Source organism: Nycticebus coucang, chromosome 19 (genome assembly GCF_027406575.1).
Source record: "Nycticebus coucang isolate mNycCou1 chromosome 19, mNycCou1.pri, whole genome shotgun sequence".
NCBI classification, from domain to species: domain Eukaryota; kingdom Metazoa; phylum Chordata; class Mammalia; order Primates; family Lorisidae; genus Nycticebus; species Nycticebus coucang.
In genome coordinates, this window is record NC_069798.1 from 63,254,781 (window position 1) to 63,322,279 (window position 67,499).

Genomic DNA, 67,499 nt, shown 5'->3' on the forward strand with positions numbered 1-67,499 from the left:
AATACACCCTGAGCTCCTAAACAGATTCTATGTGCCCACCTGGCAACTTTGCACCCTTCTTTAGCATTCCTACAGCACTTTAGCTTTGCTAAGTGCTTTATAATAATTTTTAGGAGGGAGAGGGGTGGGGCCTTGGTGTGAGCCACACCCTCTGGGGGCGAGACATGATTGCAAGAGGGACTTTACCTAACAAATGCAATCAGTGTAACCTGGCTTATTGTACCCTCAATGAATCCCCAACAATAAAATAATAATAATAATAATAATTTTTGTTCTCTTGGCTATCATGCATTTGATGTGTGACCATATTTCAAATGTTCTTTATTCCCTCTTACACACTTCTGTACATCACTACAGAGGAGAAATTGGGATCGAGTGGGATAGCCTTCCACAGTATTAGTTTCAGAGTTTTATTCAGTTTTATTCATTTATTTAATACACCAGTCAAGGGGAAAACTTTGAAATAAGCAGCATCTTGTGAATTAAATCACCATTACTTTCCTATAAATCAGATTTATTTATTACTCTTGTGCAACTGGTGATCCTTCTCCAGGGTATATACTCAGTTTTCTAAAGCTAACTGTCTACGGAGGCATATTTGTCAGTAAAAGACTGAAGATTTTTGAGCATCTATGCCATTTTCTCTCTCTTTTTTTTTTTATACCACATCATAGACTCTGTGTCTCTTGAAATAACTATGTTTAATCTTCAACTTAAAAAAAAGAAGTATAAAAACCTAGGTGTATAAACTTCACACATAAATTTTGCTGGGCTCTCTGTAGGTACACTGTTTCAGAAATGTATTGGTTGTGAATCAAATGCCTTTAGTAATTTTTAGCATCATTTGCTTATGTATACCCAGATTCCACGTCCAAGCATCTCAAGAATTTGGAAGCAACAGGTGACACAATATTACAAACTGAAACTGCAAATCAATAACTAGTATTGATCATCGTTTGTACAAAATAACAGTACTTAGCATTATTCTCACTCATGTTTCCTCGGTGCTAACTCCCTTATTACCAACACACTGATTCATCTACTTCTCAGTTCTATTCTTTATTTCAGATTTCTTTCTCTATTACCATGCTCCTTTAAATCCCCCAAATCGTTTAATATCCGATATAGGAATGTCTCACTTCATGAACCTGCCCCAACTATTTTAATCCCACAGATAATTTTTTCAGAAGTATACAATGAAATAATAGTGAAAGGACTTGAATTTGAGTCCTGGCTTAAGGGCAACCCTGGGCACACAATTTATTTCACTTAACTTCAGTTTACTCATTAGTAGAAGCATTTAAAAACTATACCTATTTTTGAAATTATTCTAAAATTAAATAATCGAAGGAAAAGTAATCATCAGAAATTATAGCACTCAAATTACTTTAAAATTTCCACATGTTACTTCCACATTTGGAGTCTAGCCTATCACCCAGCACTTGCATGACATATTGTGTTTAGTTGGTTTTAACTTCCAGAATAGATTGCAATCTTTGCAAGGTCTAAAAACAGCTGCAGTAATTTTATTGTATGCACAGGGGTATAGCATCATGCTGGCCACACAGCTGGGTCAATAAAATTTGATTTTAGATGGAATGCTAGAATACTCTTGATGAGAAACCATATGTCAAATGCACTCTATTACCTTCTGACTGCTTTGTTACATTGCTAAGGAGGAGAAATAGAAATCAAGTGAGGCATCCTTATTCATCTCGTATTCATTTAGCCGGATGACTAAGTAGGTAGATTAACAAATGAATGTCACTTGATGCACCTCATGTGTCATGTCATTGTCTCTTCAGAAATGATGAAGGCATCTGTGTTATTTGTTAAAGAGTTTCTTTCTGGGACAAAACATGGGAGGTAAATAAACACAACCATAAATCGTATGATTTTTTTATGATGGGAATTAAATAGTGCTTCAGATTAAAAGTCATTGGAAAGGAAATCAGTGAGAAAAACTGGAGCTGAATAGGGGTTAGACAATCAAGGGAAGTGGAGAATTGGAAAGTGGTCTACCCAAGACAACTCCAAGTTCCTGCTCCATGGAGAGGGATTGGGAAGCTGTGGAGAGATTATGGGCTTCAGTGACCTTCTCATTCTACTTAGAGGTGAAACTCTCAAATTGTAAAAAGTTTCCTCATCCACAGAATGAGACCTAAGAAACTCCAGATCATAAAAGTAGAAAATAATTGTTAATAGTTATTAATTTTATCAAAAATCAACCTCTGATCGATTCTCTAAATCTGTGGAATCTCCTCTAAACCACTAACTAAGTAGTTTCGGAAGACGGAATTAGACTAGTCAATTTAGACTAGGTAATCAGCTCACATAGTCAAGCAGGTACTCAGGACCTCGGCTTTTTCTGAATGATTAACTAAAAACTAAACCTTTTATCTCCTATGTATATGGCATGTCTTCTTAAAAGCAGTCTTTAGCACTAAATAAACTATGGGGTCATCTGTAAAAATTTCATGTAATCATTTCTTTTAAATTTCCATAGAATGATTAGGCTAGACCTTTTACAAAAATTAAGTCAAAATAGGTCATAGACCTAAAGATAGAGCCCCAAACTATAAAACTCCTAAAAGATAACATAGGAAAAGTTCTAGACGACCTTGGGTTTGGCAATGACTTCCTAGGTACAACGTAAAAAGCCAAAAGCAGGCACCATCTGGGAAAGGAAGAATTGGTAAGTTAAATGTCACTAAAATTTAAAACTTCTGCTCCGCTAAAGACATTGTCTATCATAGAATGGCAAAACAAGCTATAGACCGGAATGAAATATTTGCAAAACGCATATCCGTTAAAAGACTTAGATCTAAAATATTCAAAGAACTCAAAACTCAGCACCAAGAGAACCATCTGATTAAAAAATAGGCAAAAGATCTGAATGGACAGTTCACCAAAGAAGATATTCAGATTGGAAATAGGAGGATGAAAAGAAGCTCCACATTATATGTCATTAGAGAACTGAAAATTAAAACAAAAACAGGACACCACTACTTACATATTAGACAATGGAAGCCCTTCCCTGCTTCCCTGTTCCCAGGCACTGTCAGTTTGAAGTCCAGAGTGACATTTGGGGGTATCCTTTTCTGAGCCCCAACACGGCCAAGTAAGGGCACTTAAACCACCAAAGGCAACCTGGGTTACTATGAAGGCAGATTGTCTGGTGTCTGCCAGTCAGACTAGGACTGCAAATCTCACTTGATCTAAACAAGCAGAAAAGCTGTGGTGTGGGGAGCTGGTCTGAACTGAATAACTGAAAGGAGAATTTGCTCCTCTATCAACCCCTAGTTTATACAACCAAGGCCCCTCAAATAAAGAAGCCAGATCCCCTTAGGGAAAAACAAAACTAAACGAAAATACAGTTACACAGGAAAACAAAAATAATTTATACCTGTAAAGCATCCTCTTTGCCCTTTTGCAAAGAGTCCCACAGCTGTGCACCTGTTTACCATGATGGTAACTATGGGTAAGTGAAAATAATACGACATTGAGGATTTGCAGATACTGGTTCCCAACTGACAGTACTTCTTGTGTCGACCAGAGTAGGAAATTGTGGAGGTGAGATGACTGGAGGAGTCTTTGCTTGAGTCCACAGTGGGAACACGCTCGGATTATTTTCCTGGTGCCATAATGCACAGAGCATGTGAACAGCAACCTGCAGAACCCTCACGTGGGCCTGACCGTGGAGGGAGGACTATGGCAGAGACATGGGAACTGCCAGACAGAGTGTAAAGCAAAGCGACGCCTCCCTCCTGCAGGGACTGCAGAGATCATCACCACCAGCAGGAACTTCAAAGACCCAAGGTTGGTGATTCCATTCCATTTGCCTATTTCTGCCTCAGTAGAAAACAGATGGATATTGGAAAATAAAAGCAAATGATTGAAAATGTAATCAGGTGGTGACTTGTGTTACAGCTGCTGTTCCAGATGTGGCTTCTTTGCTGGAGGAAATTAACATATCCCCCTGTATCTGGTACACAGCTATTAATCTGGTGAATATTGTTTTATCTGTATAGAAAGCAAACTTGCAGGCCAAATCTAGCCTGTGGCCTGTTTTTGAACTAATCTTGAGCTAAGAAAGGATCTTGCATTTCTAAAGAGTTAAAACAAAGAAAGAAAGAAAATGTGACAGCCCCCACACCGTGCTGTGTTATTTAAATACCTATCACTTTACAGAAAGAAAAGTTTGCTGACCCCTTGTGGCCCATCAGAGAAAATAGCTGTTTCTGCTCGGGACTTGAGCAAGTTTGACTGAAAGGGGGCCCAGACTAAATACAAACTGTGGAAAGTAATTTTTGACTGCTTACAGAAATCTTAGAGGCATTTACCTCCCAGAGGCATTTGTCTTCATTTCCAGGGGTTGCTGAAACCTGGGCTTGGGGACATCATTGGGTCGCCGAGCTATAGACTTTGGTGTCCTCTTTACCCTGGAGAGATCTATTTATATTCCAAAGACTTAGAATGAGAACTCCTTCCTTCAGAAGGAGAGAAAGTTTTCTTCCTCCTCTCCGGATGGGAGCTGGTCAGCAGCTACAGAAGCGCCTGGACTCAAGTTTGCAGGTTTCCTGCCTATGATATAAACTCTGTGCGTGCAGGACAGCTCCAGGCTTCCATCACGCTGCCCAGGCCTCAGAATTTGGGCACAGTGCAACCATGAAATTGTTTGCTGAAAAATAAATAATGATTGATCCACTCTATGCTAGAGACCTTATGGATGAATTCAGAATAAAATTAGTAATTATTAATAAAAACTTAAGACTCTTGTTTTATACCTGTAAGCAAATATTTGCTTTAAACTGGCAAAGCCAGCAATATACCTGCACTGTCCTGCAGGGATTTCTCAAATCTTCATTTCTCTACCAGAATCTAGAGGGAACTCTAAGAGATTTATTTCTTCCCAGGATATCACATGGGTGTATTATATCAATGATATACTGATTCTATCTCTTTTCTAGGGCTCCCATAAGGAAGTATCACAGACAGAATGGCTTAAACAACAGAAATGTATTTTTTTCACAAGTCTGGAGGCAGTCTGGACGGTGTTGGCAGGGCTGGTTCCTCGGGAAGCCTCTCCCTGTGGCCTGCAAACGCTGCCTTCTCCCTGTGTCTTCAGAATGCTTTTCCCTCTATAACGGTCTACGTTCAAAGTTCTTCTTCTATAAAGACACTAGTCATGTCTGATTAGAGCCCCTTCTACCTAATGCCTTCATTTTAATTCACTTATGTCTTTAAAGGTCTTATCTCCAAATATAGTCACATTCTGAGGTTCTGGGAATTAGAGCATCAACCTATGGGTTTGTAGGGTAGCACGATTCAGCCCATAACACAGACTCAACCTGCTGATCAGGAAGTAGCAACTAACCCAGACACACTGGGAAGACGTGGTTCGGAGGGTAGAAAATGAGTCGCACAAAAATTTAGGCGCATGTCATCTTGGCAAAATGGCTAATGCCCCAGTGGTCCCAAGGTGAAAGGGTCAACTTGTGGAATCCGGCTCCAAACAATAAGAAAGGTGAGGTGCATGTACATCTAATAAACTTCTCTGATGTCCAATTATACGTCATTGAGTTACTAAGAAACCTTAAAACATGCCAGTTTTGAGAGGAGCCCAGGATAAGAGAAGGCTTTAAAATAGGTACAGGCTATGACTTGGACTGTGTGACTCAGCGGACGTGACAGTGTTTGTGAGCCAGGTCCAGTGATGTTTGGAGCTTGTAGCAGGTTGATAAGTGAGTCACAGAACAAATGCTTAGGATTTGGGAACGAAGCTACCTTGTCCTCTGTAGGTATCTGTGCATCCTTTGAGAAACAGCATTTGGCTTGCTCCTGGGACTGAGTGGCTGAATGATTAAACTTGGGCCACCAACTTGCCAGGGGAGTTGAGCTTCTCACTATGAACGTGGTGTTGGCTGATCCAGCAGACCAGCACTCCATCATTAAACGGAAGTGGGACATGCCCAGCTGGGCATAAGTCGGGGTTAAGGGAACAAATTAACTGCCTGAGGAAGCAATCTGGATGCCTCTGACCTCTGCTCCTGCTGCATTACCATCTCTCCCTCAGCATAGTGGCCTCATGAGACGGTCTCTACAACAAATTGTCCCAGGAAGAAAACTCTTGGGTGTGGTTTATAGATGATTATGTACGATATGCAGATACTACCCCAAAGTAAACAGTGGAAGCACACTGCCCAGGCCGGGATGGCCCCGAGGACAGCGAAGAAGGGAAATCTCAATCTCCAGTAGATAGAAGCTCAAGAATTGGGTTGTTCATTTTGCCCAGAAGGAGAGATGCCTAGAGGTTCACAGGAAGTTCAGGCACGAGAAAGGGAAATGGATAAAAAAGTGTGGCAAAGGAATGAGACCAGACTTCTCAGAATGTTTGAAGAATATCAGACTATTCATTTCATTAGAATTCTTTTTTTTTTTTTTTTTTGTAGAGACAGAGTCTCACTTTATGGCCCTTGGTAGAGGGCCGTGGCATCACACAGCTCACAGCAACCTCCAGCTCCTGGGCTTAAGCGATTCTCTTGCCTCAGCCTCCCGAGTAGCTGGGACTACAGGCGCCCGCCACAACACCCGGCTATTTTTTTTTTTGTTGTTGCAGTTTGGCCGGGGCTGGGTTTGAACCCACCACCTTCGGCATATGGGGCCGGCGCCCTACTCACTGAGCCACAGGCACTGCCCTTCATTAGAATTCTTAACAAAGAATGATCTTAGCAAGGAAAGACAAGGATCATCGGGTAGATAAGATAACCCAGTCTGTGGATGTCAGTTGGTCTCCTTCCGAGCTGCTCCTGCGGTTGCTTGATATGCTCATGAGCAAAACATTTACAGGGGCAGGAATGGGAGGAAGCACTCGTGAAAGCCATTCCATCCATAGCTACTGCTAAATGTAACATTAGCCCATAGATGAGACCAACACTAAGCCCTTAACATGTACGCTGTTCCCTGTGAGAATCAGCCAGCGATCTGAAGGCAGGTAGATGCATTGAACTATTTGTATCATGAAAGAAGAAGCAATATTAAAAAAAATATTTGAAAAGACTCTTTGAATATGCCTTCCCTGCCTGCAGGGTTTCTGCCAAAGCCATCATTATAGACCCATAGAATGCCTTATCAAAATCACACTGACCATGGAACTCATTTCACCTCAAATGAAGTATAGCAGTTGGCCTGGCAAGCAATCCATTAGTCTGCCATGTTCCCCATCTCCTAGAGCCGCTGGCTTTCTGGACAGTGGAATGGCATTTTGAAGACAAGTTACAGTCCCACCCTAGGCCAGGCCCTGCATACCTGGGTGGCAACTCCCTGCAGGGCTCTGGCAAAATATTCTAGGACACAGTACATCAGGAACCAATACCATGTGCTGTTTGTCTTCAAGTAAAGACTCATGAATCTGAGAATCTAGGGGTGGAAATGACAGGTGCCTTCTTTCATCATCCACGGGCAAAATCTTTTCTTCCCAAGTCTGCAATCTTAAGCTCTCTGGGCTAGAGGTTTGAGTCTAAAGAAAGAACTGCTTCCACCAGGGGCCAGCTGACCACTTTGGATTTCCATATCACTGAATCAACAAGCAGAGAAGGGGTTGCTTCGCTGGCTGGGGTGTTCAATCCAGAATATCAGTGAGAAACCAGGGGGCTGCTACATCACAGGGTGAGGAAAGATGTGTCTGGAAGGCAGAGGGAACTTCAGGGTGCCTGTTAGAGCTCAGATTTTCTGTGATTGAAGTCCATGGAAAACTGTAACTACCCAATTCAGGTAGAAACTCGCAGAAAAAAAAGATTGACAGCACCCATCAGGCGAAAAGTGGTGACCAGCCGGGAGTTGCTGAGGGGAAGGAAAAGAGGAAGGTGGAGGTCATGTCTGTTCCGATCCCGTGACCTGCTATAGACTGCAATTGTTATTTCTTCTTTATTTTTGAAATGAAACATACATTTTTGCATATGAATACACACATTATGCACGTTATATGTATTTTTTGTTTTTTAGCCTCTCTTGTTATCTAACAAAAGCTGTATTAATAGTCAACTTTAAATGTCAGTATCTAAGTTACAGAATTAAAAATACAAAGTTTGAACCAGGTAGAAAAAGAATGAGCATAACCCAAAGTTGAAAACACCCCTTCGGAGCCCTTTCTGGAGAAAGGAGTGTCATAGTGTCACTTGTATGAATGGAGTAGTGTTCCGCCTTAGCTGCTGCCTTTCTTCTGTGGGTAAACGTGGTTTGGGAAGATGGCACAGTGTATAGGCGTGTCAGTGACAGCAGGTGGCCCCTGTGGCTTCATACCATGACAATGTGCCTGTGCAGAACTCTTCTGAGCAGCTCCCAGTCTTGTGTGTTTCCTATGAAGGTAAACCTCAGGGGGAACCTGGAGTGACACGTGGAGGGCAGAAGCAAAGTCCTGGGTATCTGGAACTCACACATGTCCTGATATCTCACTCACATCCTTGGTGTGAGGCAATGGCAGGGCCTGGGTTGGTTCCACCTTCACTGCGGTCCTCCTCCTGTGCCTCTGGCTCCTGAGCCAGGTGTTTGTGGTCAGCACCACTGAGAGGGCTCCAGGAGGACGCCCACGGCACAGAGAGCTGAGTCAGGTGTCAGCCCATCCTGTGGGTCCTGACTTCTTCCTCTCTCCACTATATTATGTCCATCCTCCCATTCTGAGAGCCAGGCCTATAGACCTTAAGTTCAAGCAGCAGATGCAAAGACCACAGCCCCGCAGAGGGCATTCAACCTGCTCCCACCAGTGTACAAATCCAAAGTCCTGGAGTAAAGGCTATGTGTGTGTGTGTGTGGGGGGTATGTGTGTGTTACACATCTCTTAGTGTTTCTGCTTCAGAGATACACACACTTATTTGGCTGCCTCTGCACACACGTGACTTTTTACGTTTTCTATCTTTCTGGAAACGTGGCAGAAATATTGACTTGTCATAATAGACATATAAAAATGTGATTTGTTTTTGGTCTGCGTGTATATGTGTGCAGTGATTCCTAAGCCACTGCCAATGGAGATAGCAGCTTCTATGTTTGGGGGAGGCAGTGTAATTTGGTATTTATAATCATTTTTTTTTATTTTTAAAAATTCTGTCTCATCTCTCTATCCATTCATTGACTCAATCATTTTTGCATTCAAACACTTATTTAGCATTGAGGCAGCACAACTTCAATGATCTGAAAGGCCATTAGATGTGCACCAAATAAATAAAAATGCATTAAATTCATTAAAAGTGCAATTTTTTCCATTAAGCATCAAACATAAGTTTAAAAAATGCCCTATGTAGCCAAAATGGGGGGGTGGGTGTAAAATTAACATTTGTAGGAGAGATGAGCTCTTTGAAGAGGTGTTGATTTATACATTGAGCTGGATTATTTTTTGTTAAGATTAGTGACACTCTGATATATACTAAGCAATAGAAGCTAAACATTTTGGGGATAAATTCCTGAAAAAAAAAAGTTGTCTAATTATATATTGGTTGATTGAGAGGAATAAAACTTTCAATCTGTGTTCAGGGCTTTGAACACAATTTATTCATTTATTATTAATAGCAAAAGCCTTTTGAAAACATCCATGAGCCAATTTTGTTCAAACCTTTCATGTGAAACTTTGATACCAAGACTTGCATCTCACATGAAGTCATTTTGCATCTAAGTTGTGTGATCCAGCATTTTTAGGAATCCCTGTACAATGTTTCCATGGTATGTTTTATCCCAAGCCACAATATACATTTGCATTACATCTGATGTTTAAAAAAATTTCTAGGTATACATTAAAAAATACCAGGAGAATAAAAAAATTAATATATTACTTACCATGTTTACTTTTTTCTCCAGAACTTATTTTAAAACTTTTCAAACTTAGCCTGTTGTGGTGGTTCCCACCTCTCAGTCTATGGGGGTGAGGTGGGTGGATCACTGGAGCTCGGGAGTTGGACACCTGCCTGATCAAGAGTGACACCATCTCTACTAAAAATAGAAAAAGTAGCTGAGCATTGTGGCAGGTGCCTGTACTCCCAGCTACTTGGAGGCTGAAGCAAGGGGATCGCTTAAACCCAAGAGTTTGAGGTTGCTGCAAGCTATGACGCCATAGCACTCTACTCAAAGCAATGGCGTGAGACTCTGTCTCCAAACACACAAACAGGAAACAACACCAATAAAAATCTTTACAAACCTACATAAAAGCTGCAAGAAGAATATAATTTCTGATTCAAGGTGAAGTATACACAGTTATTGTCAACATGGAGCCATAACTGCTTTGACTGTTGTCAAAATATGTACAACAAGATATCTTTACAAAGTGTTTATGGTTTTGTTTTTTTAACTAGAAGACGTACAACTAAAAGCAGAACCATTGGGTTAAAGCCATGGTACCTTCCCCCCTTTCTCTGCAACAGGAAACACCCCACTAAAAGCTGGGAATTTTAGTTCCTGTGTTCTTGTATTCTTCTTCTGCAACCTGAAGTTACTCCACTTGGTCCAGGGAAGAAACTGCTTTTAAGTAAACAATTCAATTAGCTAGAAATGAATTGCACCTGATCGCAAACCAAATGGTGAGCAGAAGTGCCCCCTCACAAACGTGTGTGCTTTAAACCTTACACTTCCAAGTAAAGTAAACGGCTCGACACACATTTTATACTCGGAACCAGTCACTGGTCATGTAAGAAGTTACTTTACATTAGATATTGAAGAATAAAGACACAAACTGTGAATGTATTTTTGTATTTTAAATCTTGTTTTCTATTCAAATGGCTTGTGAGGATGAAGCCAGCAAGTATGAAACTTGGATGTTCAGGACTCACCTCACGAGGGCTCCTACTACCAACATCCTCGAGAGCAAAGGCTGAGTTAAGGCAGCTCAGCTCTTGCTCATCGCTAGAGGAGGGTGGATGGCAGAATAAAAGAAGAAGTAAATAATCCCAGCGGGACATAACTTGCTTTCTTATTAACAAGCAGAAAAATCACTCTCCTGAAGCTGCAACTGTTGTGTAGCTGGTTCTCCCACTGCCACCGCGGCTGAGATGTCACGACCAGGCTGCTGAAGCCTATCAGGCTCTTGGGCTCTATCTGACTTCCGTGTGCTCCGAAAAAAATACAACTTCTCTCCATGGCACTGGCACTTTTCCCCCTCCTAATAATCATTTAAACCATCAGCTCCTGACTTGGAGTACACATCAGAATCCATGGGGGAAGGTTTTTTTCTCTCTATTCTGGCTTCCATAAGTTCATCCAAGACCAACCAAATAGATATTTCTAAGATTTATATGGATTTTAAGAAATTATCCGCGGTGATGCTTATGCAATTCTGATAGACGCCACTGGTTAAGAATTTCTGACCTAAAATACGGTAATGATTATCGCAAAGGCTGACATTGGCCAAAGGGGCCATTATTCATTGTTTCATAGGATTTGAGGGATAATTATTTGGTTTCATAAAAGTTTACATAGTATTTGACATCAAATTTAGTCTTAGTTTCAATGATACATAAATCTTAAGATCTCAGATCCCACGCTAACTTCCATATCAAACTTAAAATATTTTCAAAGTTTATGACCCCTTTCTGTTCATTATGTTTCTTTTTTATTATGCAATCAGTAAGCATTTCAATATTTTTGTAGTATACATCTAAAATCCTCAAGTAAAAGAAAATGTAATGCTTTTCCCCCCTTTTTATAAAACTTTCAGACTGATGTGGGGGGGGACATATGTTTAGGTTACGTTGTTTCATTTCTGAGATAAAGTTCAAGTTATAGTTTAGCTTTTCATCTGGGGGTGTGCTGAACACCCTCACATTGTGCATATAAGGTGAGATTTCATCAATTACCCTCCTCTCCCTGCCCCACTCTCCTCACTAGACTATCCTTCTGCTTTTCTTTCGTGTGGGAGCGTAGTTGTTTATATATTGGTTTCATATTAGTATTGAGTAGCCGGATATTATTTTTTCCGTTCTTGTGATACTTTACTAAGAAGAATGTGTTCCAGCTCCATTCAGGGAAACACAAAAGATTTAAAATCTCCATCTTGTCTTATGGCTGAATAGTATTCCATGGTATAAATATGCCACAGTTTGTTAATCCATTCCTGGGTTGATGGACACTTGGGCTGCTTCCGTGTCTTGGCAATTGTGAAATGAGCTGCAATAAACATTCTAGTGCAAATATCCTTGTGGTAAATTATTTTTTTTTCTTCTGGGTAGATACCTAGTAATAGGTTTGTGGGATTGAATGGAAGGCCCATTTTTAGTTCTCTATGTATAAGAATTCTCCACACTTCTTTCCATAGAGGCTGTGTTAGTTTGCAATCACACCAGCAGTGCAAAAGTGTTCCTTTTTCTTCACATCCATGCCAGCAGATTTAGGATTTTGTGATGTGGCCTAATTTCACTGGACTTAGGTGATATCTCAGAGTGGTTTTGATCCACTTTTATCTGATGATTGAGAACAGGAGTATTTTTTCATGTGATTGTTGGCTATTCATTTGTCATCTTCAGAGAATTTTATGTTCATGGCTCTTGCCTATATTCTCTTGCCTACTTATAAATAGAGTTATTTGCTTTTTTTTTTTTTTTGGTGTTGAATAATTTGAGTTCTCTGTAGATTCTAATTATCATCCCTTGGTCAGATTTGCAGCATGCAAATATCTTCTCCCATTCCAAAGGCTGTCCATTTGCTTTAGTTGTGGTACTGTTGGCTGTGAAGCTTTTTAGCTTGGTCATGGACCATTTATTCATCTTTTGGTGTTGATGCAATTGCCATAGGGGTCTTCTTTGTAAAATCTTTGCCTAGGCCAATTTTGTAAAGAGTTTTCTCCGCACTTTCTCCTATAATTTGTATTGCTTCCTGTCTTAAATTTAAATCTTTTATCCCATAAGAGTCTATTTTTTGTCAGTGGTGAGAGGTGTGTGTCTAATTTCAGTCTTCTACATGTGGCTAACCAGTTCTTGTAGCACCATAAAATAAAAGATATGCTTTTAATTTTAATTTATGTCACAAATCTTCAACCTTAACATTCTGGTGATAAAAACATCTTAAATAAAAATAACAGATCCGGTCATTCATTTATTCACTCAACAAATATTGATTGAAGTCAGATGATCTGCCAAGCATGTTTTAGGAGCTGAGAACATAGCCTTGAAGGAAACCAAACAGATAAAGTCTCAGACAATTCAGAGCTTACAGTGCGTGTGAGGAGGGACACAGTCAGTGAACAAATAACTAATATATAGTATGCTGTGCACAAGTGCTTGTAAAAAGTAAAGCAGTTGTGTGAAGGTTTAGCAAGAGTGAGAGGTCGGAGACCTAATTCCTACAGAGTGGTTAATAAAGGCTTTGATGGTGAGGTGATCTAAATAAAGCAGGGGACAAAGTCATGTGCACAGTCCGGAGCCTGTCATCTGAGTCAAACGCACCAGCAAGTACTAAAGAGCAGGCTGGCGCGTCCCAGGAGGCCAAGGCTGCAAGGAACTGAGCAAGGGAGGCGGGGCTGGGGAAGCCGAGAACGGAGGTGGGTGAGAGCTGGGAGGTTGTTAGAAAGCAGTATCGGCCCTATAATTTACTGGGGCTGCTCTAACAGACCACCACAAACTGGTGACTTAAATAATAGAAGTTTATCGTTTCACAGTTTTGGAGGCTAGAAGTCCAAGATCAAGGGATTGGCAGCATTGTCCTTTCTGAAGGGAGTGGGGGAGAAATCTGCTCTGGTCCTCTCTCCCCAATTCTGGTGCTCTGTAGGCATCCTTTGGCATTCTTTAGCTTGTTGAGGCATCACCCAATCTCTCCTTTCTCTTCCCACACTTTCTGAAGTGTCTCCAGATCTTCCCTTATACAAAGGCACCAGTCCTATGGAATTAGGGTCCAACATAATAGCACTTCCTCCTAATGATCCATTTCCAAATAAGGTCACAGTCTGAGGTAGGGGAGGTTACGACTTCAGCATACAAACTTTTGGAGGGCATGATTCACCCTGTAATATGGGCCGTAGTAAAGACCTTGGCTATGTCTTTACAAAGGCCCATATTGCTCATAGAACAGCAATGTTCTGAGCTGAAATATGGTACCATCTGCCTTATGCTGTGGGAAGAACACTTTAGGGAAGTAATCTTTGGGTGGTAGAATGAAGTGAGAAGTGCAGAGCCTGGTAGCTTCATGGTGGCCTCAACCAGGAGGCTAATGAAAGCAGTGAGAAGTTTGGCTTCTGGATATACAGTGACATCTCTGTGAGTTGACCTCCCTCAAGAGACTATAACAAACAAATAGGTCAACACATGGAAGTGGCCAACCTAAGGAACTAGGCCCACTGTGCTGACATGTACATGTGGTGCATGTCCAGTCTATGAAAAGTGGGTCAACTTAAGAAGGCTGTCAATATAGGGAGGTGGTCAACTATGAAGGTTCTACTATATTTTTAAGATATAACAGATGCGCATTTCTCACAGGTAAGTCACAGATTCAACCTGAATGATTAAATAATGAGCTTACCATTTACTGAGATAAGAAAGACTGAGTAAGAGCAGGCATCTAGCAGAGAAATTAAGGTGTTTTGGATGCATTTTTGGAATTTGGAGATACAAATTTGTGCAAGGAACTGGATGGGCCATGGTGTTGAGCACCTGTTAGTTAATAGGGTAATTGTCCATTTGAATATTCTCCTTTGTAAAATTCCTATTCGTGTCATTTGCCCACTGTTTTTTGTTTTGTTTTTCCTTATTTATTTGAAATGTTCTTTACATATACAAGGTAAGTCGTATGACTATCTTCTGTGTCTTCCCTTTTCACTTTCTTTTTTTTTCTTTTCCTTGCTCCATCACCCCAGCTGGAGTGATGCAATGTGATCACAGCTCATTGCAGCCTTGAACTCCTGGGCTAAAACAGCACTCCTGCCTCAGCCTCCCTAGTTGCTGGGACTACAGGCATGCACCACAGTGCCTGTGTAAATTATCGATTTTTATTTTACTGGTCAGGCTGGTCTCCAGCCCCTGGCCTCAAGTGATTCTCCCCTCTGGGCCTCCCACATTCCTGGGTTACAGATATGAACCACTGCACCCAGCCTCCTCTTAATAGTGTCTTTTGATAATTTTTAAGAAATGCAACTGACAGTTTCCCCCTATTTGCGGCCTCTTAAAGCACTTGTTTCCAACTAGAGGTCATGAAGATACTCTGTAGGTTTTCTATAAGAAAAATTATTGTTTAGTTTTACACAGTTAGGGCTTTCATCCATCTTGACTTAATTTTTGTATGATGTTAGCTAGAGGTTGACATTCACTTTTTTCCCACAGAGATATCCAATTAAATCAATTAATGGAAATCTTTTTCCCCCACAGAAATTTAGATCAGAAAACAATATCTGATGGTTACTGCCTCCTGGAAATGACACATTTTACCAGGTTAAGACAGCTAGGAGCTCATCCCTCGGCAGGTCAATGAGCTGTCTGGTCAGGAGACTTTCATTGGCCTATTTCTCCCCATGGCCGTATGTGAGTGACAGAAAATTCCAGAAGAGATTATCAATGACTGAGAACTATTGTCAGTGTTGAGGAATTATTTGATATTTAATGCTAGGCCCTAGAAGATTCTTCAGGATTACAGCTCCCACAAAGTGGTTTGATTACTTGTTTATAAGATTCCTAGAGTATTCATGGGCCAGTAGCCAAAGCCATGGCTTTTACGGGGTCTTGGTCATTACATCAGTATTTCATCTTTACAATAGGTTCTATTTCTCAACACTCTGCTGTCACTTTTCCCATCACTTTACTTCTAATCTGACCTTTGCACATGAAAGGGAATCAAAGGTCAGGAAGATGAGGCAGGTGATCTGGGCCTGCCCACCTGGTCTGTGTGCTGGTGGAGGGAGCGGCCTGTGGACGGGGCTAGGGGAAGGTAGACCAGAGACTGTTGCATGGAGGTTGTCTGTAGTTCTCTAGTTCCTAAGGGACATCAAGTTTAGGTTGCTGATTTTTCTCCCTTCCTTAAGCTTGATGCAAGGTATTCATTGTTTGTGTTTAAAAAAAGTGAAGGAAAATGCTTACCTCTCAGTAATGCTATATTGTTGTCACCAGGCACAACACTCTCTTAGCAAAATGCACACTCCCTGGGGCGGCGCCTGGGGCTCAGTCGGTAAGGCACCGGCCCCATATACCGAGGGTGGCGGGTTCAAAAACCCAGCCCCGGCCAAAACTGCAACCAAAAAATAGCCGGGCGTTGTGGCGGGCACCTGTTGTCCCAGCTGCTCGGGAGGCTGAGGCAAGAGAATCGCTTAAGCCCAGGAGTTGGAGGTTGCTGTGAGCTGTGTGAGGCCACAGCACTCTACATAGGGCAACAAAGTGAGACTCTGTCTCTACAAAAAAAAAAAAAAATGCACACTCGCTTCTGGTTCTCTTAAGCCTTCTCTTTCTTGTAAGGACCTTTTGAATATCACAGGAAATAGCCAACACACCCTCACACGCTAACATTTCTTATCATATCCCATAAACCTCCAACTTTTGCAGGCACATACACAGTCACTCCATCTTACAGTGCTTTGACAGTTTAAGATTCCCCATTTTCACTGCTGAGAAGGAAACAGGGCACAAGTCACTGCTCCCATCCCTTGTTAACTCAGCCAACAAAATAATCAGTAATAGAAGTTAAGTGACTTGTTCAGAATTTCAGAATTAAATAATTATTGATTCTACTTAGATCTACATCTAAAACCTAAGTTTATTTCTGAAAGTTTCCCCCTCACCCCTTTGGAGATAGGGTCTCCTTGCTCTGTTGCCCCAGCTAGAGTGCAGTGGCAACCTCATAGCTCACCACAATCAAACTTCTGTATTGAAGCGATCCTCCGGCCTCAGCCTCCCTAGTACCTGGGACTATAGGCACACATCACTATGCCCAGATAATGTATTTTTTTGCAGAAACAGGATCTCTCTTTGTCACATAAATTGGTCTCGAATTTCTGGATTCAAATGAATCCTCCCACCTTAGCCTCCCAAAGTGCTAGGCATGACCTCCTATGCTTGCCTTCCAAAGGCTCTTTTGAACTACACGCCACATCATAAATCTTAAAAATTAAGTCTCAACAATTTTTCCACCATATTACATCTAAGGAATACCTCATAATTTCTTCAATAACTATGAATCCCTACACTAAGAGTGACCCTATTAAAGGGAAAGTAACAATGTTTACAGAGTGAAGAAGTATTAGTAGGGGGAAAAAGTTCCCAATATGCCCTCCCAAGAGATTGTTTATCCCTGTGAAAATTATTGCTATGCTTCACACACTGATAGATGAATGACTGCATATTTTTAGGGAAAAAAGACATTATTTTGAAGGCCAGCATTTCAGAATTTGAGATTATGCAGATTATACTAAATGTGGAAATAAAGAGAAACAAAAATAGAAAATGTTTAAAATTATTTGTAAATGTTAGTTCTCTCCATTTGTATGTCAGTGATTAATGTCAATTACATAAGAACATTATGTAGATTTAATTGACCCAATTTTCAACAACAGTCAGCAGTCCATCCAAAATGTTTTATGTGCTAGATTTTATATAATACATAAAATTCCACTGTAATTTTATAATCTAGAAGTAAGAGACTGTGACATTCATATGCTCGTACTGTAAAATCAGTGAATTAATATTTCAATTATTAAGTATATCACAAAAGCACTGGCATTCAAAGGTGTTCCCATTAATAAAATACCATAAAATACTATACAGCCACGTTTTCTTCCACAGTTCTATCATTTCATGTCTTAGATACATGTCTTTTATCCAGCTGGACTCAATTTTTGTAAGTGGTGAGAGGTGTGGGTCCAGTTTCAGTCTTCTACATGTAGCTAATGAGTTCTCCCAGCACCATTTGTTAAAAAGAGGTTATTTCCCCCCAGTATTTGCTTTTGTTTGGTTTATTGAAGATCAGATGGTGAGAGGGGCTAGTTCCGTCTCTAGGTTTTCTGTTCTGTTCCATGGATCTATGTCTCTTCAGGCCAGTACCGTACTGTTCACTGTAGACTTGTAGTATAGCCTGAAGTCTGGTAACGTGATGCTTCCAGATTTGTTTTTATTTGTTAGAATTGCTTTGGCTATTTGGTTTTTCTTTCTGGTTCTGTATGAAATGAAGAATTTTTTTTTTTTTTCGAGTTCTTGGAAGTATGATCTTTCACAAAGATGACAAGAAGGCACACTAGGGAGAGGACACTTTTGAATGGAAGGCACAGGGACAATTACATTGCCACGCGCAGAAGAATGAAACTGGATCCTATCCCTCACCACACACAAACAACTCAACGTAGAGGAGTTTCATGTAAGACGAGAAATGGTGAAAATAACAGAACAAACCTGGAGACAACTCTTTTGGACAATATGACAGAGACCTCCAAAGCTCAGGCAGCAAAACCAAAAATAGACAAATGGGTCTTAAAGTCTCTGTGTAGAGAAAGACAATGATCAGAAGCATAAACAATCTGTAGAATGGGAGAAAATATTTGCAAATCTTTCAACCGACAGGGAAATCATACACAAACTATACAAGGAAGGCAGACAACTCAATGATGAAGCCTAAGACTCCCATTATAAAGTGGGCGAAGGACACGAATAAGACACTTTTCGAAAGAAGACGGGCCAATGTCCAACAAGCGCAAACGTCTCCAGAGTGCTGATTACACCAGCAATCACATCAGTGCTACCACCAGCGCTGATCACACCAGCAATCACATCAGTGCTACCACCAGCACTGATCACACCAGCAATGCAAACTGAAACACCGTGAGATGCCTCCTCACACGGGTCAGAGTGACGAGTGTTAAAAGAAAAGAAGTAGCAATTGTTGGTGAGGATGCGGAGAAGGGAGAATGCCTGTATATTGTTGGTGGGGATGTAAATTAGAACAACTTCTGTAAAAAACAATATATTGATTTCTCAAAAGCCTAAAAACAGACCTACCATCTGATGCAGTCCTCCCACTACTGGGTACCTACCTAAAGAAAACAAAATCAACCTATCTGTAAGATACTGCGCTCCTGTGTCACAGCACTATTCACAACAGCAAAGACATGGACTTACAGCGTGGGCCCATTGGCGAGTGATGGGGTAAAGAAAATGTGGTTTACATGCACAGTGGAACACTATTTGGCCACAAATAAAAATGAAATCACGTCTTCTGCAGCAACATGGATGAAGAGACTCGGACACGAGACACAGAAAGACAAATACTGCATGTCCTTCTAAGGGGAGCTGAGTAACGTGTACAGGTGCATGAAGACTGCAGAATGAGGACAATGGAGGCTTAGAAGGCTGGGGGCCTGAGGGGTGGATAACAGGAAATTAATAGGTACAGGTGCAATGTACGCAATTAGCATGATGAATTCACTGAAGGCCCTGTCTTTACCTCTATGCAATGCAGCCATGTAACAAATTTACATTTGCACCCTATAAATTTATACAAATAAAAACATCTGATGCTAGAATACTTGAACTGTTACAATGTGCCATTGTTCTAAATATGCTTCATGTGTAACTAATTTAATGAGATCAGTGAACTCCTCCACAAATTACAGGCAACTGGGGAGCAGACAGGTCAAGTGACTTGCTCAACCATACACAGGTAAATAATAAAGCAAACATTTGAATTCCAGGGCTCCAAACACACAGCACAATACAGCCACTTGGCAGAGAGGACAGGACGCCTCCGCCGTACTCCTGTGAAGTTTACAAACAGCTGCATGTGTTGTCACTCTTAGGAGGAGTGTCCCTTCCTAACCACTTAGGCAGTGTAAGTTCTCAGGTTTCTGGGTCCGCATTTTGGGCCAGTTATTCTCAATAAAAGCATGCCCCTGGTAAAAACATATGAAAAATAAATTAAAAATTAACATCTGTACATAGCTTTGCTTGTCCACAATATGCTTGATGCTATTAAACAAACAGAAACAAAACGTGAACTTGAGGCTTTAAACCCCTAGTTTATTAACAACAAAGTGAGGGGTCAAGATAGTGCCAACATTGTAATTTAGAACTCAATGATTCAAAGGCAGTTCTTCTAACTTTAAACTCTATAAAGGACAGTGAGATACCTTTTTAGAAAAATTAATTCTGAAAAATTATTAGGTTTTATAAATATAAACTATATGAAATCCCTATCTGGTTTTTCATCTCTTACATATTACAGTCTGATCAAGTCTATTTTAAACTCTAAAATTCTATGTTTCTATAATTATGAATAACTTAAAGATTTTAATAAAAGCAAGCATGCTGAGGAATATCAGTCTTCGCTTTTGTCTGTTTATGCAGAAAACAATTCATATCACAAAACAATCAAAGATATAAAGCAACAACAATAATTACAGGTTTTCAAATATTTTATTTTAGAAAAACAAAGGTTTACAATTTGCGCCCTAAGGCAGGATGTCGGGAATTCAACAAGTTAGTAATACAGACTTTCAAAAACCTCTATAGATTAGTCCAAAGTAGAAAATTAGTTTTTGCCCACTCTTGGACTCAAACACATTCAGAAAAAAATATATATTTATAAAAATAAAACAGCAAACCTAATCTCACCAATTAATTGATATCATAATTTCTGCATAATAAAGGATGGCTGAGGGATTTATTCTTCCCCTATCCTACCTCCATATCAAATCAAACAATGATAAAAATATTTAAATTAATTTTTGCAAAACCAAAACCAAAAAGGCCCCAAAGCAAAAAACAAGAAACATCATTAATACAATTTACCAAATAAAAAAATACAACTAATTGTTTTAACTACTCACATAAGACCCTTCCACCCCTAGACATTTGGCATGTTATTTCTAAATCAGATATCAGGAAGCAGTCAGTATGTGTGAGGAAGAAAATAAAAATCCTAGGCCTAATGCACCTCAAACAAGTTTTAGATAATAGTAGCTAGGAAAATACTGATGCGTACAATGTAACAAACAATAAAAAGGAACTGAAAACTAATGTGGTGCCTAGGGTACTTGATAGAACATGCACTTTGCCTCTTTAAAATATCCTTATTGTTTGAGCACCAGATTCAGCAATAAGCAAAAATACAGAATTTCTCATTTTACAAGTTACAAATAGAACTTCATTGTAACAGAGAAGGCGAAACTCCAGCTCCCTGAAGGACCTCATTACTAATATGTAATCATAAGACTCATCACTGGAATCAGAATGCTAACCATGTTCTGCCACTACAATCATTAAAAGATCTGGCTCATAATTTTTCCTAAAATGAAAATAGTGTTCATAGTAAGCTCTGTTACCACACAGAAGGGAAAAGCACACTAGTGAACAGATTTTAAAATTTGTCTTGCAAGCGGTCTAACAATGTAAATAAAAATCTTCCAAAAGAAAGATAAAATTGTAATATGAAAAGAAATAAAATTATTCACTTATAAGCCACCTACATATTTTGTTTTCCCAGTAGACACACTTTAAAAGCCACACCAGAACATGAAGTCCTAGTAGTACGAGGCTGTGAAAGGATAACCGAGAACTGAGCCCTCCTTTGGAAAGGGCCCCAAGGAACACAAAACAAGGGCCCTGGGTTCTGGTCTGCCCACAGATGCTGAGCTCTACTCTTTTTTTTTTTTTTTCTTTTTTTCCTATTGAGGTCTTTCCTTTATAGGTGATGATCAACAAGACAAAAATATTCAGATGACCAATATCTCATAGTGATAAATAAGAAGAAAAATAATCAATGACATTTTCTGTAACTATTTCTTCATGTCTCCAACTGCTAAGTTTTCACTTCCTCCCTGGATTGAGTCTGTAAGAAGGCCTCTGTACACACCTAAGCTTAATTCTACTTGAAAACAAGCTTCGCCCCTGGAAGTATTAATATTTATCTTCCCCCAAAGAATCTTTCATTATTCTGTGTGGAGGAATCTACTTGTTATTTTAATAGCATTTATCTCCAGTTTCCACTTCCGAATATATCATTCTAATTTCCTGAAATACATTGATGGAATATTTGTTTCATTAAAACAAACAAACAAACAAAACAAAAAAACAACAGTAATAGTGGAGTGTCAAACATAAACATAGGCATTTAATTACTAAATAATAAAAGAGCACATGAATACAATAAAACAATTATTAGTAATTTCATTTAATCCTGATCAATATGGCATCAGAAACAGTCTGGTGGCCAACAGTGTCGGGACCATAAATTACAAACTTTTAAAATGACTAAACATTTTAAAAAATCCAATAATATCTTTTATAATGGATAACTAAATTACTCAATGAATAACCACGCAAATAATAGTTACCTAATACAAATTCTAAACTTAGAATTTAGAACTTTCAGACATTCCTTGGGACTTAGTTTAGAATTTTTAGACATTCCTTGGGACTGAATTCCTGTATTATTTAACTATAGATAGAAGATAAGATCATTCATTGACATGGGTGACAAAAATGAGAGAGTAGAGGTTACGTGCCAATCTCTTCAAGGTCGTGACTTTTTGGACACACTCACAGCATTACACAGTAGATGTGCCAATAAATTTGGGGCATGTGTCTAACTACACACATGTATATTCTGGACCACAAGTTATCAAGGTTATGTATCATACACAAAGATATAACATATATTACTTTTCAAAAAGCAGATTTTTATCAAAGGAAATTTTAGAAGAAATCTCAATCTATAAAATAGAAATGAAACAAAACAAAAATCCTAGGCTATTCTGGCTACAGCAGGGAGGGTTAATAGAGACCCTTCTCTCACTGCAGTGGCCATGTGACAGGTATTAGGAGTCCCCAGGGCATGGCCTGAAAGCACTGTTCCCAGCAAATCCTGTTTATTTTTCAAAAGTCAATCACAAGACTATTTTTTTCCACTATACAAGCTCATATCAAAATTTTATATTATGATAATGCAACAGAGTATAAAGTTAAAAAGTAACATTTCCTCTCCTTTAAAAATAACACCACTATGCTATATAAAACCACATTATTTTTAACCCCATAATCTTAATTTGATACATGTAAAAATTTATTAGGTCTCTTTAAAGTGCCTAATTTTAAAGACCTAATTGTATCCATATAAATTTTGTCCAAAATATATAAGAATGGTTGGTAGGAGGTGGAGGTATTATTTTTTCACATCAAATATGTATCTTCTACCTGACTGGCCAATTTAAATATTCTGCCAAAGAATCTTAACGTTCTCACAGAATATTCAGATAGAGAAACATGTCTAGGGTAAGCTTTGATGGAGTGCTTCAATTGTGTTTCAGACAAACTGTTCCTTTATTCACTCCAAACATCTCCCTATTTATGGAAGGACTAGTTTAATCCATGCAGCTGATATTAGCAAAATACAAATAACATGTTCTTTTCTGTAAAGATCATGATTAAATAGTCTAAATCCAATAAATAGACTCTTTAATAATTTGAAATCCTATCAGATATTTTATAGTAGTAACAGGCTCAGTCTTTCTTCTTTTCTAATACATCCTTGGGCTCCTGCACTGCAGGCACTGGACATCCTCCCGGGCTGGACTCCTGACCTTCTTTGCTGTCTTCTATCTGTTCCTGGCTTCCAATGTCACTTTTGGACACTTGATATCGTTCTTCTATATAGCCACCGTCCGTGTCCGCTGTGTAGATTCCATAGCACATGATGCTGATGACACCCAGTGGCAGGCCAAAGAGAAAGCAGCCCATAAGAGGTGAGCTCTTAAAAATAGACTGTGGAAAGATAATCACAACTCAGTTCCCTCACATTTACATGAAGTGAATTCAAAACGACCACCGATTTCTTCCACTTGCAACTATTCAACTTGCTTTGAGTTCCAATGAACAGTATGGCAGCAGTAGCCGCTGTCATAAGAGATAGACGCTGTATCACATGCACACAGCAGAGCGGGTGCAGGACTTGCCATGGACAGCATAGACAGGAGCAGGAGTCTACGGCTACTTCTATGGACACCTATTTATTCCATATTAACTACAAAGGTCTCTTTGGGATGGTAACTCTGTGCCCGTGAGGTTTAGAATTATTTCCTGAACTATAGAAATCTATTCATAGAGACAGCTAGGTTATTTTTATGAAGTATATATGTATATACATATATATACACACACACATATATATATACATACTGTTTTTACATGGTATTTTAAACATTTTTTATGCATCTGGTTAGTAGAAAAGACTAACAGAGATAATCAGGTGAGAGGTAATAGTGAAAGAAACTAATTATTAAAAAACCCAATGAAAGTATAATTAAGAGGCAGGCCTGTCAATTCGAGGCCCCCACCACTGTCGACATTCTACCCACACCTAACACTTGCAAACCAACACTGGGAGGAATAAATTAAAAACAAAATTACTATTGGAAAAAATGTGACCCATCACATTTTTCTTCTACTTTAAAGTCTGCCTTTTAAAGAAAGAAGAATAGGCGGCGCCTGTGGCTCAGTTGGTAAGGTGCCGGCCCCATATACCGAGGGTGGCGGGTTCAAACTCGGCCCCCGCTGAACTGCAACCAAAAAATAGCCGGGCGTTGTGGCGGGCGCCTGTAGTCCCAGCTACTCGGGAGGCTGAGGCAAGAGAATCGCTTAAGCCCAGGAGTTGGAGGTTGCTGTGAGCTGTGTGAGGCCACGGCACTCTACCGAGGGCCATAAAATGAGACTCTGTCTCTACAAAAAAAAAAAAAAAAAAAAAAAAAAAATAAAGAAAGAAGAATAAAAAAAAGGAAGAAGAGAAGGAAGATAGGAAACAGGGGAAGGAAGGAAAAACATCTATAAATGATTCCAATTCTTTATCAACTATGGAAGGTAAAGAATTAACAGAGATATTTAAAACTTTAAAATCTACAATTTTATTTTGACTACTGCAAAAATAAAAAGGAATGATTTCCCAAGACACATCATTCTCTTCAAAAGAAATGAGTAATTCATAGAGAAAAAGTCAATTAGTCGAAATTTCACTATATCTTATACTTCCATGAAATTAAGTAAAATCTTTATTTATATAATAGGTTCAGGAAATAAAATCTTTACTTTTTAATTTTAGTTAAGTCATCAATCATTAAAAAATGAATAATTAGGTAAACTTAGTTTCCATCTGATGAAAATATTTTCTTAATGTAAATACTGACTGGTTCATATTCTGCAAATCAAAAAGACATATTTTGAAATTCAGATTTTACCAGTTAGACATAAAGAACACATTCATTCTTAATTAACAACGGCACAAAACAAATTGTTACAACTTACCACAATTGTAGATTTGGCATCAAATACTATTCTTTTCAATCTCTGCAAAATGCTATCACCTCCTTGGGCCTTCAATTTAATAGGAAAAAAAATTACATTGTCATGTAAGTACCCTTATGTATTAGCTATTTTCCTATGTCATGTAATTTTATAATTTCAGGTCGAAGGCTGATTTCAAAATATTACACAATTCTCTTGAAAAGGCTGTAGAGGAAATGTCTACTGACATTTTCTTATCTTTTTGCCTTCCTGTCTCTCTGAAGAAGGCCTCCCCAGACTTCGTAATCTGTACAGCTGTACAGAAGCTGACCCACCCTGAGTCCAGGCCTGCCTAGGTTGTGAATGTAGCTGAGACTGCCAAACCAGAGCTGCCGCACGACACCCTTAGTACTGTGCAGGGAAAGTCTCCCTAAGGATGAAGCTCAGTAAGAAAGTATAGGAAGAAAGGGAAAAACTCACGATAAAAATCAATCAACCCCCGTATTCAGTCATCCCTGAAATCTTGCTCACCCCTTGAATTTCCAAGCTCCATAAGCCAACAAAATCTCTTCAGTGTTACACAGTTTGAGATGGGTTTCACTAACTTACAAATAGAAGGGCTCTCACTCATACACAGGAGTTTAATTTTAATAATTTAATGTTTTCACACACAAACATAAAATCCCTACTATGTGATGGACCCCTCTAACATGAAAGGGAAGAACTTACTTCTACCGTGCCATCCAAAATGTTATTAATGAACTGGACCATGTCTTCAGCATTCTTAATCTGTCTATCTAGCAAAAAGTACTGCTGGTTTGAAGTATTCAATACAACTACAGTTGGGACTGTCAACTCACTAAAAAATGAAAACAAAGAAATCAAAATATACATTAAACACAGCAATAAGTTTATTCTGATATTTATTTATATCACAGTTGCTACAATTACAGGAGGGAGCTATATTAATATGTTTGCTTCCCTTTGCTTACATAAAGAAAATTTCAAATTCTGCCTCTATGTTAGAATTGGTTAAATTCAGACTGTGTAAAACATTCCAATATATAATAGCTGAATAATGGCAATTAAGTGGAAATAATAATATTTATGCCTGTCTCATTAAATTACCACGAAATTAAAAAATACACATTGACCACTTAGTCCAATGCTGGACGCATGGAAAGTGCTCAGTAAAGACTTAGAATTATTATTCAGCCCCTGTCTTATACTTTTTCTCTTCTTCAAAAAAAAGGCAGGGGGGATGAAATATCAATTAAAAAATACAACAAACCCACCCCAAACCATGGAGAGGTGGCAGAGGGGGAAGATTATTATTGGTGTCCTAAGTCACCTCTTCCTCACATGCTATAAAATAGTTATATACAGTAATATAAAATGAACTATTTCCTTAAAAAGAATTTTAGAAGATCAGAATTATCTTCTGTTCCCCAAGAGATAGTAAAATCAGTATTACTCCTCACGTGACCTCATTCACAGGGCCGCAAACTATAATCGCATTTTTTACTATGGTATGTCAAGTCATTTCTTCTGGTAAAATAATCTTTAAAGCCAAAAACAAAATACATCTAATATATGTTAGATTTCTATTGTCCTAACAAACTAAACTCATTTACTACCTCACAGTTCCATAGGTCCGAAGTCCAGCAAGGCTGGCGGATCCTCTGCTCACAGGTGGAATGGAGGTTTTGGCGGGGCTGTGTTCTTTACTTCGGGAAAGAATCCACTTCTGGACTCACTGCGTTGGCAGAATTTAGGTCCATGCAACTGTTTCCTTGCTGGCTCTTGACTAAGGGCTTGTTCTCAGCTTCTAGAAGCCACCCGCAGTCCCTGGCTCATGGCCTCGGTCACATTCACAGCAATGACAATAAGGTGGCCTTCCTACACTTGGAATCTCCCTTATAGAGTTTCTGCCCTGTATTCCCTCAGCTCTTACTGGAGAAAGTTCTCTATTCTTAAAGCCTCATATGATTACATTGAACTCCCCATGGATAATCCAGGATATTCTCATATTGTAAGGTCTATAAGTTAAATTTCATCTACAAAGTCCCTATTGCCATGTAATGTAACACATGTAGAAATTCTAGGAATTGGAGCAAGGAGTTCTTTGGGAACCATTCTGCCTCCACTGAGCTGCTCACACAAAGATGAGCTCACTCATGTGCAACAGGAGGTGGCTATAGAATTATTATAGTAGTAATGATAAATAATTTTATAAATTCATGATTTAATACATCTTTTTGTTTATTTGTATTACTCTCAAATGGGAATTGCGTCATGTACAGTCTTTTTGAATAAGTTCTGATAAATCTTATAACTTTTTATACATACACTGCATATTTTATGGTAGTAAGTGATAAAATAGAATAGCATTGAACTATTTTATGCATTCATGACATACCTGACATATTGTTTCAAAAATTTTAGGCAATGTGGTTCATCTTTATATTTTTTAATTGTTGCCAAATCTCAAAAAACAGTTCCAACATATTTATTGGAAAAAAATCCTCATATAAGTGGATCCTTGCAGTTCAAACCCATATTGTTCAAAGTCCAATGTACCTTTAATAATTGCACAGATACTTTATTTTCCATTGTCTTGATTTCATTACATCCTACACCTGACACTTTATACATGTATCTTCAGTAAACCCTCTCAAATTCTTATTGGAATAAGAGGAGTAATACAATTGAATGTAAATGAAATAAGGAAATGCTACCTTATAGTTTCACTCTTTTAACTAAACATTATGAATGTTATTTTGGATTTTCAGTTTGATTTTTTTCCCTAGTCTTCTCAGAAACTGGAAGGTGGTAAATTAACCTAATACATTGCAACAAGGAACGAAGACATTTGCTATACCTGTATTACTAAGCAAAGCCAGAAAAAACTAAAACACAGCACAATGTTGTTACACTTGCATTGAGCCTTCAGTGCTTCGGGACAAGCTGGTGGGTCTGTAGTGAGATTCCCCACCTTCTTCTCCGAGGCTCTTTTAACTCCCACCACTCACTGCTGCCCCATTTTCCTGCCATGTGTTGTGTTTGCTAAAAAGTTTCACCTGAAATAACCTCCCTGTGGCTTCACCCAGTTAACTTCCCATTCTTGACCTTCTCTTAGTTATTGCCTCCTATAGGAAACATTTTCTGAGCTCTTCCACCTCAGCATGCGCTGAGTGGGGGTCGTTTGCAGGAATGTCTCTCTGGTTCAATGACAGAGATCTTTTCAACCAGCTCTGTAATTGATGTCTGTAGTCTTATCCAAAGGACTATAAGTATTTGAAGACAGGAACTCCATTCATTTTACATCAACAGTGCCAAACACAATGTTCAACATACAATAAATAATCACTAAATGTCCACTAAATACAATTGGTTCTTGTTTCAGATTTATTAATTCAGTACAGGGTATGGTAAATATTTTCTAACATCAGTTTTCTAAAGTGACAAATTCAATCTTTACATCACAAACATAATATATTGAAATTTTTTTAAAACTGGATTTTTTCTATAAAGTTATTTTAGTCTATTCAACAAATTCTTCTAGAATAGTAATTAGTTCCTGAATGCTAAAACTTTTCTACTTAATAGTTAGTTATACTTACTATTAAGACTAAACTTCTTAAAGTAAGGGGAAACTACAAAACTATAAAGGTTTGAATAATCTCTTCTTATCAGAATACCGTACAATACCAAATTAAGAGATAAGGTTTTTTTTTTTTTAGTATAGAGCAATTTTAAAATTCAGTAAGTTTCAAATGCAGAATTTAGAAACTCAAGGAAGATATTTAATGAAAGAATGTCTGCATCAGTATATACCGTTAGCTTTTGCCAGCTATTTAACCCTTCTGCCTATTTCTCAGAAACAGAAATAAAAAATTTGACAGATTTGATAGCAAAATGATTCATCACTTTACTTACTCCATCAGCAAGGCATTTATATAGTCATTTCCATCCATATGGCCAAACTGAAAAGCCCTAACCAACAACCACCAAAAAAGAAAAGCACAGTATTAAATACAAAAATTAAAAAAGTAAACAACACAACAACTTGAACACTGGCGCTTGCTTGGTAAGCACACAGACACTGTAAACAATTAATATGTAAATTGCAAACTTCAGTATAAAAAAGAATGTAACTGCTACTGGCTTTTGAGATACAAATACATATGAGAAATTCTAATATAGGCAAATTCTAATATATTTCTACTTCCTTTATGCACATTTAATATGTAGAAAAATACGTGTTAGCTGAAGTATGTTTAGAAAAATTATCCATTTACTTTAGAAAAGGACTAATATGAAAACGCTAAACCATGTAATAAGAAAACTATATATTGACCTGTCATTAGAAGATTAGAAGGAAATAATAATTAAATAACATTACAAATTCACACCAGCTATCTTTAGAACAGCAACAATGATTTAGCACATAGCAAAAATATATTTCTTGTTGATGTCATTTTTATACTCAGGTGCTCTCTGATTTCTTGTTACCATCACCATCTCTCTCTGACTTCTGATTGCTCATTTAACTATCTCTAATTTATAAGTACACGTGTTTATTTTCTTTTCATGAAGTTTATCTCTATTTTTATCAGACTGCAGGTATGATACAAACAATATTAAAGTTTTATTTTTAACTTATAGCACAATTCCACAAGGAATTTCAAGATTCAAACAAGTCATGCTAAAATTCAACATGCCTGTGGCTCAAAGGAGTAGGGCGCGGCCCCATATGCCGGAGGTGGTGGGTTCAAACCCAGCCCCAGCCAAAAACTGTAAAAAAAAAAAATAAAATTCAACACGCTTTCCTACCGTGCTCCCCGTTCATCACTGGCTTTAGTTACCAGGAAATTCCAGAAATAAACATTTATATAACTTGTATTATAATACATGTTTGTACATGTTTACGATAGGACATAATTGTTCTATTTTATTAGTTATTGTTGTTAATCTCTTAGTGTACCTAATTCCTAGATTAAACTTGATCATGGGCAGGTATTTATAGAAAAAAAAAAAGAGAGAGAGAGAGTTTGGTTCTATCTGTGGTTTCAGGCATCCAAAGGGATCTTAGAAACTATCTTCCATGGATAAGAGGAAACTACTGTCATTTAATTCAGTTCTCTGATTCACCTTTGAAAGTATAAAATAATACTACTTTTGCTTTACTGTATCACAAAGCATAAGTAAACAAAGATAAAGGAATTTATGGAATACAGCACCTACCTATGGAAATGGTCTCTGTAATCTCTAGCAACTTCCTGAATAATTGACTTTAATCTGTAGAACAAAAACATGAGTATTTCATCTTTTTACTTGAAAAATACAATTATTCAATCACAGTATCTGCTGCCTTATGTAAGTGCTGTAGGAAAGAAAGATACCATCCCAAATCTACCTAAGGTCATCCAGTAAATGACATTTGAAGCTTAAAACTACTTAGGGCACTATACCTGGTATGCTCAACTGATGTATTTTTCTCATCAATAACTGCAATAGCCACAAGCTTTCCTGAAATTAGAATAACATATCTAAATTCAATAATCCCAAAATATAAACTTTTCAATAATCACTTTAGTTGTAAACAGGGAATCAGTAAAATGTTTGCAGAACTTAATTCCAATTATGCTACACATGCTATACTGAATTAGACCAAAACATTATGAGAAAATACATGTGAAGAGTTTATCAGTGAATTAGTCAACTTCAGATGATAAACTCCATTCAATTCCCTACCCCCAAAATGTAAATAATAAACATATAGCAATTTTTATACTTACAGGGTAATTTTGTAACAACTTACATGCTCAAATTGTATTTTTTCACATACCCCACAAACTGTGTAAGATAACTATTTTATCCAAACCTAAAACCGTAAGAAGTTCATAAAAGAAATCTACCAAGAATTCCCTTAGCTCTTACTAAACAGGATGTAACAGTAAGACAATGATTTTTACATGTCATTCCGTTTCCTTACATGGACCAGTACTTGCCAGTAATAATACACAGGATTAAATAGACTTGTATTTATTTAACCCTAAATAGAACATTAATCACATCATCTGACATCCTCTAAAAAGGCAGTATGATGTCATAACCAGACAGTGGTTTGGAGTAAGAAAACCAGACACCACAGTCTAGCAGTCTATTATGTTCTGGGCACCATACCAAGCCCTGGAGAACAACAGTAAAGTGCCCTCATCATTAGCTGTGCGACACAATCTCAGTAAGCTGCCATTTATTTTCAAAATCACCTATTTCATAGAGTTACTGGGAGAGTTAAATGAGGATTACAAGCACATAAATATCGAGATGACACCTGGCTCAGAGCAGGAACATAAATGTAAAATTAAATCAGCATTTTTTCAATTTCATCACATTTTAATACTGCTTACCCTAATTCCATACTGCTTAAACACCTTACTAAATTCTGCTAACCCTCTGTTGATAAACATTAATTTTTGTTGATTATTTACCTTCTTGGCAAAAATATTTCATTTACTAAAGAGTGTTTGTTTTTTATTATGTGCTTCCTTAATTTGCAAATGCATCATGAGCTCTTTTTCAAATGCCTATCACATGTACAGCATCTTCCCACGGGCCAGCAGGATTCCCAGAAACACAGGCTCTATTTCTCACATGCTTACTGAACATTAGCTGAGCACCAGATAACATACCAGACGCTGGACTAGTTACACAAGACGGAGTTACACAGGCCCAGCTCTGCACTTGCCAAAGTACAATCTAGTAGGGGGAATAGACTCTTTAATCCAATAAATGTCATCTTAAAAATAGTAAGAGTTCTGAAGGAAAGACGTATGTTGCTATAAAAGACTATTACAGAGTACAGTAGAAAGGGGTTCAATGAAGATTTTGAATCCCTTAGATTGCTAAGGAAGCAATATTTGACCTGAATTTGATGAAGAGGAATAATAACGTATTTCTTTTTTTTTTTTTAAACTTGTCCTCTTTGTGCTTTATTATTATTATTTTCTTTTTTTTGGTTATTGGCCAGGGTTGGGTTTGAACCCACCACCTCTGGCATATGGGACCAGCGCCCTACTCCTTGAGCCACAGGTGCCGCCCCTTAATAACGTATTTCTAATGTGAAAGGTGCTGCTTGCATAGCCTTTTAAAGAAACTGGGAGGTCGATGTGGCCAGAGAGGGAGAGTATGGGGACAGACCAGAGTGAAATGAGGCTACAGATGCAGGCAAGGGTCGGAACACACAGGGACCTGGAGCCACCAAACCTCTGAGAAATATGTGTGTGAAGCCACAGAGCTGGGAGACTGTTGTGGTACTTGTACAAAGGGACAGGTGGGATGACAGGCAGGGGTGCAACCACGTCTGATGCCTAACAAAGGCAATGATGTTCAACACACAAAAGGGACATTGCCTTAGGGAATGTTTTTCCAAATTACAGCTGAGTACAGCCAAAGCCAGCCATTCTAATTACCTGGAGGTCAAGTTATCCTCTATTATTACTGTACTAAAAGGAAAACTACCCTGTCCCTGTATTTCCTCCATGTCCCTTCTGTGGGCCTGGGAGAAATCAGAAAGTAAATCTAATTTTTTTTTTGAGACAGAGTCTTGCTCTGTCACCCTCAGTAGAGTAACATGGTGTCATAGCTCACAGCAACCTCAAACTCTGGGGCTTAAGTGAGTCTCTTGCTGCAGCCTCCCAAGTAGCTGGGATTACAGGCGCTTGCCACAAGGCCTGGCTATTTTTAGAGGCGGGGTCTCCCTCTGGCTCAGGCTGGTCTCGAACCTGTGAGCTCAGGCAATCCACCCACCTGGGCCTCCCAGAGTACTAAGTAAATCTAACATTTTACAGTAGATGTAGCCATGTGATAAGTTAATACATACCAACCTCTGCAAGGATAAGCAGAGAAGAAACACCACCCGACACGGAATATTAAAAGCGGGCTCAGGAAACAAAACAAGAGGAAGTATTTAAGGAAAGTTACAAAAAATAGGAACCATGTAAGAATATCTCTCATTTGTATTCTTAATCAGCTTTAAGGGCAGGGAATCATGAGGAAGCTGTATGTTCCTCACTTCTCATGCCAAAAAAAAAAAAATCACACCTTCTGTGAAGTTTTCCAATTCTTATAAAGTTGTGAATGGAAATAAATGAGATACAGTAGAAGTTATTACTCATTTCTAATTTGCTATAAATTTATAAAACATTGCTTTCTAAAAATTAGTCAGCTTTTTTTTGTAGTTTCCATCTATGAAATCATATAATTTAGCTTCTTACAGCTTTTATTTTTGTATTTATTTTTACACTGGCTTTGCCATTCTTAACAGTATAATGAACGTTAAGAACCTAGGTCAATGGGCGGCGCCTGTGGCTCAGTGAATAGGGCACCAGCCCCCTATACCATTGGAGCTGTGTGACGCCATGGCACTCTACCGAGGGCGATAAAGTGAGACTCTGTCTCTACAAAAAAAAAAAAAAAAAAAAAAGAAAGAAAGAAAGAAACTAGGCCAATCTGATTAAAATTTTTCACTCTCACAAGTAAAAGCAGGCCTTACAAGGTTGTGGTAAGTTGTACTTCTACCCTTACTATGATAGGCCCCCCGGGGTACAGCCTCTTAGCTGCTCCTATTTTCTCATTCCTTTATTACCCAGGTTCTCTGTTTTCCCGCTGACCACCAGTTCCCCTGGTAAACCCAGCCCTTTGCTAATCTTTAACCCACATACAAAGGGATGTTCTTTGGTAATTTCAGTCTATGTTCTCATTAGGCAGAAATGGCAATCCATGTCCTGCAAAAATAATTAAATTATGACATAGCGCTTAAATTCATTTCCTATAGAATATGATTTAAGTAATTCAATAAAGAAAAGTTCTGCAGCATGACAGTTGTATACACGCTTGTTACCTGTATCTCCAAGTTCATACAAGAGGAAGCCGTCCACAGTGAGGTAACTCTGAAACCTCTCCCTGTTGATCCATGATGACAGATCCCCATCTTCATATTCTTAAAAACAAAACATTGATAAAGATGGTGATATGTATAAAATGCCTGAGAATCATAATCTTTATTTTTAGGAATTTATTCTAAGCAGATAATCAAATGTACAAAACAATTAATGCACAAAGCAATTCTTCACTCTAGCATCATTAAAAATAGCAAAAAATAATTAAAAATAAAAGAAATAATCAAAATGACCCCAATAGGAAATAATTCACATAAACCTGTTGAGAAAAACCACTTATAAATCAAAGAAAAAAAGTATAATAAAAAATTATAAAAAATGTTATAAAACAATATTAAAATTTGACCATAATTTTGTAAAAAATAAAGTAAAGAAAGATAAACTGATAGAATAATAAAATGAAGGCATATCTGCCTAAAGAATTTCCCTGGATTGATAGTTATACTTGGATCATGGTACTGCAGGCAATTTTTATCGTAGTTTCTTTGTGGTTCTCTATAATATGATTAGTTCACAACTCTTTCTCATCTGTACAACACAAACACAAATAAAACCATAATACATTAGCTCTTTTCCAACATCAAATACTTCCTGTTATTCAAATGGAAAATACGATATTTAAGTGAAATGTTATTTCCTAATTAGAAATATAATTCTGAAGTAGGTTTAAAATCATTACAACTGCTGAAAAAGAAGCTGATATAAAGCAAAATGTCTTTAAAAGCCTAGGGTGGCGCCTGTGGCTCAAGGAGTAGGGCGCTGGTCCCATATGCCGGAGGTGGCGGGTTCAAACCCAGCCCTGGCCAAAAAAAAATAATAAATAAATAAATAAATCTGAACCATAAAAGCCTACCAATATGTCTGGGTGGAGATTGGATTTTAGCAATTTCTTGAAAGGTATGCTTTTTCTGTCACTTGCATTGCTAAACAAAACATTTTCAAGTTATCAATATGTCACCATAAAATAAGTGACATACTGCAAATCTGAAAGCAATTACACATTTGGACTTATGGATTAGAAAACTAAACATAAAACTAGAAGTTGATTCCTGGGCCATAATCTCCACTCTATTTCAAAAGCGAATTTCCTAAAGATGGTACAAAGTGACCAACTTTGAACTCACTAGGAAATAAACTACACCTAACAAACATAAACACTGTAACCTAATTCTCTGTATCCTCAAATAACTTGAAATAAAAAATAAATACATAAAACAAAAATAAGCCATCATCCTAAGTCCCCACCACAATGCTTCTAACCTTACTAACAGCAATTCAACATTACAATAAGAATTCAAAGTAAAACCTTTGTTTTAGCTAAAGGCTTCAGGCAGGTTCTGAATACCAACAACTGCCTTTCAGAAAAATTTAGCCTTCATAATACCTGGAGAAACTGAACATATTATGATTATCTTTTTAAAGCAAGACAGACCACAGCTGAAACACGGAAAGACAAAGGAGGGTACATTCTTACACAGGCTCAAGGCGTACGTGGAGATCTAAATCAGGCGTCCTCCAACTGCGGCCCACGGGCCACATGAAGCATTGTGAATTGTATTTGTTCCCATTTTGTTTTTTACTTCAAAATAAGATATGTGCAGTGTGCATAGGAATTTGTTCATAGTTTTTTGTTTTAAACTATAATCCGGCCCTCCAACAGTCTGAGGGACAGTGAATTGGCCCCCTGTTTAAAAAGTTTGAGGGCGCCGGATCTAAATAGATATGGTCAGGTTTTTTTCTAAAAAAGAGATTAGCTCTCTGAATTGTTAAGAAACTCATCATAGAAAAAGAATGAAAGATTTGAAGGCTGAATTCTGATATCATTGACTAAGTATTTTAACTTGGAAAAAAAAAAACAAACCTCTTAAACCCTGTTTTTTTCTCTGTAAAATAATAAGGATACTGATCTTAAAGGATTGTTGTAATGATCAAATAACATAACAGTCAGTGCTTATTATATGAGAGATAATATAAGAACAGGTGATAGAATAACTACAGATATGAATTGCTTTCCTCCCCAACTTCCGTCTTGTCTTTTCATATTTTCATATACACAAGTTCCTCTTACGTTCCTTTGAAGCTGAATGTCTAATACAAACATTCAATAAATATCCAATGAATAAAAGACTAAATGAGCTATTTAATCACATGTTTCTCTCCTTGTCTCATGTTCTCAGTTACCTCTTTTGTAATCTAAAGGTATTAACGTTCCTGTCTTATGACCTACTTCACAGATTACTTTGAATATAAAATGAACATGTCAAGGTAAGTGAATAGATAGTACTGTCCACATAATGACAGTATAGTTATTCTATACCAAGAAATCAAATTCAGTTTTCTCATTCATTAAAAGAAAAAAAAGATTGTAAGTCCTTAGCCTTCACAACCAATCTAAACTATATAAACAATTAAAATCTCCTTTTACGAAAACAAAACAATCAAAATGTTCCTTTTATCGGACAGTCTTCCATTTGAATTATTTGAGCACTTTGAAGTCTACTGCTCTCAACTAGTCTCCTACTTTCCTTTCTGTTATGTACGAGAACTCAGTAAGAAAAATAACCACATTCTAGAACACTTTCACAATGAATAGAATGCTCCGTATCTGGCTCTAGAACGTGGCAACCGTAAGCATGTAAGGCCACAGAGCATGTACAAGGTGCCAGTAAGAATGAGAAACTGAATTTTTTATTTTATTCAATTGGAATTATAATGTTACCAACATTGCTCTTAGATGAGACCTGGTATTCACTCATTTTGAGTGCCTTTGTGGTGTCTGACAGATGTAGAGTTCGATTCTTTCTATTGAAATTTAAAATCTCTCCCGGTGCCCCTGTGAGTTTGTTGTACTGCCCTTAAGTATCTCAGAACACGGTTTGGGAACCATAGGAGTTAAGGATTTGATAAAACCCAGGAATTATTGTTAATTACATCAGATATAGCAGCATGTGAGTATCTAAAAAAAGTCTACATTTTTTTAAGAGCATCATAATAAAATACTTAGTGATAAAATGGCACAGGGATTTGCTTTCCACATAGAAAAAAAGTTGAAGAGGAAGCAAATGTGGTTAAGATCTTGGTAGTTGTTTTTTTTTATTTTTTTTGTAGAGACAGAGTCTCACTTTATGGCCGTCGGTAGAGTGCCGTGGCCTCACACAGCTCACAGCAACCTCCAACTCCTGGGCTTAAGTGATTCTCTTGCCTCAGCCTCCCGAGTAGCTGGGACTACAGGCGCCCGCCACAACGCCCGGCTATTTTGTTGCAGTTTGGCCGGGGCCGGGTTTGAACCTGTAACCCTCGGTATATGGGGCCAGCGCCCTACCGACTGAGCCACAGGCGCCGCCCAGATCTTGGTAGTTGTTTAACCTACATGATGAACATGTTGGGTTTTATTCACTACTCTTTTTACAATGATGTATGTTTGATAGCAAATATTTTCAAAATAGACCAAGTATTTGCATCAATAAAGAATGATTGCAATCAGTGTAACCTGGCTTACTGTACCCTCAATGAATCCCCAACAATAAAAAAAAAAAAGCAGGTAAATGGTTACTTCTGACAGGGAGGGAGAAAGGCAACTAGGGAGCAATTCACAGCGGCTTCAACAGTAGTCACCATGTTTTATTTCTTCATCTTGTGTTTCTGGAATGTTAGATACTTTTAGAGTAATTAATTCTGAATATTTTAAAGTAATGCATACAAGCTATATAGGGTTTATACTTCTCAAAAGGCAAATAGTTTTGACAAAATGATTTGCTGCAGATAAAACTCAGAATGAAAAACAACAGATGGAAAAATTACATTTAAAGGGTAACAAAAAAAAATCAATCATTTAAAAGAGGAACTGTACAAAGTTCCTCATTACACCTAAGTCCTATAAAAGAAACAACATTTTAAGATTTTTATATGAGTCAAAACTTTGGAACTCACCATCATAAACAAAGTAAGTTTCATCTTTGAAAACAAGCACAGCAGGCATCTCTTTCAGTTTCACATACTGCAAAAAATAGTAAGTTTAAATGACTTTCATCATTGAAAACCTGTAATTGGTACTTAGCCCTTATCATGAACGGGAACCCGGGAACCCATATTCTTAACAACTTTAACCTCTCTGCATGCACTGCCATGACTTACAAGGCTGGCTCTGGCCTCTGACAACCTCCTAGCCCTCTGCACTACAGTCACACTGGCCTCCTCTTCTGCCCCCACATTATGCCAGCCATATTCTCATTTGGGTATTTACAGTATCTGTTCTCTGACTGTCTTATACTCAATCTACAGATTTTGGATGGCTCCTTCACATCACGTAAGTTCAAATTCAATTCAAATATTTTCTTTTCAGACATTTCTTGATCATTCAATCAGAGCATCCATCCCACCTTCACATGCTCCAACTGTCATACAGCCTCTTTACTTCTTTATTTCATAGCACTTATAGCCTGTTTATATATTTATTTACCAAGGACTCATACTCAACACACATACGCACATTAATCCACCACGTATAAAACAACTTAAGGTTTCAGGAAACACTTGTCATTGCTATCATTTTAAAGAGAAAAAAAGCACTAATGTAATAATCATAACCTCTAAATGCTATGAATCTGCTAGTTGCTTATCAGTAATAAGCAATCTAATACCAATAACAGATTAATCGGTTTACTCTTTCTACACAAATCACCATAAATAAATCTGACAGTAAAATCAAGTAATAATTTAAAAAATGAAATTGTGTCACTGAAATCCAATGTTGCGTATTACCTCAGGAACTACTTCTTCTGGGGCCGAGAAGAAGTATGTATATACAATCAGTTCTGAAGCAGCATCTATGTATTTCTCCTGTGAAGATACAAACAGAAAGAAAACTCATTTTTAAATACTAATTAAAGATCAAAATTCATTCCTCATTAATAGTCTGAGTTACCTTGTGCAGTAAGTAGATCATCACCATTTACTACTGTATGGCATGTCAGGTGAAAAGACAATACTACAAGAAACAAACTGATTTTAAGGCAAAAGAGCATTGTAAGTGCTTGTATCTTCCTCCAAGTAAAGTTCACTAAATGTAACATGAGCTCAATTTCACATTTATTAATTTAATCACAAATTAGATAACAATGCTAAATAATGTAGTGATGATTATAAGAAGTGTACATGCACAGACAGACACACACAAACAAAAATAAACTGAACACAATGGTCTTTTGTCATTAAAAAGTTCACCATCACACCAGTTTGGACTCTAAATATTGAAAAAGCAATACAAAATTTAAATAACCAGGTTAATAATAGGAGGAGGCGGTGCCTGTGGCTCAGTGAGTAGGTCACCAGCCCCATATACCAGGGTGGTGGGTTCAAACCCAGCCCCAGCCAAACTGCAACAAAAAAATAGCTGGGCGTTGTGGTGGGCGCCTGTAGTCCCAGCTGCTCGGGAGACTGAGGCAAGAGAATCACGTAAGCCCAAGAGCTGGAGGTTGCTGTGAGCCGGGTGACGCCACAGCACCCTACTGAGGGCAGTAAATTGAGACTTTGTCTCTACAAAAAAAAAAAAAAGGAGAAGTAAGTTGGCAACATCTACCCAAACTGTTATTCACTTCTGTGTTATAAAGGCAAACACTATAGACAGTACACAAGAAGTGTTCTTATTATAAAAAAAATGCTGAGATTGAAATAAAGTATTTCCAGTAAGAGTGGAATAAGTTGAGTTTTTGGTGAAGTCTTGGCCAGATTGAAAATTAATATATAATACATGTGTGGATAAAAAAATTAAATGATTTCATACTTTCAAAGGTGATTCTCCACCTACATAAACGAAAAACACACGATGTCTCTTCTGCACATGTTCAAACATTTGCTGACTTGGAAGTGGCCGAATTAGAGCTCTGTTTCAAAATAAACACAAAATAAATTTACATTATGAACAAATAATGGTACATAATTTACACCTATTTATACTATAGGTATGTCTTAAGTTATAAAGGTTTAATAAAATATTAACTGCATTTTAATTATATCTCAAAATCCATAGAAGTCTAAAATATTAGAGCCCATGACTACCATTATACTTACATATTAAAAATTAATGTAGTACCCACAATTTAATCTATCAGGTTCAAAATACATTTTAAATACATCCCTTCAGAGAATAGCATCATTGCCAATATTTTGATAGGCAAAAAAGGGACTAACATCCACTTAAGAGTCCTTGGCTAAAAACAAAACAATTCATGAGGGAATTATGTTTTCTCTTTCAAAAGATCATTCACCAAAACACAGTATGAAGTACCATCCCAGGAGAACACAGTACTATATTAAGCACATTAATATTTTACTGTGTCAATTTAGATGTCATCTAGTTTTCAAGTACCCATGAAGGTTAAAACGCCAAAGTATCAAAAGTATATTAAGTATTTTCAGAAAAAATAAAATGGAATATGATCCCCCATAAAGAGAAAAACAAAACTATACAAAGAGTTTTATTATTCAAACATTTTTCAAAGCCAAAAATATGAGACTAAGATATGATTTAAACATCAAAGTTTATTATAAAACATACCACTTACAAAATATCATTAAAAAACTAAAAAACAGTCTTCTTTTAAATATGGTGCACATTACAGAATTTTCACTCCACCAAATTTGCAAAAAGAACACAGCACATTTTGCAATGGCCGACATTTTCCCAAGGCACAATTCTTTAGGTGCATTGCATCACTCACTCTCACTAGTCTTTATTTTAATACTTAAGTAACTTGAAGTGATGCAACTCCAGAACTGACTCTTGAAATTCCAATTGCAATAGAGTCACCTCTAATTACATCAGAAGAATCTCTTTTTAAGCTTAAAACAGAAGTCATTAAAAATCACCTAAACATAAAGACTAATAGAAATCCTGGGGGAATAATGCACCTCCTGCTAGCACTCATATAAAGTCTTCTCAGAATTCATTTATCCAGAAAATAAATAAAACATGCAATCAATAGGAAATCCACTGAAAATTATATTAGTATTACAAATTTGAATATATTATGATATCTAATTCTTTGTATTTCCTCCAATAATTTGAGATAGTATCATGCCACCCAACAAATCAATCCCACTTTAATTTACCTTAAAGTTACATAAAGCTATCAATATAATATATACTGCTAAACTCTTAAGTGCCTATACTTTAAAGCCAATGTGGATTAATGTGCCTCGATGAATTTTTTCTTCAAGAAGTTTCACACGATCATATTAAATTGTAAGTAGAGATTTTCTTTATATCTCAGAGCAAGGTCAAATAAAAAAAAAATCACCACATTCAAAATAATAGGAAACAGAGAAGAATTTGATTTTTTATCAGTAAAACCTCAAAGATGTGTAAGTCCGATAGATCTTTAGGTTGTAAGTGTCACACTCTAAGTACAAAGTGCAATAATATTTCCCAGTCCGTGTGAAGATGCACATGAGAGACAAGGGAAAGCAGGTTAGCTTCCAGTATCCCAGGCTGGGTCCATTCAAAACAACCATTTTCTATGGCTTCTCTTAAATCTCAGAAACAGCCAGCCCAAAAGCAAAATCAGCATAAAATGAAAATTAAAATTTACAAAACTGCTATAAGTAATCAAAATTTTGAAAATATATTAAAAATACATTGGGGAAAATATTTTAAACACAAACTGAATTTAAATGTGAAGTAATATAATACAGATTATTTTCTATGTTTTTTCAAGCATTTTTTTGGATGTGCAATGTAAACCTTAATTATTCTCACAAATGAATAAATTTTTATTCAGGTTAAGTTTATAATATATGCATGTTCAATACAGCCTAGGAAAATATATTTGATTTTCAAATATTAATATCATATAGGTAAGGCCTTTCCTACTAAGAACTTACCCAGATACTCTGTGAGCAAACTCAATAATATCATCTTTAGTACGTGGTCCTCTATAATTATATGCCAAGTCCCCTTTTAATCTTAAAAAAAAAAACAAAACACAAAAACTTGATTTATTTTAACTGCTTTATATTTAATGTTCATCACTCTATTGTTGCACACAAGTACAATATATAAGATAGTAAATGTAGAAGAGTTTTAGAAGTAGCATACTCATAAAATGTAATAGGCATTTGTTTTCAGAAGACCAGCAACTCAAAAATGTAAACAAAAAGGCTGTATTATATTAAAGTTACGTAAAAACATTTCTCTCTGTATTTGACTTGCACATTTTGTCTAGGCTTTCTGAAAAGCGAATATTCCATACATTCAGAGTCAAGAGCTTGGAAAAGTAAAGCACTGTAATTTTCACTATTTTCCCAGTCAAAAGGTAAATATAATGATAATGAATTAAGAATATTTTGGAAGAGGTGAAACTAATTTTATGCAATACAGTATCACAGATATTTCACAGATGCTTCAACATTGTAAGGTAAAACAATGCCTAAAACAACTCTATCAGAAAATTAGGTAATTCTCTAAAAGCCTACCAATCAATTATTTGATGTTTAATTAACTGAAATTTTAAAAAAGAAAAATTGGGAAGCACTATCTTATACCTATAATTAAACAGGAAGAAAAGAAAACTTAATACAAAAAGTAAAAGAGGCTTAGCAAACTTTCAAAATGTGAGGAAAGAAGAAAGGCCAACGCTAAACCTGGATACAACTTTAAATTCTTCATAACTTGACACTTAAGATTTTTAAATATCGAAAATCATTTCACTTTATTATAAAAATAACTTTCAAAACAAGCCCTCAGGTCCCCACGTTATCAAAATAACGTTAATGAAAATCATGGAAGATTCAATGAAGTCATGATCATAGAACAAATCCTTTAGAATTACTATGTCATTCTTCCTCCTGTGCACTGCGTTCGACCTGCATAACACTAACGGATTTGGATTTACATCCATCAACTCTGCTTCTCTTTTTATCTCTAATGAAATAAGTCTATTTTAATTTCATTAAAGTTCAATTTGTTGAGACAGGGTTTTTGATAATAAAGCTGAACCCACACATGTGCTCTTGAGTGTAAAGACCTTTCATAATTTATGACTGTATACCTTGTCCTGCACAGTGCCTGTCACACACTAAGTGCTCAAACCTGTTTACTGAATTAGCCATAAATAACACAGTTCCTCAAACATGAAGAAAGCCAGAAGGACGCAGACACTCTCCTCTGATACACTTCACCTACAAAGAATGGCTGAACCCAAATCTTCAATCATCCAAGGAAGTTATTGGAAATCAATGTAATAAAATGTAAGTAGAGTGAACTAATAAAAATACACATATAAACATACAACACTCAACTTACAGCTTAATTGTTGGATAACCTCGAACTCCAAACTCTGAAGCAATGCCTTGATAAGAAAAAGAATAAATAATTCTAAATTTTTTTTAAAAAAGAGAAACTAGGTAACAAATGTGCCTTTTACTTAAAAAGTATATTTATACAAACCCATATGTTGTTTTTAAGTCTTAAGAAAAAATACAAACTTATATGGAGAAAGAAAAAAAAAAACATGACATTCTCATATAAAACATTACTTAGTAATCCAACCTATGGTCTGCATAAAACTCTATGACAAAATAAATAAATGCCGAAAGAACAACTAAAAATTTATCTATAAAGTACTTATTTTAAAAGCTATTATGATTTAAAAAAAAAAAAAAAGTAATCCTCATTTGACTTCATTTCCAGAACAAATATTTCTTTCAGGCTTCATTTATTCCTCTAAAAAAAGTTTCTACTTTTTTGATAACCTAGAATAATTCCAATCTCTAGAAGATTATTCTGAAATCTTCATATTAATTGAAATGAGAAATACTTGATACAATGGCACCTTTTGAGGAAAAAGAAGAAATAACAAAATCAAGTGAACATTAATAGAGAGTTAGTTAGGCCTTTAAAGACTATGGAAATCACATAGCAAATTAAAAACATACTTCTTTATACTTCAGAGCAACTAGGACAGGAAAGAAGAAATAAAATATTCTTAGTTAATAGACTTTACATGATATATTTACAAAACTACACTAGTATATGCAAAGTACACTGTATTGCAAGATCAATCCCTTTATAATTTTTGTAATTTCCAGAATATTTTTTTATCACAGTTGTTTACAATCAAGCTCTTTTATCTGGATTCTTTTTTAACAATCATTTTAATAACCCTCAGTAATCTTTGGATTCTTATCACCTCTCACCAATTCACAAGAATAACAACAGTGAATTTCTGACACAATAATTATCCAAAATCCCTGTACTTTCCTTATGGAGCGTATGGAGCAAGGTGACTGGAAGAGCCTAGACAGTGGCCAGTGACCAACACTCATTTTGATCCGAGGGGGTACAAACGGCAGAAATAACAAGAACACAAATTCTAAAGATATAGGTCTTTTCTCTGAATAGTTATGTAAAATGGTTTATGTAACCATTTTAAACATTTGCCTTAATTATAAGTACAAAAAAATCTTCTAATTGCCCAGAGAAGTCACATAGAAGCACACCGTGATTTAGATCATTGCTTTAAAAACTTAGGCAAAAATCCTTTCAAGTAGATTTTACCTCAGTCCCTCCTTTAACCTTACATCATTTGTGCCAGTCTCTAATTTAGGACTTAATTCCATCAAGTACAAATGGTGACTGCAGTTATGCAGCTTGCCTTGTTACAAGCAAAAACACACAAAAGATTTTGGGGAGATTATGTCAGTAAAGCCTGATCTCCTTCCAAAAGTAAGGAGACAGGTAAATGCAAGCCCTCATTACCTTCGATTAAAATGCATTAAAAAGCACCTGTGGCTCAAAGGAGTAGGGCGCCGGCCCCATATACCGGAGATGGTAGGTTCAAACCCAGCCCCGGCCAAAAAAAAAAAAAAACCTGCCAAAAGATACAGACTAATATGATTCACTGGGGGAGCCCCATAGTAATAGAGCCCCATAGTAATCCCTTTATCTAATTTATTTTAAAATGTATTAACACAAAAATCAAATAAATAAAGTATGCAATCAATGAGAAAATATACTGGTGATATTTTGTAGCTTGATAACGTAGCTCTCACAATAGGCTTCAGAGAGAATAATCCCATATTCAGTTCCATGTTCAGCCTTATCACTTGACTTCCTTGACCTTAGTTTTCATATTTAGAAGATGGGGATAGTATCACCCAACCTACAGCCCCTTGGCTCCTTGACCAGTTACCTTCATTTCTGATAGCATTTTACTTCACACTGAATCCTAAAATTTCAGCCTTAGCATTTCCTAAAGGGGAATGGCAGTAAAGAACAAACAAACAAACAAAAAATACAATGACATGGGTTAGGATTCCCTTTTCATTTATTATCTATCCAACTCTGGATAAATGTCTTCTTTAATTCTAATCTTCTGAGAAACACTACTCACAGGGTTATAGGTTGGGATTTTAAAGTGAGAAAATGTATGGAAATAAATATAAACAAGTCTGACACATACAAGATTCTTAAATATTAGAACCCTCTGGATTCTAATTTCACTGTTAAGTAATCATCTACTGAAACATCCATATGCAGATACTATAATATTAATAAAAACCAATTTGGCAATTTGTAGAATATTTTATAACTGACTTTCATCTTCCTCAAGTACACCACTATTTTGTGGGAAGAAAAAAATGGCACTACTCACATAAAGAAACTAAAATTTAGGAAGACTTGGTACCTTGTTTAAGAGCAAACAATGATCAGGTAACAGGGCTGAGACAAACTCAGTTGGACTTTAAAGTTTTCATTATTTATTTTTTCATATTAGGGAATGGTTTATATAGAAATCTGAGGTCAATTCCTTCACAAATTGAAGAATCCACAACATGAGTAACTTTCCTCAAGTTTTATAATTTCAAATATTTATAAAACATGATTAAACAAGAAAAAAGAGCTCTCATTTCTGCTTTCTCCCTGAAATGATAGTAACTTAATTGTAGAGAGAGGTAGGGGTGTGAATCATGGTGATCTTGGACTCCAGCCCTAATTCTGTTTCTAACTTTGGTATGTGAAATTATTCAAGGCCATTTTATCTAAGTTACTTTGTTACTTGATCTAGAATATGGTTGTGGGAAAAGAATTCAAGAGTTAATCTCTGAACTTCTTTCCATCTCAGAAGTATTATTTTTCTTCACATTTAGTGACTATCATTATGTGTCTAACAAGGAAGGCCAGGGAAGCACCTACACCTCCAGCCATGCACAGGAACCCTCCCCCACACCAGAAGACCAATTAGTAGCCCAACAGTGCAAAGGTGATAAACTCTGAAAAACAGTCACTGACTAAAAAACAAAAAACAAAACCTATAGAATTATCCAACCCCAAATTTCAATAGTATAAGGTTGGAAACCCAGAAATATAGTCTTTTACAAAAAATACTATGTAATTTAGAGAAGTAAAATTAATTTGTAACTATAATCTGTGAACAACTCAGGATAAGAATGTTAGTAACAAAATGTCACTAAAAATTTATACATCAAATTGGGAAAATATCATCTTTACCCTAAAATGATATTACACTAAGTTGGAGAGTGAACAGAAGTTCAATGGTTCCCATAATAAAAATCAGTATCCACTATTATAGACAGCATTATGTTGTATTTTAACTTGTGCATTAGAAACATTTTTAGTACCCATATTTGAAGGGGTATGTACAAAAAAGCCTAAAACACACATCTAAATTTACAATGGATATTATATAACTCTTTTCATATTATTTGATAATGGTATTAGTTAAAATTATGCCATCAAAAATTTTGAGTGTAATTCCGAACACGAAGCAGGATGAATCATAATAGTTCATATTTCTCTATGTATAGTCAAAAACTATACATAGAAATTTATTGGACTGAGTCTGATGACATTTGCTTCTTCTAATTACTGCAATTTCATAACTTAGATGTAAGCTACCATCAAAGACTCTTAGAAATGTTATAGACTGCATCACTTTGAATAATCCTACCCAATCCTGAACCAAAATCTTGTAACTACCTGTCCTTCAAAAAAAAATTTTTTTTTTACTTTGTAGTTCTCCAACCTAAGTATGCAGCAGAATCACCTAACGTGAAATTAAAAATAAAAATTAAAAATATAAACTCTCTTATGACCCATTCTCCAAGATTTTCATTTGGTAGGGCTGACGGAAGTCTTCAGAAATTGCATCACCAGTGAGCATCCAGGTCATCGGAACACAAGACAGTCTACAGACTACAAGCGGCAAATACTAACACGCTGACGGCCTAAACAGCAGTCTGTGTGGATCCAAGTGTTATCTATAAAATAGGCGATCTGTCATCTTATAAGTAGACATCGAACAATATTGACAGGTGCCTTGAAAAAAATTCAGTTTCTTCACCTTTTTGATTCCAAGTTCTACTAAAAAGGCTATATTTGAGCTGCCTTAAAGAATTTAAGGAAAATTTGAGAATTATAAGCCAAAAATCTATCTGTAATACTTTGAATACTTATCAACTTCTTATCAACTTTTTCTCTACAGCATATAAAATATCTCCACGATGCTATATTTAAGTGGATAATCCATCCATCACTGACAATCAATCTTAAACACTAGACTATTTGCTTATGTTTACTGGTACAGTTTGTCTCTCCTGACAAGAATATAAGTTTCATGAAAGCAGAAATTTTTACATGTTTGCTCTGTGATGTGTCCATCTTCCCCATCTGCTAAATGAATGAATGCTGACGCAACTATTTCTTTTACAAAGGGATGATTTTTTTAATAAACTGTGTTTGGACAATTCAAATAGCCCCAAGGATTTGCATGCAGGTTGCGATATAAGGTATGAGACCAGGTGTGGAGGTTTAGTATTCTATGTCCAAGGAGTAAATAACAGGCTTTAGACTTAGAGTATACTAAAGCACCTATCACAATGCCTGGTGGAAGGTGGTCATTAGCATATATTTCAGGTCCTCTTTTCCTTTTCCCCAAGGCTGAATTGTTTGCTTGAGATACACGTATGTTTCCTAGACTGCAACCCCTATAGAGGTGTTTGCTCCTATGAATTCAACATAATGCATTATATAATACTAAGTGAACAGGAAATAAAATTTATCAACAATCATAGCATCAGAGGCAAAAACTAAACCACTAACTTATGAAAAATGAAATTTAAAAGGTCTCATCATAAAATACTAAAAAAGTTGCAAACTAAATATGAAGCCTACAGCCATATAAGAATAAGCCTTTTATAGCATTTAAAACAATTTCTTCCAGCCCCATCTTCCCCTCTCTCTCTTGTTCTCATCTCTTCCCCCCACTCTTTCCTTTCTCTAATATAAACTTAGACTTTTATATCCTAAAAAAAAGCACATGTACACACAAAAACAATTTCTTCCTTAAGCTATTCGGGAAAAAAAAAAATCTCAGTTATTTTTCCCTAATCATAGTGTCACTTAATGAATAGTCATACATACGAGCACTTAATAAATACTGAATAATAAATCAATGAACTAGATACTATAAAAATTTCTGACTTGATGTAAAATGTTATAATTACAGCATCACATGACCAGTTTACCATTAAAATCTTTCTGATTTGTAAACATTTTTCTCACTATTTTTCTTTATACCCACACTCCTTTATATAAGATTCTAAGAACCTCATCAAATGAATAAAGTACAAGAAGCAGCCACCTTTAATACTTCATTGTACTTATAGATATTTTCACTTTTCTTCCTCTATTAAGCTACAAGCGTTTCCAGGACACACATTTGTCTGGGTTTTTCTGTGATCTCTGAAGACTAGCATACGGGCTCACAAACACGAATACTGAGTGAATCAACAAATGCACCTGTGACTGAAGGTGTGCATGCAAGTCTAATCGACATACACCTGCAGATATAGACGCGCTTTCACAAGCAACAGTCGAGAGCTGTAACTTCTTAAAACACTGTTAAAAGCTGACTTCAAGAAACACTAACTCAAGCACATTAGCCTTCCTCTCTCTAACAATTTCCTGCCATTTATCTCCTCTGCTTTTAAAATATCAACAGTTCATTTGTGTGACTCAATCATTCCAGCTCTAACATCTTACGTACTTACTCTCTAGATTCCCTATTCACAAACATCAGTAAAGCAAAAGACCACAAAATCAAAATAACTGACAACTTGAATATAAAATTAAGCTTACTCTTTTCCACATAGCTAAAAATCTTATGTCACTATCTTTATTTAATAATGCAAAGCCAATCTATTAAATCTGTGATTTTACCCTTGAAAATGTCTGAAGAATTACTGTTTCCATCTACTTCACTTTACTGCTACCTGCCAACCCTGGGATCCCAGAATCCTACCCAAGGATTTATATTAAAAGTCAACTTACATGATCTTCCTATCTCTAACCTGTTCTTTTTCACCCTACAAGTCAGTGGCCAAACCTTTTTTTATCAATTCATTTGCCTTCCCAAAATATGCATTGCCTCCCTACTGACAACAGATAAAATCTAAAACACCCTCATCTGGGAGGCTCTTAAGGTAATCTGACATTATCCTTTAGCACCATGTATGTGCAGCAGTTGTGCTAGGAATTTGAAATATAAAATACTTATACAATCTTCACACCCCTGAAGATTATCACTTTCCCTTACAGACACAGAAGCGGAAATTAAGAAAGGTTAAGTACTTCCCCAAAGCCACAAAATCAGGGCATAACAAAGTGGAGATTAAAATATAGGTTTGTCTTGCTTCAAAGTACCATCCAAAGTATAAGGCTCACTTCCTCAAAAAAACATTCAGCACGTTTCCATGTTCCTCATCAACTAAAGGAAAGGGGAGCCTACATTTATCAAATACAAAGGATTTGATGAATGCATCATTCAAACCTCAAAACAACCAATAGAAGAAGCATTACAATTAAATATCCCCAATATGGAAACCAGAGCTTGGAGGTAGGTGTTCAGCAAAAGCAGAGCCAGGATCTGAATCCAGGTCTCCTTTCGGAAAGCCGTGCTCTTTCCAAATTCTGTGATACCTCATCCTTCTCTAAACTTAGTTTATTCGTTTCCCAAATCCTCTGGTGAAAGGGTATTGGTGAAAAGTGTCAGATAGTATTTTAGGCTTTCTGGGGCTTGAGTCTCTGTCACAACTGCTTAATTCTGCTGTAGACAGACACAGACAACAGTAAACAAGTGAGTGTGGCTATGTTACAATATAATTCTATTCACAAAAATAAGTAATTAGACAGATTTAGCCTCTGGGCCATAGTTTGTATAGTTTGCCCACCTCAGCTTCATTCTATTCTCTGGTATACGCTCACGAAGCTCACTTTCGACTTCATGATTTTGTTCTAATATTCTTTCTAATGTGAATGCTCTCCTGATCCTCACTGTATTTATTCTAAGTCAACTCATCCCTCAAGTGCCTACTTAATCCTCTCCCTGCCATCTCAGGCTACTCAGATTAAAAATTTTCTTCTTAACTCACACAGCAATATCAGTAGTTTAACACTCTACTATCCGTACCTGCCATTTGCAAACTGATTATATCAAGTAGATTCCAAGTAGGAAAAATGACTTAATCATCTATATTAGGAGAAAGAATACTGCACATTCACTATTCAATGGCTAATTCATTACCTCATAATGTATACAGTCTTAAATTATTAAGATAATTTTGATTTTATATGAGTAAAACATAAATGTCTTCCTCCCACATTGAATACTGCTGTAGATAATTAAAACATTTTTGCTATGAGAACAGTAAAACAATAAACTAAGGAAAGGCTTACTAGAATAGGAAGTAGCATCCATCTTTCCAACTTTAACTGGAGAACCAATGTTCTTCATCTCAAGACCAACTTCATTCCAAATCGGCTCCAGTTTTTTACAATGGCCACACCATGGTGCATAAAACTTGTTAAAAAAAAATTAAAATTTTGTGCTACTGTGAATATCAATCTTAGTATTTAAAGAATCTTTGACTAAATGTTCTGCTAAAAATCTGTTTTAGACAAAAAGTTTAAATTTAATTTTTAAAGTAGTTACATAACAAAAGATAAAAGACACATAAACCTAGATAAGTTAACTCCTGTAACTCGAAACTGATACAATTTTAAGTTCATTTTAAATGACTATTGACACCTATTTAAAACAGATATGCATTTTGCAATAAAAACATCTTTGCTTTCAAGTGACTATATTGATGTTCCATATAAAATGAAACCACCACATAAACACACGTATGCCTTATGACATGCGTAACCCCAGATGTTAATGATAAATATCAATCTATATCTAGTATAAGAATATCAATCTATTTCTAGTATAAGAAAAATATCAATCTATTTCTAGGATAAGAATTCCAAGACAGTGGGTGGCTTTATTGACTTTTATCATAAGCACCGGCAAGACACAGGAAATCAATAGAATGACTGGTTTGGGACGGGGACAAGTTAGGCTGATTAAACTCAAAGTCACCATCCTTCATTCCTCAGAATCACCACATGGTGGGGGTGACCAGTTCCTCTTGTTAAGTGGTATAACAAACTGCTTGTTCTACTTTCATGAAATAAGATATTTTAACTGTATACTATTGAAAGGTTCAAATATGCACACCTGGACAAAGAATTAAACAATGTACCATCATGCCCTGTCCTTTAGCTTCAATGATCATTGACTATCACTCTCATTTCATCTCTTTTGCTGCTACTCTACTTTTTTACCATCTCAACTATGGTAAGGCTTAAATATATTCCAAACTTGACAGTGAGGAAAGGGAGATGAAAATTAAATTTTGTTCCCTATTAAGATAAAAATATAATTTTGACTACTAAGTATTATTAATATACTCAATCTCTTAGAAAATATGAAGAAAAGAGTGAATTCTGGAATGAAATCATACTATAATTTACCTAAAGTGGTAATCTCATTATAACATAGGGTTCCAGCATCCCTTCTTTTTTTTTGTAGAGACAGAGTTTCACTTTATGGCCCTTGGTAGAGTGCCGTGGCCTCACACAGCTCACAGCAACCTCCAACTCCTGGGTTTAAGCGATTCTCTTGCCTCAGCCTCCCAAGTAACTGGAACTACAGACGCCCGCCACAACGCCCGGCTATTTTTTGGTTGCAGTTTGGCCGGGGTGGGCCTGAACCCGCCACCCTCGGTATATGGGGCCGGCGCCCTACCGACTGAGCCACAGGCGCCGCCCCCAGCATCCCTTCTTAACACCCCTACCCTTAGAGCTTCATCAAAAATAAGTTCCCTTGCCTGGAACCTTAAAGCTCTAAGATTCATTTGGACATGAAAACCCAAATACAATAATATTTGAGAAAACAAACTGAGCATATATATAAGCCTAACTGTATACTGCCATCTTTAAAAGAAGAACAGAAAATGGTACTTAAAATGGGAAGGTGGATAATTAGCATATAAGATTTACATACTCACATCTACAAGCCAAATGTCATCTTTTCGAATCTCTTTAAATCTAAAGAAACAAAAAAGAAAAACAAATCTTTTAATGTTGTATCCATTTTACAAGTGGATGGTACAGGTAGGGACAATAAACTGATAAATACGGGAGCATGAAACTAAGTCTTTCAATAAATTTGTATGTAAAATTTTTCTTGAGGGACCTCTAAAGCCTACCCACTCACTAAACATCTTTAGAAGAAAAGCTAATTACCTGACCAAAGATAAAGTAACAGGAATAAGTAATCCAACAAAAAGAATTAAAGTAGGATTCAGCTGAAACACAAATACACATCTAAGCCCTCACACTTCTATTCCATTTTACCCCTGTATCTAAAAGTTAACATAGCAGACATGAAGGCTGCTATCCTTACAAAGACCTGTTTGCAAGACTGTCATTAGATGGCATAGGTGAACTTGAATTTTAGAACAGCTCCCACCATTTCCAGGTAATGATGGCTCCATGTTCGTAAAGTATTTGTGAAAAGTACTCAGTTGGAGAATTGCTAAGTTAATATCTCAGACCACTAGCCTGAGATGTGTACTCCAAGTTGGGAAAATTCTGTATCCCACCATTAGCTGGTTAGGTCTGTCCTTTAACTTTATTAAAATATTCAACCAAACCTGTGAATTAGGGATGATAATGGAGAGTTCATTATACACCCCATGATTGATTGAGGCCACTAATATATAGCTTGGGCCAAAAATCAGGGTCATTTTCAGATGAAAAGATCATGGGGTAGCTCAATAGGAAACAAGGATGGCCTTATAAAGTGTGGGCCAATCAGGGAACACAGGGCAATAGTGAAGCCAAACTCAGAGAAATAACAAGTGCAGACAAGATCCAGAGAAACACTACCCACTACCAATGGACTAAAGGGCCCACGGTGTTACAGATGCTGAGAACACTGCCCCCCTGTCTTCACAGATCTGTTCCTAAGTGGTATTGCTACCGTAATCAGGGTCTGACAAGCAGGATAGCTTTGATGTCTTCTCACAACTCTTGTTAGTCCATGCATTCTTGCCTAGTCTAGGATTATGCTGAATTTCCATGGGCTATCTCTTGTGGATTCAGGAAGCAATTGGTTTTACATTTGCTTGCTCTGGAGTGAGGAATAATTCAGTTTTCACATTTAAATGACACGCCTGCTAAGAACTCTTTGTTAGTATAGGGTCCTTTTTGGTGACCATCCACATGGGTAACAAAACAATTATTAGAAGCAAAAGCCCTGCCTTCTCTTCAGGCAGAGTTGCCACTATTAGGGCACGTGGATGGAGGTGGTCAGCAGTGATACACCCCATATGTACCATTAACTTTAGCAAGATTGCCTCTCTGTTAACAACAGTTCCCCTCAGAACCAAAGTTTCTATAAATAGTACACTGTCACTCCCCAAGAACCATTAGTAGAAATGGCTACGTGTCTCTGTGGGGTAGTCAGAGCCAGGGTTTTTGCTCTTCTAGAACAGCACGGTATTCAACTGATTACCCACTCAATGCCCCATTTGGTTATGTAATCAGGTGTCCAGGTGGTCAGTTAGCAGAAATTATACTGAGGTAAAAAGCAAGCCTTTTTTCACTCTTGTAAAGGTGCCAGCCAAGAAGCAAAAAGAGGCACCAGCTCCTCAGTGCCCCATTCTTCCCCATGAAACAGCACTAGGCAAGGCCAGGTGGGATCCAGCGCTGACAGGAGACTTCATCCCACTGTGGAGGAAGGCTGACTGAAAGGCTGTGGCCTCTTCATGAGGAGGACAAGAGAAAGAAGGACTAGGAAGGAAAAGTGCCTCAGCTGAGGATTTTGATAAGGATGTTCAGGCACAGATGTCCATAAAATGCCTTGGGGGAGTCCCCAGTAAGGAGGCCTCCAAACAGATGTCACTGGGATAGGAGTACACATATGCACATGAGCATGGCTGGCCTGGGAGGCCTGAATCCTTGACTACAACTCCCTCCAGAGACTGCAAATGCCCAGGTTTGGTGTGGGGAGGGCACCTTCCCCCTGTGGCCTGCCAGGAAAAGCCTTGTAATTGCCTACAGTCAAGCATAGGATTTTGGTCTGGTGCTAGACTCCTTACCTACTGTAAGCAAGGCATTATGATTAATGCAGTGATACTATAAAGATAAATAAACAGTAGTTATTGAATTTTAGCACTCAATATAATTAAAGGAAAAAGACATGACAAATAGAGGGTAAAATGATTTTTAAAAAGTTAAAATACTATTTAAATATATATTATTAATATATACTCACGACTCATCTAAATCTTCTACAAATCCGTGACAGAGGGCTACATCAAGTAAAACAACTGGAAAAAAGAAAGAAAATATGACATGTAAACAATAAATGTGGATTTGTAATTTATCTCACACTGGACGTTTAGTTACTTGTAAAGTGCTTTTGGTTTCTTAATAAAAAATTAATCATTGATCCATCCCAGGGTACAAGTGATGCAAAAGTATTAGGAGTTTATCTCTTTAATGAAAGCTTCCTCTGCATGCCACCATACTGTGACTGGCAAGTTCTATGTAGGTTGATAAATGTAATGCATGGGGTTCCTTTTTCTACATATTTTCATTCTCCTCTGTCCTTCCTTTTTACCATTCTATCTTTTTTGGAGTAAACGCAAAAACCATTCCTCTATATTTGTTTCTCTAGTAAGAATTATCTCTTCAGTAAAAACTCCAAATGCCATTCAAAATGCTGTTAAGTTTTCTTTTTTTTTTTTCCCAAATAGGTGGAAAAATAGAGAGTCATAAAGTCGAACTACGATTCTAATACGATTTAGAGAACAGTGCCTGGCACATAGTGGGCTCCGAAAGTTTGCTGAGTAAGAGAGTCAACCACAATGAGAACCCGAATAGCCCTTGCTGACAGGTCCTAGAAAGGCTGACACACACACGCTCAAGTCACTTTTCACACCGCACACTCCTGGCGGTCTAACCACGGTCTGTCCTTGACCAGCCCTCTCTTACGCTGGGTGGTAAAAATCCTTCTAACAAGGCTCAGAACGTAAAACGAAGGCAAGAGTTAGCCATCGGTTAGGATGCAGCGTCTACCAATGGAGTAAGCGCTACTGAAAATTGCTGCCACTATTAGAAAACAACAACAACACGGAAGGCACGCCTGGCACTAGGTATCCAGCAAAGCCCGGGTTAAGGAAGGACCCGAAGATGTCCGCTCAGTCAGGTCGCTGCAGGACGGCTCGGCGGCTCGGCGGCTCGGCAGGAAGAGGCCGGCAGCAGGTGGGTATCCCCGCGGACCTCACAGGCCTCGCCCCATCCCCTGCACCTACCCCAGGGCGGCCCCCATCCCGGCACCCCCTTCGGGGCCAGGTCCCCGCGCGCCATCGGCATCACCTTTGCGCGCCCATTACCTGTGGCGCAGAGCCGCAGGGCGGCCAAGCTCCTCCGAGTTACCACGCTCACCATGGGAAGCTGCAGAAGCCAACTCTGCATAAGGGAAAAAAGAGAAAAGAGACACCGGCGATCGCCTCCTGCTTGCGGGGAAAAGGAAGCAGAGCCTACCCGGCTCAAAAGGGAAGCCCAGCTCCGAGGGCGGGGGCGGGGCAGGTCGGCCTGCGATATCCTCTCTGAACCTCGCCGGCCTCTGGGCATGCGCAGAGGTTGGGCGCATGCGCCACATTGGGGCGCATGCGCAATCGTGTTCCAATGATCCTTTGCGGCCTGGGGAGTGTGGGAACCGGGCGTTTAGGGTCCGCTGAGGGGGCGTTTGGAGGAAACTAAATAACTGGTTAAACTTACTACTGAAAGTGAAGTGGACTCCGGAAAGTGCGCGCCAAGGTTGAAGTTTGAATATTGGCAGATCATTTACTTGTTACTCGTGTGCAGTGAGCGCACGTGGGAGTTTTGATGGTCAAATTCACGGAGAGGCGCGCGTTATCCCTGGGTGGTAAACGGAACGCCGCGGTTTGGATGTGCGACACTGCTTGTATTTCCAAAATGTGGTGTCTTATTTGAAAATGTTCAGGAAATGGGGCATCTCTCTTATATCTTATAGCAGTAAGCCCATTTAATGCATGTTTTCCAACTGAAGTATCTCTCTTTAAAAACTTGCTCTTGAAACTTGAAAAAAAAATGAAGTTAAGCATAGGATTTTATTATTATTACTATTATTTATTTATTTATTTTTGAGACGAGGTCTTGCTCTGTTGCCTGGGCTGGAGTCAGTGGCTTGGTCACATAGCTCACTGCACCATCCAACTCCAGGGCTCACGCGATCTGTGTCTCAGTCTCCGGAATAGCAGGGATGGCGGGCGCACCCTTATCTGCGGGTGGTTGGTTGGTCGGTCGGTCAGTCTGTCGGTTGGGCTTTGTAGAGACTGGATCTCAAGCTCCTTATGCCAAGCGATCCTCCTGCGTGAGTCTCCCAGATTGCGAGGATTACAAGCATAAGTCCCCATGCCGGAACAATATGGGTTATCTTTTGATGACTTTTCTTATTATTTGGAGACTAAATAAAATAGCATAAAATATTTATAATGCTACTTCCTCTTCCCCCAATGCGACAGTGATTTTTTTTAAAAAACAGTATACTGTTAATATATGACAGTACCTGCAGCAGTCACTGCATGTGACTTAGGTGAAAGTTTTATGGGCCATAAGGTACCGGATGATATAGATTAAAACAATTCTTGAAATTGTATAAGAACTGCAGAGGAGGATTATTATATCAGCCGGTTCACCTTTGGTTCAAAATTCCAACAGGCAGCAATCCTATAAAATACAGCTGTTCCTAATGACTAGAAGATTAAATTACAATCTGAGCATAAACGCTAGATTTCACCCTTTTTGTGCATATACCACGAGATCTACTTCAGACCCTCCACAGATTCAAATGTTTTTTGGATGAAAAACTATTAAGGTGATGGGAATGTTGTATCAATGGTATTAGAATAGCTTTATATTTAGTGCCTAGACTTGACCCTTTCTTGCAAATGCTTTCCGACTTTCAAGGCAAGGTACCTGAGGGACCCATCTTCAGTTTTCTTTTTTATTCTCATCTGTTTCAAAATTCTCTGTCGTCCAAAGCATATAAAATAAAATAATTACTTCTTGAATTTTCATTACGGCTTAAATTCGTATGCAAAGAAAAAAAATTCATTCTTGACCTATACCTGTAGCTGTTGAGTTCTTGGAACATGGCTAGTGTGATGAAGTAACTGAATATTTATTTCATTCAATTTTAGTAAACTTAAAAACGAACCCCTTGAGTTATTGTAAAACATTTAACTGTGGTTGATAAATATTTTTTTTTTTTCTCAAAAAGCAGGTTTTTTTCATGCTGACATTTCCAGTGTTGGGAAGTACAAGTACTATTTGTCACTGTCATTCTTTGCATTACCAAGGAGTTCCTTGTTCTACAGGATGCACAAAAGGCTGTGGTGTACGTCCCAGAACATAAACTGCAGCACGAAGACCCCTAATGTTCACCCAGACTGTATCCACCTTTTGCCATACATGTCGCATTCCAGATAATGCCTTGGTAAAGCATTTCATGTCCTGAGTAAGAAGTACAGCTCCGCCTGTTGCAGGTGTGCAGACACGGCTCATCTCCCGTAGGCAAGCTGGATAAAGGTTCCAGTTTCTCTTCTTGGAGCCCATCCTTTTTCCAAATGGCAAATCTGTTACAATAATGTCCACTGAGCCTGTTCTTAAGGGCAGATTGCAGATATCCCATTGAACAGCATCTATGGGCAAGCCCCACGATGGTTTCCCTTCTGTATTTTGGCTCTTGATCAATAAATATGAGATGTTATTTACTGCTCTATTTACAGCCAGTGGATTATTATCACCAGCAATATGGTAACAGTCAGACCATTCGGTCGCTCCCTCTATTGGTATTGCCCCTGTTCCACACATTGGATCGACTATTATATCATAAGGTAGAGGATCACAGAGCCTGAGCATCCCATACGCAAGAGTTGATCTAAGAGTTGTGGGTCCAAAATGTGTGATATTTCTTCGGTGGAGACTCTCTTCAGTCAATGCAATGCCCACGATGATTTCATTACCATGGATATTCAAAAGTACCTCCACATCAAAGTTGGTCATGTCAGCCTTCCACTGAAAATAATCTTGAATAGCACCTCCAAAATCTCTTGCCGCCTCATTTGAGGTAAAGCAATGTTTCTCCCCTGCCCTATTGCATGTGACTCTAAATTTTAGCACTTGAGACTCAGTTTCTTGTTTTGCACCCTCATCAGTCTCATCTTTGCAAGATGCCAAATCATCACCTACTAATGTTGATATCTCCTCTTTGATGGCTGGATTTTCATAATAATCTAAGATATGTGATTCTAAAGCATTGCCAGGGAACTCTTTTTTAACATCGGTCTCATCTGTTTTGTCTTCTTTTCCATCATCAATCTTCTCTTTACTTGAATTTTGATTTATCTTTTTGCGCTTTTTTTTTTTTTTCTTAAAACTGGTGTTAATTTTCCATACTTTTAAAGGATCTGACCATGGGAGTTTTCTAGCCAAGTCTTCAAAATCCTTTAGAACTTCTTCCTTTGTTTTTTTGAACTGGTAGTCTTGAAACTCCTGAACAACTACAAATAAGTTGTCAACAGATCTCAGACAATGAACCTGAGCCAGACTTTCCACTGAAATGACAAAATATATCTTGCCACGGTCTCTGCTGATTTTGCACGATGACCCCAATTTCTCTCTCACTTCATCTGCAGCTGTTTGCTCAAAGCCAGTAGGTACAGTGGCTCCAATAGTGACTAGAAGTTCAGACTCACTTCTGAGGTCACTTTCTGTCTCTTGTACAGATTTCTGGTTCTCATGAAGGTTCACATCTAGGAGCTGGCTAGTGGCTTCTTGAATGTCAGACATGATGGCAGTGTTTCCAAGATCCCTAATACAATCCGGCCACCAACGCAGACCCTTCCAGCTCCGGAACCGCCGGCCTCACACAAACTGGTGTGGTTGATAAATATTATGAAATCTAAATACTGATCAACTATTTATGATGGAATTTTAGAATCTGTAATGAGATGTACTGTAAAATATATACTAAATTTTGAAGATTCATTATAAACCATTAAATGTCTCAATATTTTCTTATATATTGAAATGATAATATTTTAGATATAATGGATAGATATACTATTGGAATTAATCTCACCTGGGTTTTTTTGTCAGTGCAGCTAGTATAAAATTTAAAATTACATCTGTGGCTTGCATTGTCTTTCCATTGCACATCACAGTGCACCAAGAATATCTTGTAGTTGAGCTGTGACGTTACTTCCTCAGCTGTAGGAAATATGCACAGGTGGGTGGGGCCTGGAGTAGGCAAAACAACCTAGTCTATTGTTTCCCCGCCTTGGGCAGCCACCTCTTTTTAAGAGCATGTGTCCTAATTTTTTTCCCCCGGTGGCTGTTTTCCAGCTCACAATATTGGAAAATACCAGCATATATAGTAAGGATCAGTTATTACAGCAAACATTTTTAAAGGTAAAATTTTTCAAAAAATTTATCTGGAATTGGATTAGTTTATTATTAACACACCTATTAAAAATTGCACTGAAAGTCCTGCCTTTTGTAGTAAAATAGGAAAAGGGTTATTTTAAGGATGGGAGAGGAAAACAAAACTCTAACTAAAGTAAGACTATATTGAAAAAATATTTTTTAAAGTTCATGCAAATAGTTAGTGTTAGTAAAAATATTTACCAAAGTAGCTAAATATAAGATTGTTATGTAAAACTTTCTTATATTGCTTTAAAACAGCATTCAAGAGAAAACACATTTAAAAAATATATCAGTAAAATGAGTAACAAAAACTGTTAACCTTGTAAGTAAGCAATATGAGAAAAACAATAGGACGTTATTTAAAGAAAACACACCAATAAATGGAGAGCAAGCACAAGGGGATAGAAAACAACATCACATAGGTCTCTGTTATAGATTACGTATAGATAAATTTCAGTGAAAATTTTAAGAAATGTTTCCAAGGATCTTTGATGTGCTGATAGAAATTTATATAGAAGAGCAAAAATCCAAGTATATAACAAAGGAATAAGGTTAGAGAGCTTACTCTGCTAGATATCAGGACTTTCCTGGTTAATTTATCCCTACCAATGTGGTGTTGGTAGGGATAAATTAACCAAAAAGCAGTGCAATGGACAGCCCGGAAACATTCAGACAGAAATGGAAATTTGATACAGGACAGAGATTACCTTAGAGAAAACTGGTGAGAAGGGTATAATCAGAGAATTTAATCTCTATAAAACAAAACAATTTCTATCCGAACCCTAAACCAGTGTTTTTCAACCTTTTTTTAATCTCACAGCACATTTGTACCTAAAGTTAAACTTCCAGGACTTAAATAATGTTGATAAAAAAAAAAAAGTAAAAAAAATATATACTTACAGTGCTTTGAATTTTTTTCGAAAAATAATTCGATAGATGATTTTTCAAAATTTTTGTGGCACACCAGTTGAAAATCTCTGTTCTAGACCATTGACAGAAGTTAACTGCATTAGGAAAAATGAGAAATGGGTAAGCAGTATAAGCCTATAGAGAATGTGTATGAGAGCATCTTTGATACTTTTGGGAAGAAACCGATTTATTAAACACAAATATTGCTAGTCAAATAATTGATACATTTGATGAAAGTTAAGTGAAAAGACAAGTAATAACCTTGGAATTATTATGTGCAACCCAAATAACTAAAAAAAAAAGGTTATAAAAATACAAAGCATGTAACGGTGATCAAAACACATGGATGGGCATTTTACAGAAGAGGAAATGTAAACATCAAAGAATATTCAGAGATGCTCTACTTCATTAAAATATGTTAAAACAAGACTTCATTGACAGACTATTTAACTTACATTTTCTATGTGGTTGTGGAACAATAGGAATCCTTATACATTATTGATGAGAATTGAATTTATATTTATAAATACAGTCAATCTAAGTTTCTCTTAGATATTTTATGTGACTTTTTTTATTGTTTGGGATTCATTGAAAGTACAACGGATAATGTTATACTGAGTTCATTTGTTAGATAAAGTCCCGCTTGTGTCCTGCCCCCAAAGGTGTGTCATACACCCTGTCCTCCCCTCCTCCCTCCTGCCCTCTCCCTGCTCCCTCACTCCCCTACCTTCCCGCCCTTGTATTAGTTCCTCTACCGCCTTCATACAAAATGTAAGATTTCATCTAGATAAATTCCATGATTACATATTATGGATTATATCTAGCCTATCATTACAATTGGTCAAATTCTTACCCATTAAAAATTTATAAAAAAATCTTTCTTTTTCCTAAAAAATTATGTATTTGTTTCTAAGTCTTCCTAGGGTTCAAAGGAGGTAGCCAAATTATGAAAGTCAGATAATATTTCAGTTAATTAGGTTATTCACTTCTGTACATTTAACCCAAAGGGATCATTTAGAGAACAAGGAACCTGTAGCTTTAGAGCCACATGTGGCCTTTTGGATTCTTGAATCCATATTTGGGATTAAGGGGTGGCACTTGCAGATCTGGAGGGCCACATATGGCCATGAGGCTGCAGATTCCCCACCCTTAGGTGGGTGGGCTTATTTTTAGTTATTGTGCTTTTTTTTTTTTCATAATTTTAACAGAGGAGTAATGCACTCACATGTCTCCTCATAGAAGTTTGGTGCCCCTTCAAGATAAGCAGTTGATTAAAGCACTTAAAATCTGCAATCTTCTTTTCTATGAAATTTTAAAAACTTAAACATGAATGCAATCTTACACTCATTCATATTCTTAGAAGTAAGCACATCTTACTGAATTTAAAAACAATAGTAGTTCAATTATGCTGTTCGTGTAGGTCTTCATGCTGTTCGTGTAGGTCACACTTTTGAGTCAGAAATTGCCTTTAAATGATAGATTTGACACAGATCTACATTTTGTATCCTTTATCAATGCGGTAAACATACCCGCAGTACCAAAAGGACTGAGTAGTGACACTCCAGCAGGAATCTTCTGATGTCTTGATCTTCTTTGATGTATTTAAATTAATATTTATTTGGAGAAGTCTCATGGGCCCACAGCTTTCATAGAATTAATGTATTTGAATCAGCCCCACGATTATTATTCTATTTTTGATGCCCATATTAACATAATCAAACACCTATAATCTGGTTCCTGTGTCCTTTTAATTTGATTTCATTAACTCTTGAATGAAACCTTGGTTTCTCATATAAAATCTATCCAAACAACCATGGATCCATTTCATGGAAAATCGTTGTTAGGAACTATAATCTGGGCCCTATATTTTAGGTTGGTGCTATCTGAAATGCCATTGCCTCTGGGACATTTCAATGACAACAGTGAAACACAATTTATGTGTGTCTGTGTGTATGTATGTTATTTTTTTAACATATATATTTAAACTCTACTTGTATATCACAATTCTAAATTTTTCTCCAGTCTTCTTTTCCCAGCATTTAGAACTGAAGAGATTGAGAAGGCAGTTTTGAATCTCTCCATGGTAATAGAACAAGACTTCAGCATCACTCTGTAGGCGCGGTGAGCACTTCAGTCGAAGTTAATAGCCTGGCTCTGTTATAGTTGAAAACCACAACGTCCTGGATGCTCTAACAGCTCAACAGTGAGGAGCTTGCATGATTATGGGGGGAACAAAATATAGTTTCTACACAAACCACTCAGGGAAAATAGAGACTTATCTATAGCTCTTTCCCTCCAGATTCATGAAGACCAATTCTCTGGAGTGTGGGGAAATGTACTTCACTGTTATTCTTTCTACTTACTTATTCTTATTTCAATCTATGCTCTTGTCCCTCTTTTCAGATCACTTGGGAACTTTCAAACATGGAAAATGAAGGGAACAAAGGAAATTTTGCCCCAAAATATAACTCCTTTGTATAAAGAGTGTTTAATTCTAGAATTAAAGACCCTGAAAGATTATCAGACTTTAGAAGGGGCTTCCCCTTTATCTATATAAACCAAATGGACTCACTGAAAAGAACAATTGACTTCCCTTCAGATTCTAGGAGCTCAAGAATGCAAACCATAACTGGCCCAAATCATTTTAAATGTAATACCTATCTCTCAGGTTAATTTACAAGTCAACCTTTTTTTCCCCAATCCACTTTTTCTCCCTGTATCAATTCATCCTCCATAGCAATCGTTTGCTGCCCCTAAACAGAATTAGCTATATTCCTAATCTCCCACTCTTCCCTAAAAGGAATGTAGATCAATTTCTGGGCCCCACTGGAATATTGGGTAATTGCTCAATTACCGGGTTATTCTCCGTGTGTGTGTGAAGAATAAACAAACATCTTTCCCTTATTAATCTACATTATTTTAAATTGTATTTTTAGCAAGTATTCCAGGGTGATGAGGAAATTTCTCCTCACCCCAATACTGTGGTTCCCAAAACTGTTAGAAAAGCTGTATTTCTGAATCAACCTTGCCATACTACCAGTTTACAGAATAGGGACCATAATACCTGAGCATCACTTGTAGACGGGTAGAACTCCCTCCCGTATGGTTGGACTGGGGACCTCCCATAGATTCATTTAGCCTAGGGACAAAAGAAGGACAACCAGTGTATAGGAGAACTATACGGAGGACACGTAAAGGTGAAAGGAAAGGCCACATGAAGATTAGAGAGACTCAGAGGCCAAACAGACTCAGTTTATGATTTTTTTGTCAATTCACAAGTCTTAATGAACCAAAAAGCTCAAAAATGGAGAAAAAGCCAGCGAGATCAGCCTGAGGCAATTAAGGGGAGTGAATGAGGTGTTCCAAAAGGAAGTGACTGATGACCCATGACTTTCACATACTCTGTCTTTCTCCTGGAAAATAAGTCCAAAGATTCAGAATTAAAAATAAATTTTGTTTACTAAAAACCAATTTCAAAAATTAAACGGGAAGAGTGAACATCACATCTTAGTTCCCTAATATATGAAAATTACAAATATTAAGTCCCTTTGAAAATTTCTTCCATTGACGGGGAAGCAGACAGAGATGGGAAAATATTCTAATACTCAACAAGAGAGAGAAAGGAAACATTAGAATCGTTAAGTTAGAAAACTTTGGAAAGCTCTTTGAAAAGGGCATTGGAAATACAGATTTCAATGCAGCTACTGTGTTTTTCTGATAAAGTGTTAAAGATCTACCATTTTGCTGAGATTCTAGCTTGATCAAATTACTGACTACCTGAAGAATTAAGTCTTCATAATTTGTCTTTGCTTGTAATTTTGGAAGCAAAAAGAATTTGCATTCATTTAAGGAGTGCTGTGTAAAGGGCATATTGCATTTGCAGTAACCCTCAAAACAACCTCAAGTGTTATAACAATCCTTCCTTAAAGATGAGTAAACTGAGACTTAGGAAATAAGCCAGCAATAACTTGCCTAAATGACAATTTACTTAATAACCATAACTTCAGCTCATAAAAAGAAAAATTGACACTGGACTGCATGTTTACATTCTTCCACTTTGTGTGATTTTTGAGTCATAAAAGCTAAGATTGTTTTTATCAGCCTGGAAGGACCTTTACGTTCTAATGTTTTGTTGCTGGAAAAGATGGCAACCTCTATGAGAGCTGTTTCAGCATCAAGGAGCAAGGTCCCAACAACTGCCTGTGACCCATGCCATGTGGATGTCCCAAGAGAGGTTATGGGTACACGATGGGGGAATAGCAAAGTTCATGCTTGGTATATGATGGCAGTTTATTGTGGACAGAGTCAAGCCCTTTAAGACAAGGTTTTAAGAGCCAAAAGCTTCTGGAATAATAATATTTTTGCAAAGAAACCCACACAACTAAGAAGCTGAAAAGGTCAGAAAGAGAGCAGTTAGCCATGGTTGCTGTAGGAGCAAATGTAAACCCGTCCTGTGGGAAGAACAGAAGAGAATAGTTAGCCACCTCCAGGGAACTGGGTACGGGGGCTCATTAAGAGGCATAGGTGACAGGAGATATCTCGGTTTTTTTTTATTAAATCATAGCTGTGTACATTAATGCAATCATGGGGTACAATGTGGTTTTATATACCTTTTGAAATACTTTCATCAAACTGGTTAACATAGCCTTCACCTCATTTTCTTAGTTATTGTGTTAATACATTTATATTCTACATTTAGTAGATTTAGTTTTGAAAAGACAAATGGCTAGAGAAGTGCCTTTCTGTACGTTCTTTTCTTATCAGAGGCTGTGGCATCTGGGTTGTAGAGATTAGCCAACATAGCAGGGTACCTATATATATTGTTTTAAAATCCAAGCTGCGTTTTGTAGTCAACCTAGCATATGTTTTGAATGCCACAGTATGACAATAGCAAGGGATTATGGACATCATCTTCCTTAGGGAAAAATTTTATGCATCACATATATTTAAACCACAAATAGAAATCCATAAATGTCTAGCCGGGCGTTGTGGCGGGCGCCTGTAGTCCCAGCTACTTGGGAGGCTGAGGCAGGAGAATCATGTAAGCCCAGGAGTTGGAGGTTGCTGTGAGCCATGTGACGTCACGGCACTCTACCGAGGGCCATAAAGTGAGACTCTGTCTCTACAAAAAAAAAAAAGAAATCCATAAATGTCAACGGTTTTATGTGTAGTGAATCAAATGTTACAATTTTAAATCTATTTCAGATTTAAACTCTCCTAATCAGTTCTCTAAAAATGAATACTCCTATTTACTCCTTCTGTACTTTTATAAATGTCAACATTTTCAGTTTTTTTCCAGGGTACAACTATGTAGGAGCTTTCCTTGAAAAAACAAATACTTGATGCCATTCTCTTAGAGTTACTATTCTCTAATTATTATCTTTTGCAACTTGTCAGGATGAAATCAAAGTATGTGAAATATATAAGTAGTTCTTTTAATTCCTCTCTCCTCAACCTGCACATATATATATATTTTTTTTTAATTTAGAACTGAGTTTTTTATGAATAACTCTTTCTTTTGAATTTCTTTAGCTATTGTCTTTTTTGACCCCAAAATGCTTTAGGATGTCATTTCATCAGCCTTGCTCCCCTTTTCTCTTGCAGAGATTTCAACATTTCCCTCATGACGGTTTATAAAGGAGTTCTTTAAATAGAAAAATTCCTGAAACTTTATATTGCTGAGCTAACTCTTTTATGATGGCAACATTTTACAAGGACATTTGCTTGGGTATATAATTTTATGTCCAACAGTCTTTTTCTTAAACACTTAAAATTATACTACCTCTTGTTTTCTTGCATCCATTTTTTGTTATGATGTCTGATATCCTTCTGATCCTTGTTTCTTTGCTTGGGATCTGCTGTCACTTGTTCAAAGCTTCATAAATTTTTCTGTCTTTGATGTTTTTGAATTTCACTCTAGCATTTCCAGGCATCGGCTTGTCTTTGTTTATTCTGTTTGGTGCAAAGGCAAATCTAGCAAGAAAACCCAACTGCATACACACACTTGTGACTTTCTTGAACTGCTCACCCTTCTTACCCAGGTGTCCTCACCAAACTGTCCTGGCATATATATGTCGAGGACTCTTCGACCAGAGGTCCATTTTTGCCAAGTGATATGTGAGAGTGAGTGTAAGCTCACTAATTAGAAGCACCTTATGCTGTAAGATCCATGTTGCATTGTTCTGCTAATTGAACTTTTTTTTGTCTGCAAGGTATGTCTGTTGGCACTTTCTTCCACAGGTTTTATTTCATCCTCAGAACCTTGCATTAGAGGGACATCATGTGGTAGTACAAGGTTACGCAGGCAGGCTTGTCAGTAACATTCTTGGGGAATCACTTTTCTCTAAAGAGATCAGCTCTTCAGTTATAGGATGCACTTTTTCTAATATCAAATGTCGTATCTTTTTATCAAAACAATATTTTATCACTGTGTGATAGATTAAATTTTTTAGATGCAGAGAACTTTTCAGTATTTTAAAAAAGGATGTGTTT

General features: G+C 37.2%; 2 protein-coding genes across 5 annotated transcripts; both read right to left on the bottom strand.

Annotated features, from left to right (window-relative positions):
- Positions 1-20,254: 20,254 nt before the first annotated feature.
- On the bottom strand, positions 20,255-56,234 carry TMX3 (thioredoxin related transmembrane protein 3). Of its 3 annotated transcripts, XM_053571562.1 has the most exons (16): positions 55,979-56,234; positions 54,856-54,910; positions 52,583-52,622; positions 50,925-51,048; positions 43,473-43,518; positions 42,053-42,133; positions 39,954-40,053; positions 38,933-39,010; positions 38,102-38,168; positions 34,114-34,212; positions 30,680-30,737; positions 30,453-30,506; positions 29,145-29,201; positions 25,935-26,064; positions 25,227-25,295; positions 20,255-23,693 (listed from the first exon to the last, which is right to left on the bottom strand). In XM_053571562.1, the coding sequence occupies exons 1-16, from the start codon at positions 56,217-56,219 to the stop codon at positions 23,433-23,435; spliced, it is 1,560 nt and encodes a 519-aa protein (XP_053427537.1). In that variant the 5' UTR covers positions 56,220-56,234; the 3' UTR covers positions 20,255-23,432. The 3 variants fall into 3 exon arrangements, 2 of the variants coding, with proteins under 2 accessions (XP_053427537.1, XP_053427538.1); XR_008375981.1 differs by lacking the exons at positions 20,255-23,693; positions 25,227-25,295 and having other exon boundaries at positions 25,934-26,064; positions 26,843-29,201; XM_053571563.1 differs by lacking the exons at positions 43,473-43,518; positions 52,583-52,622; positions 54,856-54,910; positions 55,979-56,234 and having other exon boundaries at positions 20,258-23,693.
- Positions 56,235-57,891: 1,657 nt separating this feature from the next.
- LOC128571807 (tRNA (guanine(6)-N2)-methyltransferase THUMP3) lies at positions 57,892-59,533 on the bottom strand. Of its 2 annotated transcripts, XM_053571565.1 has the most exons (2): positions 59,369-59,533; positions 57,892-59,210 (listed from the first exon to the last, which is right to left on the bottom strand). In XM_053571565.1, the coding sequence occupies exons 1-2, from the start codon at positions 59,411-59,413 to the stop codon at positions 57,963-57,965; spliced, it is 1,293 nt and encodes a 430-aa protein (XP_053427540.1). In that variant the 5' UTR covers positions 59,414-59,533; the 3' UTR covers positions 57,892-57,962. The 2 variants fall into 2 exon arrangements, with proteins under 2 accessions (XP_053427540.1, XP_053427539.1); XM_053571564.1 differs by having other exon boundaries at positions 57,892-59,533.
- Between the last annotated feature and the right edge of the window lie 7,966 nt (positions 59,534-67,499).

Bases quoted from the DNA above. Each gene is read 5' to 3' on its own strand.
- TMX3 (XM_053571562.1), bottom strand. From the start codon at position 56,219: ATGCCCAGAGGCCGGCGAGGTTCAGAGAGGATATCGCAGGCCGACCTG. The intron at 38,169-38,932 runs GTAATACGCAAC...TATTTTTTGCAG, and splicing joins CAGAAGAAGTAGTTCCTGAG to TATGTGAAACTGAAAGAGAT. The intron at 30,738-34,113 runs GTAACAAGCGTG...TTCTAATTTCAG, and splicing joins GTATGAACTTGGAGATACAG to GAAAGCTTGTGGCTATTGCA.
- LOC128571807 (XM_053571564.1), bottom strand. From the start codon at position 59,462: ATGTCTGACATTCAAGAAGCCACTAGCCAGCTCCTAGATGTGAACCTT.